Below are 65,355 nucleotides of genomic sequence, written 5' to 3'. Positions count from 1 at the left end.
GCAAATTGAAGGTTTGATGAAAACATTGTGAAGTCATAATGAGGCAATTACAGTAAATGTATGGTAAAACCTTGTGAAAAAACCTAATGCGGTAATCAAGGTAAATGTGTTTCAAGAGAGGAAGGAGGTTTTAGAGGAACTCGTCTATGCATAATCATCATGCATCATACTAAAGTGAGAGTAGGCTTGTGTCTAGAAAGAGTGTCATTGTAAGAACGTAGCTCGCATGTCCTCCTAGAAAGTTGAGAGTTTATGAACGTCTAGAGAGAGTGTTTTAGTATGGAACATAGCTCACATGAACTCCTATACTACAGAACTCAGGAAGAATGGTGTGGTATGTAGCGTAGCCCACATGCCCTTCCAGAATAAGCCATGAGTTCAATGACCGGTACCACATACATATGGAGTAAAGGATAAAGTGAATTTCATAAGAGTTCATTGTATATTCCGTATGTCGTGTAACTCTATGTAATCTTGTATGATTGTGTAATGTTGTGTGTTGTAAATTGTGTTACCCTTTGTTGTTATTATACCTTATAACTTGTAGAATGTATCCCACCCCTCTGTTTCAATGTTTCCTATGGTTTGAATCTATGTGTAGGATATTCTCATATTGAGATGAGGAATAGTTACGTTGTTGTAAGGATATTGAGAATGGTGTAGAAGATCAATCTATTAGTTTCCTTTATGTTTATGTATGTTGAACTATTAAGTTAACTAGTATGTGTTGGTTTGTAATAAGGCTTTGATATTATGACATTAAGGTCGGGATTCATATTTTTTTCAAAATTATTATGTTTGATTTAATGGTTGAATAAATACTCATATATGAGAAACATTTTGTTATTTTGTGTCAATGTGATACCCTATTTGTTATATGAAATAAATATTTCACAAATTATATTTTATATGTTATAACAATAAAATAAATAAAAGAATTTGGGTTTTAGGGTGTCAGAAATGAGATCAGCCCTTTAATAATCTAATGAATTCAGTTTTCAAAATAAAAGCATAAGAACTCAACAGGTATCCACTATTTCTTTGAAGAATATGATGGGGTCTCGTTAAGTTCATGATTTTAACATTTTCCTTACAAAATCTACGGCAATTACACCATAATTTTCTCTCCCGTCTTCCTTCTTGATATTGCTCTCATAATCATCATTCACAATATGATTTTCTTCTCTGACACTTACACCATTTCCCATGTGTTCAACTCATCTAAAAATATCACATGTGTCATCATTCTATCATCAAAATCATATTTCATGTTATGCAAACATAACTAATATAATCAAAACTCATAGCACATACAATAAATTTATGTAATACATGTTAATAGGAACATTTCCAAAAAAAATATTTCTCTTGTTAGAGGTGTTCTTACAGTGTTAAGACATCGTACAAGCACGATAATCATATAATCTACCGAGCCATATTTTAATAGAAGATTATTCTTTGAAGAAAATATTTTGATGGACTAAAAGCAAAATTTGAGATATTTAGGAGAATCACAAACATATTTAACTCTTACAAATATATTGATAGATTTTAGTAATTAAAAAATGTACTTCATTATCGGCTGTAAAATTATCAATTTTTATGGGTAAATGTTTATAATGATTTTTTTACTAATAATATTTTAGTACTCTACAAACTCAAAAAAGAATTTGTTGTGAAAACGATGTCGGAATTATAAAGTATAATTGGTTTCTTGATCGGTAAGAAACCCACAAGGATAGAAAAGAAGAAAACAATAAGAACACAATAAAATTGGTTATAAACTACTATTCTTTACTTTCTCTTTGAAATAAGATTACAAGTGTTACAGAATAGCAAATAACCTCTCTCGTCCTAATTAGGATTTGCGTTATACAATGATGAGAGACTAGTATCCTATTTATAAGAAAACTAACATACTAAACTAATGGACTTTTACACACAAACCCATTACACAAACTAACTTAGAGAACAAACTAATTTAAATAATTGGGCATAACAAACAGGCCCAATTCGACATGCTAACAATCCTAGCATACTTCAACTGCAACATGTGAAGAGACTTCGACGATATGCTAAGGTCCTATCAAATTGTCGAACCAAGAGGCTACCATTCGACCATACTAGAGTTAAATCCAATATCTCACAAATCTCCACCTTGGAAAAACTCTATAACATCAAGGGAACAAACTAGATTTCTTTTTTCTATGTTTGTTAACGCATCGTCCGTGACTTCGGCTCCCTTCAACGCTTCCAAACAACCATGCTGAACTAGTAGGGCTTTCATCTTCAAGCGCCACATAACGAAATCGTTCACCCTGGTAAACTTTTCAATCTCATACTTTGTTGATGACATCTTCTCTGTGCTCACCGCACCAATTTATTGTGAAAATGATGCCGGAATTACAAAATATAATTGGTTTCTTGATCGGTAAGAAATCCACAAGGGTGGAAAAGAAGAAAACACTAAGAACACAATGAAATTATTTATAAACAACTATTCTTTACTTCCTATTTGAAACAAGATTACAAGTATTATAGAATAGCAAATAACATCTCTCACCCTAATTAGGATTTGTGTTGTGCAATGATGAGAGACTAGTATGCTATTTATAAGAAAACTAATATACTAAACTAATGGACTTTTACATACAAGCCAATTACACAAGCTAACTTAGAGAACATGCTAACTTAAACAATTGAGCATAACAAACAAGCCCAATTCGATATGCTAACAATCATAGCATACTTCGACTACAACATGTGAACAGACTTTGGCGACATGCTAATGTCTTATCAAATTGTCGAACCGATAAGCTACCATTCGACCATACTAGAGTGAGATCAAATATTTCACATAATTTAATATAAATAAAAGGCTTAAATAGTCTTTCGGACCTGTAAGTTAGCAGCTTTTTTTATTTTGGTCCCTGTATCTTTTTTTTTTACCTGAGTTCCTATATCTCAGTTTTGTGTTGGTTTTAGTCCCTAAAGATAAAATTCACAAAAAACATGCGGATTTTGACTTTAGGGCTAAAAGCAACACAAAAATTGAGATATAACAACTCAAACAAAAAAAATATTTATAGATGCCAAAATCAAAAACTCACTAACTTACAGGGATCAACGGACTATTTTAGCTTAAATAAAAAATATATGGCATGTGAAATTAATTAAAAAATAATTTCAATAAAATAAAATACATGACATGTAAAACTAATTAAAAAATAATTTCAATATCATTACCACACCTACCATGAGAAACTATAAGTTTTGTGACAAACTATGAAACTACAAATGAGTATTGTACTTCAAAGAAAATCAATGATGATTTTTTTTAATCACTAAAATATATTTAACAAAAGAAAATAGTTCAAAGAGAAGGCAAAGGGAGACAAAATTAAAACTCTCTAAAAGAACTTATCGAGAAGGAAAAATAAAAAAAAAAAGAGAAACAAATACACATGAGAGATAATCTATCAAAGAAACTAGTAAGACTGACGGTTGAAGGCACCCCCCTTGAAACCTTTGCTCGCCTCAGGCGGTTTCTTCTTGTTCTTCCTTTTTTTAGACCACCAATTGAATCGGCTGATTTCTATTTTCATCCAAATCAACCATCTCATCTTTCTTAGCCATATTACTCCAAGATTCACTCAGAAAATTCATAGCTTGTTGGGCCTCTGTAGAAACAAATCCTAAAACTTGAATGTCATGAATAACAAAGGCAATAAAATTTAACAAGTTATAGTCTGCCACCACAATAGAGTCACCTTCCAAAATAAGTGAATCTGCAATTACTTCCTCTTGATGATCCTCTTGGAAGAAAGTGTCAACTGAATCTGAATCTCCCTCATTATTCTTATCAATTTTACCTTGATCAGTGACTTCTATATCAGCTAAACCACACAAATTTTCATTACCTTGGACACTCAAGTCTCCTTGATGCAACACATCAATACTCACAACATCATCATCAAAAGTGATTTTCAAACAATCAACAAATCCTAAAAGAGGATTATTATCAAAACATATTTTAGTAGCATTTGCACATTCAACTAATTCCTTTCCTAAATCCTCTTTTTAAACACGCATAGACTTATTCCCCATGCATTTATGCTTCTCATTAGTTACATGTTTCTCTTGATCCATTTTAACAAGTTTAAAAGACGAAAAACCATGACCAATGTTTTGACATTGCAAACAAAAAAGTGAAAAAAAATCATATTCAACGTTAACAAGAAAAGCATAATCTTCTCTTTCGACCCACAGTTAAGGTGTGATTTTAGCAGATAAAACAATATCAACAAAAACTCTTGCAAAATGTCCAAAAGATCTCTCTAGTGGGCACTTACTTTTCGCAGCATCCAAATTGCAAAGATAATATTAGGACTCCAATATTCCCGAGGCAATTCAAGAAAACGAACCCAACATTGAAATGTTGCTTGTTTGTGGTTATTAGGATTAAAGTCAGGAGTCCAATTGAATAGTTTGAAAAAATCTGTCTTTAGGCTCCAAGAAAACAACACACGAATACGCTGGACATCCTCAGCAAAAGAAAAAACAAATTCATAAAAACTTCTTCCTAAAGAAACAATTTCTCATTTACTTAACGACTTCAAAAAAAAACGTTTAGTTTACCACACAAGTCTTGAAGTTTTAGGGGAGGAACTCCTTTAGACATAATCAATCTTCCATAAAGATGATTTTTAAATGATTCAAGACTAACCTTGTACTTTTCATCAATATGTACCACATTTCTTAAATTGAAATTTCTAAGCAAAGTGACACACAAAGGCGACCCAGCAACTTCGTTCACATTTAGAAAAGAATAAAAAATAACTTTGTTCCTCCATGACAACTCTAATCCAACTCCCAGGTATAAACAGAAGCAGACGACCCACATAACTCCAAATTGAATTTCAGAAATAGCAACAATACCGGAAAACTAAAGAAAATATGTGAAACTCAAAGAGAAACACCGGTGGTTGAAAGCACAGTCGGAACAGAAGGTTGTCGTCGGTCAAACCATTTAAGTGTTATTGTGAACACGAGACGTAGCTGAACCGGCCGGCACCGATCAAACCCTTTTTGGGTTACTGTTCATCATGCTTTGTTCGTGGAACTAGTTTGAATTCTCCCCAAACTAGTTTATACCCAAAATGCCAATTCAAAGAAAAAAACAAATTACAAAGTATCATCTCAAGTTGTTATTGCGCAAGCATAGCATTTGTTACAGTGCAAATTATTTCAACATTGAATTAGAAATATAATGAATATTTATTACAGTGCAGATTATTTCAACATTGAATTAGAAATATCATCATGTGTCCAGACAAAGTGAAAGATCTAGTCAACAAAACTATATATAACTCCATAAAATGTAGCATGTTTTAACCAACCCCTTAATGTCTACACTTTCTGCTTATAATATACATGTAACATGTAGCATATCAAACAAGAGAGAACCAGAAACAAAAAATCTCAATGAAATATTTTTATCACAATTCCTATAAGTAATTTACAACACAACCAAACACAGGACATTCATACTGCCTTCACAAAGTGCTTCATCTTAGTGCAGCCCCCATTGCTCCTAGTGCAGCTTCCCTCTTCATCTCAGCAGTCTTACCACCACCACGGAAGTGCATATATACTTGCTGTATGCAACCAAAGCAAAAAGTGAGCAAGTTGCAGGTGCTTTGCTTGTGTGCATTCTAAGCGAAAGATGCATCTGTCTAAAGAAAAAAAGCTTAAATATATAAGTGTAGTCAAACCTGGATAACCCAGATGCTGATCAATGTTTCAAGACAGAAGAATCCAAATCCAATGAAGTAGAAAATCTACAAGAAAATGGACAAAAACAAAACCAATTATCAGTTGTTTCGAAGCAGAAAGTGGAAAGTCGACAAAAATAAAACCAATTTTCAGTAGTTTAGAAGCAGAAAGTTTTTCACTGTTTGGATTCTGCAGTATTTGCTTTAGAACTGTAATGTGGCTTGTGTGAAAAATGTTAAACCGGCTTAGCATGTGTAAAATCGTGTAAACAAATTGGAAATGTTACGACATATAACAATGAAACACACGCAGGAATCATGAATACTTCAAGACAAGCATACTTACCCCAACCAAAGTATAGTCACCAACTACATCTATGGCTGACAGAATGCCTCTGCATCAATAAGAAGATGTCACTAAGCATAAGGCCAAAATAATGAGGATAATACAAGCTATATACATATGAAATTAGTAATAAGCAACAAACTCATGTTAAATGAGGCGTGTGTGTGTGGATAGGAAGTCAACATACGTCAAGGATTTTCCTTTGAAAACTATAGGAGGAGCAACTGCAGCTAAGATACAGAATCCAATGTGAAGCTGTAATCAGAAAAAGAAATGAGGCTAATTAAATTTTGTCCAAATACAAATTAAAGCTGATATGCATAAAGCAAAATAGTCAATACCAGGTAAAACATGAAAAACCATCCAAACTTAATAGCACTGTCAGTCCTGCAAAAGTAACAAAGCAAAGGATCCCCGATCAAGAGAGTAATCAAATCAGAAAGATGAATATGTCAATGGCTGGATGCACAATCTTGCTACGTCGGGGGGATCATGGCCAGGGAGGGGAACACCCAAGGGGGTGACCTGCTAGGCCATAATATCCATATTAACTTGTTCTCATGAATGCTACCATAAGTACTGTTTATCAGTTGGGGCATTTCATATAGGTCATTAGATAGTTGATACTACTTAATGCAATATTTTCAGGAATAACCATAATAAATTGATACAGAAAATTACTAGAGCACATTGCTTTTTCCTAATGAAATATTTTTAGGAATAACCTTAAATTGATTTGAGAGAAACCAAAAAAATTAAATAGAAGACTGAAGATTATAGAAAACAATTAATTTATATTTTTCAAAGTAATGATAACAAAAGCCTTTCTTTCCATTAAGTGAAGTAGACTATCATAAACTATCTAAATAAGTTATAACTGTTTAAATCTAAATCTTTCTTAACAGTGTTGGCCCAAATGCCCAATAATCATCTAAATCCCAACAACCGGGCCACTGCTCAGCTTTCTCAATGCTAACAATTCTCCATGCCACTCCCTTTCTACCCTCAATATTTAATGCTAAACATCTTTCCTTCCCAAACTCTCTATGTAACTAGGTCTTCTAATCTAACTAACTATTGAAACTGTACTGTAACTAACAATAGATATAAGGGAATATCTAACAGTGAACAACATCATCTTTGCAGAATGAGATGACAGAATAATGCAACGGTTTGATTAAAAAAAAAACTCTCCCCTTTTGTAAAGATAAAAGTTTTAATGCATCAGTTCATTTAAATAACTAATTTAAAACTTCTAAGGTTACTCTTAGAATTACTATGGGCGTCACGTCACCAAACCTGACAATTTTGGCCATACACAAAATGAAGCTATATAAAAGAAATGCTTGAAATTTTAAAATTTATTGACAAAAATCGAACAATCAAATGCACATAAGTATTGGAAATAATCACCTAAATGCACGATATAATGGTCGATACCACAGGGCATATGCTCCAGGAACTCCTGCTATGAAGTAGATAATAGCAAGAAACCATATTTTTACACCTAAAACAAACAAAAGCGAGTTACACGTGCATGGGATTTTTTGAATCAGGTTTGTATTTCGAGCCATTCAATACCCATAATGATTTTTCTCCATATATAAACTGACCTTCTCCCTTAATCCAAGCTGCAGTGACAGATACAACATTCCATGTAAGGCACAACACTAACCCTGCATCATATAATCTATCATCAACCATCATTGATAATGGACTGTATCACATTACATATTGTTTTTAGTATAACAACAGATTGAGCTGTGGAATATTTGTTAATAGATTCATTTTATATTATAACCATAATCAAATTGAAAAAGCATTTTCACCAAACTAAAAAGAACTAAATAGAGAATGTATTCATCATACCACTGATATACTCAAGAAAACAGGTTTAAGTCATTTATATATTAATTATAGGGCATTCATTATTATATTAGGGGTGTAGAAAACAAAAAAGAAAAGACTGCTTTCAATACTTATCGGGCAGTGCTGCACGATGCAACCTCTTGTTTACTCTTTCAAAGTCTCAGAATTTGGGTTAGGCTGCCTAAGCTTTATAAACACTACACATGTCATATCTCTAAGCAATGTGGGACTAAATCCACCACTTCACACCAATACAGTGAAGGTGCTGGAGGTTGCAATGAAGACAACCCAAATGCTGCAATTAGACAACTAGGGGCGGACGGACCGTGATGAAGGTATTTCCAACACAGTACTACCTTTGCTCTACCAATAACCTTCCCCACAAGAAGAAAACAGGATCAGATAACTTACCTAACAACGAAAAAAATGCAACATACTGCAATGTTCGAAGGTGAATTGGAATTTCATTTGCGATATCATGATGAATAATTGGGAAAAATGGTGGCCAGTTCTTCTCCTCAATAACAATTCCAGCTGCAAAACAAAGTGATTACACACCAAGGATAAAAGTAGAACTTCAGATATCGATTGTCAGGTAAAAGCACCAGTCCAATCTTTTCTAGGAGATAAGTTCACAAATCAAGTGTGTAAAATAAGTCGACGCATATCTAGAGAATCCTCAATAGTAGTTCTATTCTGGCATTCAATTGAATGCCGACACAAACAAAAAAACAACTAAAGAAACAATTAAACGTAATCCCAAATACCGGAAACGTAAACTACCTCGTGCAATGGCTTCTTCTTTGCGTCTGACTTCCTGCATTTTGACAAATCAAAAGAAATGAAATGTAGGTAAATTTCATGGCATGTATAGTTAATAAGAAACTAGCAGTCAAGGCTTCATATATTCTGAGTAAACAGAAAAATAAATTTCAACATATATATTCTAAACATCAAATAGAAGACACCAAGATCTATAGAGGGAAAAACATGTTTAAGAAGATGCATTATTCCAGAGATCAACTTACCTTATCTTCTAATGGACATTTCAAATGTCATCATAATACTGTCCAAACTTTAAAAAATAATATAATACTAATCATAAATATTAGAGTTTGGCCTAACTCATCCTTATAACACCGGCTTGTAAGGTGAGGGTTGTCACTCTATATATACTATTTCAAGACTCTATCTTCAACCATGGGACTTGGGATCTTTCCAATAATAAAGATTCAAGCATTACAATTTTGAATTTTTTTTAAAATAGTAATAATTTAGTTTATATTAATCAACTGGTTTGTTAATTAAGTAAAATATGTATAGTTGTTTATCAATATCCATTAAACACTGGTCTAGCTAATTGTTTCTACACAGGAAAAATAATAATTTCGGGAACATATAATTTAGACCTCAACAATAGGAATTAGATTCCACTGTAAATACTAGTTTTCCCAAGATAAAAATTTCATAAGTAAGGCTCTGAAAAAATTATATCAAGGGCAAGAAAAGGAATACCAACGTTCAACATAAAACAATATTGTACATGTATAGAGGTCATTAGATCCCATTGTATACCTGTTCCCGTTTTCTCAATTCAGCTTCCTTCGCTTGGAGATCCCTTTCCTTCTTTTTCCCATCCTAATGTTTAAACACAACATTAGAAAACAATCAATTCTCAAAAAACAACATGCAACAAAGGCAGAAATATGTTTATAAAAAGAATCGGTATTTCAACAAAAAAAATCTTTTATTACACATACCGTTGATGTATCAAGAGGTATATCAACAGTCGGTCCAAAGCCATAGTTATAATCAGCACGATCAGGATTTAGAGGTGCAGGTCTTGAATTTGTGGCAGAGGCAGCACTTCTAGGATTCTGAAAATTTTAAAACATTTACATAACCTATGAGCAAGAAATTGTGAATGATTCATAGAGGTTTTACTAATAAAGTGAACAACATTTAAAAACAACAGCAACCAAAACATTTTCATACAAAAGTGATGTCGAATATATGAGCCAAGACACCATAATACGGTATCATGAATGTTTATTGAAAGAAATTGAAATCCAAGCACTTCTTAACAATTTAAAACTCTTCATTGAAGTATGACAGAAGCCTTTAACATGGATTAAACGTTGGTCAGGGACCAAAACGTTATAGGTCAAACATTTTGACTCATACTTTGCAAACAAAGGCATCACAATAGCAGAAGCACCGATACTTTAGACTGAAGGCAAGGTCTTAAAAAACTGTCCGTCACCGCGAAAACGGCCACAATAAAACGTTGTACCTACAGTTATTTACAGTTTTTCAAATAAAGAATAAATCATCATCAATTCATGGCACGGTGACAGCAATCAGTGTCACACCAGTTGTACCAATCGAAATCGCGAAAGTCTTATGCGACACCAATGAGACCACGATCAACCGTTATTTAAAACCTTGAGTGAAGGTATGTCAGCGGTGTCATTATATGTGTGACTATTTCATCTTGTTATATGACAATTCATAATTGATGTATGAATTGAAAAGCACAAGAGTGAAAATCAGTACAAAGTGAAGGATCGTAGCTACACAGTTTCTTACAATTCAGTTGAAACCATCTTTTATGCACAAAAAAAAAGTAAAATCAAACAGAAAAACTGCAACCAGTTCAAACATAGTAAGTATGACGAATCGAGTGAAACAGAGAATGAAGTAGAATAATTTGAATTCCGAAATTGCGAAGATCTGTGAACAAGATCGAATTGAGAAAAGGGGTACTTACAGAAAAGGGGTTGACTTGTTCTTCGTCGAAGGGGTTAGGGTCGTAACGACCTGCCATGAGAAGATGAGAGGAGAATGGAAGCGGTGATGAGAAGTGTAGAAAGGAGATTGGGATGAATGAGGAAGTTGAGATGAGGTTGAAATATTTGAATCTTCTTATGCAAGGGAAGAGAATGTCTAGAAAACAACAAAAGAATATAATAAAATGGGAGCAGTTTTAGGTGTATTTGGAATTTAGACTTAATGACAGAAGAAGGGTCTTTTCTTTTAGTCAGCTTAATACGCCCTGAAATGTAGAGGAAGAATAGACTTATCGAAGGAGTATTCATACTTCGATATAGAGTCATAAATTGGGTCCGATTAAATTTTCTCTGATTCATGGTCTAAAAACAATGACTTATTTAAACATATTATATATATATATATATATATATATATATATATATATATATATATATATATATATATATATAATCAAAATGTTTTTATTATACATGTTTAATTCTTTTCATCTCGAATCGTTTAGGTTCATATTGATCTTATAACTTTAAAAACATCCATTTTGATTTTTCAATTGTTCAAACAACCTTATGTTTTCTTCGCTGTCAAAGTTATAAATCAAAGTCAACTTAAAAGATCATTTGTCATTGATGTGGAATGAGGAAGGTGGATTCATATATTACTTAATTACTTGTTGGTGTGGGCTAAAATTCAACTTTTTTTTTTTAAATTTAGATCATTCTTAGAATTAAGAACAGGGAGAAATGAGTGACGTACGAAACATGAAGCGAGGGACAAGCGAAGCGAAGAAGAATAGTGTGATAACTTTGATCATTTTCTAAAACAAAATGAGGAAAACTATAGGAAAATATGTCACTTCCTTTTTATTGATCATGAACATGTATTATATACAAGAATTACAACTGTATAATAGGAAACTAATTATGCCTAATCAATGTAAATATCCTTTGACTTAATGTATAATATTTGTTCCAAATATAAACATGTGTGTTGTCATGTTCTGTCACACCCCCACAGTTGAAGCGAGAGGTTGGCGTACACTTAAACTGTCTCGGAAATCTTGAAAGAGTACTAGAGAAAGACCATTGGTGAATATATTCGCAATTTGATAACGCGATGGAACATGCAAGACGAGTATCTGTCTGCGAGCTACTTTTTTACGTACAAAGTGAATGTCCATATCGATATGTTTTGTACGTTGATGTTGAACAGGATTACCGAAAAGATATATGGCACTAACGTTATCACAGTATACCATAATAGCTTTGTGTATCGGACAATGTAGTTCGATGAGTGGGTTACGTAACCAGAATGACTCAGATTCGACATTGGCAACTCCACGATACTCAGCTTCAGCACTGGATCGGGATAATGTGGGTTGACGTTTAGACGACCATGATAGTAAGTTGTCTCCAAGAAAAACACAATAGCCTGAAGTAGAGCGTCTAGTGTCGGGACATCCTACCCAGTCAGCATATGTGTAAGAAATCAATGATGTAGTGGATGATGGATAGAGATGTAAATCATAGTGATTAGTTTCTTGAATGTAACATAAAATGCGTCGAAGAGAATGCATGTGATCGTTCATGGGGTCATGCATAAAAAGGCATATTTGTTATACCGCATATGTGATGTCAGGTCTCATGAAAGTGAGGTATTGGAGAGCACCAGCAAGGCTATGGTATAATGATGGGTCTTCATAGGGAGTGTTAGTCTTAGTGTTAAGCTTTTGTTTAGTGTCAATCAGAGTGGGACATGATTTGCATGATGACATGCCTGCTCGCTGAAGAATTTCATCTGCATACTTTTTCTGAGATAAAGAACAAATCACCATCATGTCAAGTAACTGCAATACCCAAAAAATAATATAGTGGTCCCAAGTTTTTCATAGCAAATTCAGAGTTGATTTGTGATATTATAGACTTGCGAAGATCATCAGAAGAAGCAGTGAGAATGATGTCATCCACATAAAGAAGAAGATAGACCATGTGAGTATCTTTCCGATAGATGAAAAGAGAGTTGTCTAACTTGCTTTGAGAGAATCCGATAGAATATACATAATCTGCAAATCGTTTGTACCAAGCTCTTGGAGCTTGCTTGAGCCCATACAAAGATTTTCGCAGACGACAAACATGATGAGGATGATTTGGATCTTTAAATCCCAAAGCTTGATTCATATACATTGTTTCTTTGAGTTCACCATGTAGAAAAGCATTCTTGACGTCTAACTGATGAATTTGCCATGCTTTAGATAAGGAAAGACTGAGTATTGTTCGGATGGTGGCTGGTTTAACAACTGGACTAAAAGTCTCTCCACAATCTATGCCAACCTGTTGATTTGCACCGTTACCTACAAGTCAGGTTTTATGCCTCTCAAAAGAACCATCATAATTTTCTTTATGCCTAAAAATCCACATAGAACGAATAACATTTGCATCAGGTGGACGGGGCACTAAATCCCACGTCTTATTTTGAATAAGAGCATTGTATTCATCATCCATAGCCATTTTCCAATTTAGGTCTTTTAGTGCTAACACTGGGTTACGAGGGAGAGGAGATTTTGTAAATTCGGTGTGAAGATTGATGTATTTTTGGTTTGGCTTAAAAATTCCATGTTGGCTCCTCGTAACTGGTTTGTTGTCAGAACTAAGGGTAGGTTGGTAAATGGGAGGAAGTGGGATGTTTGGCGGAGTAGATGTGGAAGGCCAAGTCTGGGCCGGTTGAGAGGTAGTCTGGTCCGGTTCTGATTGATCATGGGCTTGAGATTGTTGATGAGTGATGTGGGCCGGTGTTATTGGATGTGGGTCAGGTTGAGTGATGAGGTGGTTTATGATGTAAGGTGATAATTCATTATCAAGAAATTGATAATTTTTTGGATTAGGAGTGTGCAATTTGGAGAAGGGAAATTCCAATTCATCAAATATGACATGGCGATAACGAATGATTTTATTTTGTGATAAATCATAACATTTGTATCCGCGATGATTGGAAGGATATCCTAAAAAAAGTGCATGGTGTGGATTGAGACTGGAGTTTATTTATAGTAGTGGATGGAAATAGAGGGTAACATAAACAACTGAATACACGTAGATGAGAGTAGGATGGGTGCTTTTGAAAAAGAATTTTGAGAGGTGATTGATAATTTAACTTTTTATTTACTAAAATGTTCAACAAATAAGTTGCCATTTGTAAGGCATGGTGCCAAAAACTTGGAGGTAAAGAAGCATGAATTAGTAAAGTCTGAATTATATTATTAATAGAACAGATTTTTCGTTCAGCTTTTCCATTTTGAGATGAAGTATGAGGGCATGAAAAACGAAATGAAATTCCATTTGCTTCACAAAGTTTTTGAAATCTACTATTGACATATTCTCTACCATTATCGCACTGAATATTTTTAACTTCCAATTGAAATTGAGTTTTAATGTATGCTCTTAATTTTTCAAAGGTTGGAAAAACTTGAGATTTTTGCGAAATTGGAAAAGTCCACAAAAAATTCGAATAGTCATCCAAGAAAAGCACATAATTTTATGACCAACAGTACTCAATACAGGAGATATCCATACATCACTATGTAATATGTCAAATGACATGAAAGTAGAATTATGTGAATCAATAAATGGCATTTTAACAAGTTTACCAAGAGGACAAAAAGGACAAAAAGTTGAAGCGAACTGGGAATTAGGAGTACAATCAATCATTTTATTTTTCCTAAGAGAATCTAAAATAGATGCTCTTGGATGACCCAAACGGTTGTGCCAGACAGAGGTAGATAAAGTTGCAAACTCATAAGGGAAAGTGTGTTTATTTTTTGTTTTGTTGATGATGGGGTATAGCTGGCCTTGACTCTCACATCTCATTAGAACCATCCCCGTCTGAAAGTCCTTCACAGAAAAATGAAACAGATCAAATTCAACAGAAACATGGTTATCGGTAATGAATTTACGAACAAAGATAAAATTTTTAATCAATTTTGGTGCATGGAAGACATTTGATAAAGTTAATTGAGGGTGCTTTGAGGGTAAGTTAGCATTTCCAAAACCATGAATAGGAACTGAATGACCATTTCCTACGATAATACTATTATTTTTGCTCAAATTAAAATAGGATGAGAGATTACCTTGTGTGAATGTCATATGAGATGTTTCTCCAATGTCCATGTACCAAGATGGGTCAGACTGAGCAAGATGGGGAGTGTGAAAAACAACTTCAATATCTGTTGGGATCGCCCCAATTGAAGCAAAGGCAGCAGGTTATGGCCTATTTCCAAGGATTTCTGCTTGCTGAGTTTTTGGGCCAACATTGGGCCTAGACCAATAAGAAGGATACGGAGATGGAGGAAGATCCCAAGGTGCATATTGTTGTTGCCACTGCTGCCAAGGATACATAGATGGAGGTCATTACTGCCACCCCAAGTTGGGGCCACCGCGTCCACCACCATTATTGAATTGTGTACCTCCGTGGTTGTTACGTCCTCATCTTCCAGGGCTTCGGCCTTTACCTCGGTTGTTGTTTCTTCCTCTGTTGTTGCTGCTACCGCGACTTCCATTGTGTGCAGTTAAATTTCGAGCGGGAATCGCGTCGGGAGAGGTTAAGGAGTTGTTTGATGTTGGGGTTTTCACGAGTAGGGCCATCGGAGATGGGATGGCGCTAGATTCTCTTTAAGTACATTGGGCCATCGTTGATTCTTCTAATTCCAATCGCGATTTCTCCATTTCAAAGGTTGGTAATGGACAGTGTTATTGAATGTATGTGACAAATCCTGCATATGAATCTTTCAGTCCATAAATCATCTTCAACACAAGACGAGTGTTGTTTACGGGAGAATCAACATTTGCAAGTTGATCTGCGGGGAGTTTAAGGCGATTACAATAGGCTTTTGTCGAAGGGAAATCTTCTAGGTACGTGTTGGTGAATTGATGTTTGAGGCGGACTGATCTCGAATGCTTGTTATCTTAAAACATAGCAGCAATTCGTTTCCAACAGATTTCGGTGGTGTCGTTAAGCACCAGGATTAAGCTAAGAATATCCTGGGTAATTGTGGCATACATCCACTGTAAAACAACAGCATCGAGACGGTTCCAGAGGTTTGGATCATTGGTCTTTGTTTGTGCGACTTTTTGTTGGGTTGCCGCATCAGTGGGAGGGATAACATGATCAAGGACGTTGTGGACACACACTTGAACCTAAAACAGGGCAAACCAAGAGAGATAAAGACTAGAATTGTTATCTAACGTGATTAGAATAATGGTTTTCACGTTTGTAATTGCAAAGGCAGAGTGAAATTTAGGTTGAAGTGTTGGTGTTTCCGTGTCGGTGGTCTTGTTTGAAGAGGTTTCAGTGGTTGAAGTCATGGTGGAAGATAAAAGAATTGTTTGGAGCGGAAGAGAAAAGAATAAGGATTAAAACCTAGCTGATACCATATAGGAAAATATTTCATTGCCTTATTATTGATCATGAACATGTATTATATACAAGAATTACAATTGTATAATAGGAAACTAATTATGTCTAATCAATATAAACATTCTTTGACTTTATGTATAATATTTGTATCAAATATATACATGTGTGCTGTCATGTTCTGTCAAAAACAAGTATTCTTAAATGAATCTAAACGAGGAACAAAATGAGATAAATATTCTAGCAAGTCTCATTTTTTTCATCCCTTTCTTAGTTAGGGCTTGTTAGGTTCTCATGTTCTGTTCGTGTAAGATTCCTTCACATGTTCTCTCTAAAGTTTTGAATCTTAATGTGGGGTTTTATGGTTTTTTATGAGTTTTAGTCTTTTCTTAAAGTGTTAGAGATTTAGGGATTTCTTCTCATGTTCTTCCAATATGTTTGAGTATTAAGTTAAGCCATTTTGTTTTTAGGTTAAAAAATGAATGAATTTATTCATGTATTTATTCATCCTTGAGGTTCGTTTGTATACAATTATGAAGGAGTTATTTCAGAGCAGAGATTTGATCTTCATAAGTGGATTTATTTTGAGGTCATAGGGATAGTTAAACAAGCAATCACAACTTTTGTAGTCTAGTCAGGTAGAAACCTTAAGATCATGAAAAATTATGGGCCAGCCAGATCGCCCTCAGTCGACCACCACGATGGGACCATAATTCCTACAGAATCTTCTCATTACACGAGAATTATCTTCCTGGTTATCACAAAGAATCTTAAATATAGCTTTGACATACTAATTATGTCGACTAAGATGGTTTGACTGACCTATCAGATGATTTAAGTTTTAGTGTGTTTTAATGCCCACGCAATATGGTTTGGAAGAGTCTCAAGAATAAAACCACAAAATTAAGATCACACTCTCTTCGAAATATGTCCAAAATGTCAAAGGGGTTTACACAAATCAACACTTCGACAAGGACCGAGTTCGTCACATTCACCATATGTTATGGACTTATTCTTAAGTGCAAAGATTAGGTGATATGAAGATGTCACAACAATATTATAGGAGTCGACCAAAGACTCTCGACAAAGGAAGTTAAGAAGATCAAGAGAAGTTATCAGCGTGATGGGTGGTTTGCAGCAGTTTTAACATTGAAGACGCGTGTAAGCAAGTTAGAGCATTGAAGCCCACATAATATGATAGATGTAAAATCCTATGGAGATATCTGTTGTCGATGGTTACTATTGTATTTTTATATATAGTTGATCTCATTGTTAGGATCAAGGTCGCAAATTTCATATATTCTCTATAGAACAAAAGCATCCAAGTCACATAGAGAAATAGTTTGTGAGATAATGTATGATTCTTTGTCCTCTCTTTAACTTATTCAAGTATTTTTATTTAAAACATATTACTTTAATGACATTTATCACGCTTTTTATTTATTATCTTCACCCAAATCTTATTTATATTGGATTTTATGTCCAGTTTGTCATTATTCAAACATTTAAAGATTCAATTACACAGACTTTTTGTTGCACATGTCTGTATAAATTGTACTTGATATTTTTTCGAGTTTAATATCTTAAGTGAACCAAACTCAATGATTGTTTACTAAAAATAACAGTAAACAAATTGGTACCGACTGATGTTGATTTGTGCAGCAAAAAGTGTGTGTGGTTGAATCAGACATTTAAGGATTCAATCACACATACTTTTTTCTCTCTTTTATCTATAAAAAAAAATATTTTTTTCTCAAAAAAACTCTCAAGAATCAACAATGGCTTCATGTTCCATTATTAAGCGTGCACCACAAGCCTCGTCAGCTGCTAAACTCCAAGGTCCTATTTTCATAGATGGTCACACCTATATCCTAAAGCCTCCCATGAAAGAGGAAAAGACTTTCATCTGGCTTTCTCATGTATTGATCCCTTACTCCAAGGTCATATTCTCAGGGATGGTAGCACCTAATTTTGTGCAACCTGTATGAATCCATTAAAGCATGAGTAGTATCTGCAAGGGAGGAAAGGATTAATACATGAGAAAGACATAAGGTAGTCTTTTCCTTTTGCATGGGAGGCTCTAGGACGTAGGTGCGACCATCCATGGGAATTGGACCTTGGAGTTTAGCAGCTGACTGAACTTGTGGTGCACGCTTAGTAATGGAACAAGAAGCCATTGTTGATTCTTGAGAGTTTTTTTGAGAGAAAAATGAGATTTTTTGAGAAAAAAGAGAGTAAAAAGTGTGTGTGATTGAATCTTCAAATGTTTGATTCAATCACACACACATTTTAACTATTCAATCACACATGCATTTTTTTGCAAAAATCAACATCAGTCAGTGTCAATTTGTTTACTGTTCTTTTTAGTAAACAATCATGATTTTGATTCACTTAAGAGATTAAACTCGAAAAATTCTTGAGGATAATTTGTGAAAAGAGAAATTGACGACATTTGGATGGAATTTTTCAAACCCTCCGTCTTGTCGACCAAACTCTATTTTTCCTGATCAGGTATTAGTATGGCTGCTTATAAGCTAAACTTGGTAGCCAGGCAGTTTGGCTTCATCCAATTCTTTGCCAAAATCCCTTATTGCAAAAGAGGAGTATGTATTTGTTGCTACTAATGAGACATATGAAGAATGACTCCAAAAGTGTGTAAACTTTTTCAATAAAAAGTCTCTACACGTCAATCTTTTCGAATTCTCCCTTTCTTTCCACTATACAAAATAATTTGAAGACTGGTGGTTCGCTTACTATTGAAGCATGACAGATCCTTTAGTTATGTTCAACACCTATTAGATGCTTTTTTGTTTATGCAGAATCAGACGAAGAAAATAAAAGGTACGCACATCAAGAAAATTCAAGCATTCAAATGTTATTTTGAAACTGTATATAATCCTTGTGATATTCGTTGAACCATTTATGATGCAGATGTTACTTTAAAATATAAAGTTACAGAAAAACTTCCAAAGTTGAAAATCCATCCCTATATAGAAAATAGGTATAACTTTCTTTTAAAATTTTATTTTTCTAAACTTCCCTCATTGCGAACCTGTGAATTTGGATTGGCTTTTCGACTACCAATTTCAAACTGGCTCCCATGTGGGTCTTTATTAGCTTTAAATAATGAACTAAAAAACCCTCGACATAGAGCAGTGTCGACTAAGTATCACATGGATAACTATAAAGGACATTTCCATGTCGATGTCGAGCATGTTCAAGTCTTGGAACACATTAATCCAAAAAGTGTATAGCTATTTCATCCATCCTCATTAATCCAAAATAATTGAAGAAACAAAAAGTGACAACTAACAATGAAGACCAAGCGAGGGAAACAACACATGTAAGTTTCTATACCTTTGTTCTCTTAAGAGTATAGACCTTTTTGCAAAACTTATGCCTCTTTACTTTTATCTTCCAGGGTCAAAAGAGAGAAAGTACTTCCTCCACAATCGTATCGGCCAAGAAGAAGCCAAAAAGAACAAAGAAACTGAAGCCTCCAACAATGAAGAAACACATGTTTAAATTACCTCCTTAGTTTCTTTCATTTCTTTGCATGTATCCTTCATCGTACTGACAATTTTCGAATATCTCAGGAAGGAAGCAAAAATAAGGCACCCAATAGTAGGAGTGATGAAATATTGGTTTCGACTCAACCTATCCCTCCCAAATATAAAACCAACATGGATATTATAAGGAAAGAAGAAAATAAGGGTAAAGTTATTATTGAAACTTCTGAACCTCACCACGTTGCAAAGAGAAAGAAAGCAAAGAAAATACTCCTGAGGGCAACTCCCAAAAATTCATAAAAGAAAATATTGTTAACATTGATGATGAAGGGCATGGAGAAGAGGAATGCCCCAGCTAACCACAAAGAAAAAACAACAAACAAAACCACCTCCGCCTAGCAAAAGCCTAGAGAGGTCTTACTCAAGTCCCGGTCTCCAGTTCATTGACGTATTCTTTTAGATTTACTTTCATCTCTCCTTCAATCTCCACCTTTACCTTCTATATTTTTATTTGACTTCCCTTCACAAGAACAACCCCTAAACATTGAGTTTCCAACAACACAACCTCATCCTACTAATTCTCCTTCAATAAATGTTGCTTCTAGTATCCATTGGTCGGCACATATACAAATCTTTCCATAAGTTCAACCAATATTGACAATCTAGTCGGAAGGATACTTGTTGATAAGCCATAGAAAAGTAGCCTAGGGAAATGTTACAGAGCTATCAGACAAAACAACTCTAGACTAATAACAAGGACCATCGATTGATAGGTCAGGGCACCAAAACGTTGACTCTGGGGATGCTAACCTTGATCACCAATCGACTGGTCGAGAAAAGAGCACACTAAAACCAGGGACTCCGGATCATGTTGGCCAGTCATAAGGGAATCAAGATGATAGCCCAATACAAGCAGAATCAAATGTTGGTCAAGATCAATAAACTTAAGGTCCTAGCCAGTCTCAGCATGATGTAGTTAAGGAGAAGACAACTCACATTTCTCCTGCTCCAACGCCTTTACCCACAACCAGTGAAAGTCTAAGTTTGGTTTTTCCTTCAACACCTTCGACACCAATCGCAATCAATGAGGCCTAGAGGATGTATGTAGGAGAGCCATATATAAGCCTTCAAGATGCTCATAAATAGTAGATGGACTCCAACTACTCCTAGCGCCAAACCCTCTAGTGATGTTTTTTGTTGAGCTATTCGAACAACTGAAAACCAAGATTGTCAACATGGATCGATTTCAGGCCATAGAAGACAATCCTGGCGCCCTCTATGAAATAAAGGGATTGCTGGAACAACTAAATAAACCATAGGCTCCAAACTCTATTTCTAGATTTATTAGAGAGAGAGAGAGAGAGAGAGAGAGAGAGAGAGAGAGAGAGAGAGAGAGAGAGAGTTTTGCGAGTAATTTTGAAATAAAATTTCAAAACAATGTAAAACTTGAAATGTAATTTGGTATTATATGTTTCTGAATTTTTTTTTGTATACTAGAAACGAAAATACTATTTGTACCAAAAAAAGAATCAAAACTACTACTATAACTTCCAAATATTCCTAATTTGACAAGTTTGTAATCAAATGTCTCGTCGGGCTGCCTCAAATTTCCAACATAATGCCTCAACATATTTATACTCTCCACATCATTAGTAGGCTCTATCACATTTTCATTCTCGTCTAAATCTCTTATAATTGTCATTTCAAAAAAAGAAAAGGATGAAGAAGAAAAAAGGAGAAATGAAATATCTGCACTTGGGATGATGAGAGAAGGATGATGGAGTTGAATTTGATAGAACCTAAGAAGAAATTTGCAATGAGGTAATATAGAAAGCATGGAGATAACGTAGAGAAGAAACTGAACATAATCCCTCATTATAAAGACAAATACCTAGGTCACGTAGGTAATCATTTCCCTAATATAGGTACGCGCAAACGATTAGGGACTAAAGTCATCTACAAATCAATTTTGACGTGTGTAGTAAGATTAAAGGCTCGCGAGATCTATAACGTTCCAAGACAATCTCATCATGACAGAGTATTTAATGTTGCATGGCTTTTCCAAGCAATGCTTAAGGAACTCGTTCAAACAACGCTTGAGGGACTCACCACAAGAGACACTTGAAGAACTCACACTTATAGTCTCCAAATAGAATGGCGTGCATCTAATTTAATCATTTCACCCTTCCTAGGTCTCATGCTTAAGGGACCGTGTACTATGATAATTTATTTGACTCATGTAAGGAACAACCCATGATCTAAACATCGCAAATGAATTGTGAAAATGCCAGGTTGGAGCATTCCTGGTTCGCCCGACCCGAATTTATGTCCACTACTCATCCATCTAAACAATACGTAACATATGAGGTGTCTTGGAAGGGGTCAATTATAGTCATACATGTGAAGAATGAAACGTTCATTCATTCAAGGAGGAAGAACCATTCCTACCTCTGCTCCAACATATTTGTTGAAAAGTTAAGAAAAGATTGTATCTCTACGATTACTTGACCTAAAAAGTTATCTATAAATATCTCAACCTTTAGAGTTAGAAAAATTTCCACTAATTTCATATATTCAATCTAAACAAAACCTCTTACACTCGCGATTGTGAGAGAATCATTCTCATTATATTTCACAATTACAATATCCTAACATATTTTTGTAAAGCAAGATGCTAAAAAAAACATAAAATGCTAACATATTATAGATTGTTTGTCCAATGCACTTCTTTCGTAGATTATTATTTTTAAGTAAAAATAATTCTTTTATAAAGAAGTGTAAGATTATGAGATACTAAAATAAGTTTAAGCTGATCCCACAAAATATACACTGGTGATATTAATTCTTGATATATGCAATCATATCAAACCATTTTATACATAATTACTTACAAATTTTACATACAACATACAAATTAAAAAAATTACAAAAATACATATGTTTATAGTTACTAACAAATGTAAAAATAGTCTTTAAATAAGTCAGAAAAACAAATATCAAAATATTGAATTAACAGAAAATGTTTATCTCTGTGTTGATGGAAGATGAAGGATAGTTGGTTAAAATCTCCACATCAATGGAATGGTTTGCTAACTAAAATTAACAGACGGCCACACAAACGTGCCTTTTACGTTCATTCGCGACATTCTAGATGTTTTCAATCATGTCCAATTTTTTCCCATAACAAATAAACTTTTATTTTGCTAAAGAAAATTCTATTCAACGGTATAGAAAGAGATTGGTTGAGCCAAAGTCAATGCTTGGAGTTCTATTTTGAATTGGAGCTAGTAATCTTTCATTAATACGTCGTGATGAAACTTCTTGGCCATACTTCAACTCAAACATTCTTTTTGATATACTACCTCCGTTTTCTTATTTTCTTACAAGTTTTCATATGTATTACAAAAAATAATAATTATTATATAATAAAAAAAATAAAAGATTTTCAAAAAATTTCATTTATTAATAATAGAAAAATAAATACAAATAAGATAAATTTATATAATTAAAAAATAAAAAATAAAAAATAATTTATTAATATTATAAAACGTGGTGTAATTTTTTCCCCAAAATAATTTATAGTAAAAAATGGAATGAGCATATTCATTATTAAAATCACTCTCTTAACTTAGTTTCATGTATTGATTTTGATTTAGTTTATTTCTCTTTTTATTTTGATATTTTTTGTTAATATTATTATCTTTCTTAATAAAAAAGTAAAACTCGTATCTTTATTGCAAGTGCTCAATCCATTTAGTATCACATTGTAATATATGGTGTTGAGATAACTTCACATTTGTCTATTTATTCTGGATCATCAAATACATTCAGATGTTTTCTGAAAGCATCCTTATTAGAGTAGGGTTGTTTAGGGTTGTTTATGTTTCAGATAGAAATCGAATTGAATCGACCTAAATTATAATAAAAAGTTATTCAAATTGAACTCAACAATTTCAATTTATTCATAACTGAATCGAATCATAATTACTAGTTTGATATACCATTTTGAAATTGCAAACTATATCGATCTATTAAAAGTTTTTTTAACCGAAACATTTATTAAAGATAGAACCGTTAAACTATTTATAAATTAAAAAAAATTAAAATATATTTTTAGTATTTTTTATTTTTAGTTTCAGTTTGGTATGATTTGGTTTGCTTCGGTTTCAGTTTCAGTTCGGTTTTAAAACTGTTTGTACAATATCCTTTGGTTCACTAACTAAATATAACAGTTTAATTATTTTAATTTCAGTTTAGTTCGAATCGGCGGTTCAGTTCAGTTCGATTCGGCGGTTTAGTACACCCTTCATTGCCTATTAAAAGACAACAATGCCCTTACAAAATCTCTTCACTAAATTTTCAAATTTAGAGGACCCACGTGCAATTTTGAAAAGTCAGGGACAATACTAAAAATTTGAATTACACTATCAGAAATTTTAAAAACAATACGTTTTATACGTTTTATATTGTGAATGTCAAAATTTCTGGGATTTTATATCTAAAATTTTAAAATTTTCGGTATTAATTTTAACATTTATATCAGAAATTTCAAATTTTCCGATACAAAACTCTATTAAAATTCTCAGAAATTTTATAATTTTCGGTAGTTATAAAAAATTTGTTTTGTACCACAAATTCTGGAATTTTCGATAGGAATAAAAACTTTATTTTTTATCAGAAATTTTATAATTTTCGGAGTTATATAAATTTGTTTTTTATAGAAAATTCTGAAATTTTTGGTAGTTGTTTATTTTTTTTTAATTTTTTCTTTTTTTCAATGAAGTATATAGACAGAGACCACACTATTGTAGACAATGCTATTTGGGTCACGCGCACCTTGTAACACTCGATTAGTAAATTTTCGGTATCAACTAGTAAATTTCAAAATTTCAAAATTAATTGGAATATTCTGGAAATTTTGAAATTTCCGATATATCAAAAATTCAAAATAAACTACCAAAATTTTTGTTCGTACCGAAAATCTCGTTTTTGCCTACAGTGAATTTTATACAGAAATTTCATTCAATTTTCGATCTATGACAGTTTTGACAATTTAAAAATATGGGTGCTAGATTTAATTGGGGGTGTGGCAAGTTAAAAGCTCCAATCCGTCCTATCCAAATGGCCCCCTAAGATACAATTCGGGTTGGCTGGATTTTCGGGTTAACCGGATTGAGGTTAATGGTTTAACATGGATTTGGACGGTCGATCTCGAATGGGTGGTCTGAGCCCATCGAAATTCAAATCCGACCGGTCCAGTTAGTAGTAATGCGCTCGGCCACCGGTTTGGGGAAGGTGCTTCTAAGAAGAAGGCATTTGTAGTGATTGGTATAAACACAACTTTCAGTAGCAGGAAGCGGTGTGATACGGTTAAAGAAACTTGGATGCCGCAAGGTAAAATTATCTAAGCTAAATTTTTTTGTGTGAAGTTAGTTTTTCTTGAATTTTGTATCCCTATTTTTTTGGTATCTTGAGTTTAATTATGATGGATTAATTTATGAAAAGTAATGTTTTGTTCCCTCCGTTTGATATAGGCGAACAATTTCTTCAATTAGAACGAGAAAAAGGAATCTCATCAGATTTATGATTGGCACATGTAATATACTCTATATGATTTTGGTTGTGTAAGTATTTGAACTGATCAAAATAAAATGACATAGTTATTCTTTTCTTGGATGAATCTTTAACTTTTGGCATCTTATGAATCTCCTGTATTTTTTCAAGGCATGAGTATGCTCATTTCACATGTTGAAGAAAGTTGGCAAATAATTGAGTTTTATAGCAATAATATTAGAGTAATGTGCCTATATTGGAGTACAATATTTGGAGAGCTTGTTGGAAGTGCATACTACTATGTGGCTCCAGAGGTACAGGTAAAGTATTTGGAGAGCTTGTTGGAAGTGCATACTACTATGTGGCTCTAGTTGGCAAATGTGCAGGTAAAGTATATAGAGAGCTTGTTGAAAGTGCATACTACTATGTGGCTCCAGAGGTGTTAAAAAGAAATTATGGAAAGGAGATTGATGCACTGGTAAACTACAATATTATAATTATGTTTCAGTTTACACAAATAGGTCAAGTGTTCTTATTGATAAGTACTGAAGCATCGGATACTCATCCGTACCGGGTACTTGTACCGTACTCGTGGTATTTCATTTTATTTCATGATTTGGTTTTGAATGAAATTTTTAATTTTCTCAAATATCAATATATTATGTGTTTTAATATTTTTGTTATTGTATCTTAATATTACTTTTTATTTTTTCAAATTTTTATAGTGAAGTTTTGTTATGAATTTATAAATTTAGTTCTTTATTTATACATTTAAAAAAAAAATATTATTTTTTATTAACGTACCTTGATTTTTTTTAGATGCCGTATCCCGTATCGGCACATGCACCCGCACCGGCCGTACCCGTAGTATCCCGTATCGGCACATGCACCCGCACTGGCCGTACCCGTAGCTATGCATCATAGTTGATAAGTTATTATTGTTTCTGTTTACATAAACTTTGCAGTATTTAGGGAAGGTTGTAATCAATGAATTATGGAGCTCACAATTTATGTTGTATGTTGGCTGTGCTGATAGATTTATGATTGGTTGTGTAAAATTGGTTTGAGCAAATATTTATATGCTAAAAATCTATTATCATTATTTGATTATTAATGTTATTGATTTATTATTATTATTATTATTATTATTATTATTATTATTATTATTAATTACTAATTATTATTATTGTTATTGCTGATTTTATTATTGATTATTATTTACTTTTATTGTTTTGTTATTGTTATTGTTATTATATATTTATTTTTTGTTATTATTATTGATTATTGATAATAATTATTAATATTATTATCATTTATTTTACTATTTATCATTATTATTATTATAATTATTGTTATTTATTACGATTATTGTTATTATTATTTATTGAGTTAACTCTTTATTTTAATTTTGTTCAAGAAAAACTTAATATAAACTTCAGAAATTTCTTAAGCGCATAAAGTTTTGTAGACCGATCTCAGATAGAGTGATTACTACATGAATCGTCTTATGATTTTATAGTGTTAAATTCTTTTAGTTTAATTTGTGTCGTTTAAATCATCGGTTTTTCAGAGATGCGAGGTAATTTCGGAGTTAAAAATTCAATTTAACTTTAGAAATTACCTAAACGCATAGAGTTTTGTTGAACGACCTCATATATGGTGATTTCTACATGAATCGTCTTATGATTGCTTAACATAGTGCTAAGTTATGTAGTTCAAATTTTTGATTTTATTTATAGTTCATTGGCTTTCTCCGCGATCTTCTTACAACGAGACCTTTTATTTACAATTGTTTATTGAGCTTGTCTTTTTAATTATTGTATTGTATCCCATTTGACAAGTTAAGGATACAACATTCGATCCAACATCGAGTCTTTTTCCCAAATCAAATCCAAATTGAATGCAACATCGAGCATCTCCCCCGTCACATCTAAACTCTTTTTATAATAAATTTGAAACACTTGATCCAACGTCGAATCGTTGATTGAAATCTTTTATCGTGATAAAATTGAAAGATAAAGGATCAAGAGATGTACATCTCTTTAGACCCTTTTATGATCAAGCGTTCGGAGCACACCGAATTCAAAACGATTATTAGTCTTTCAAATAAAAAACACTTTAACCAAACTTGGAATAAGAGGACAATGGGACCACATCCATGCATACCCCGAATAAACGTGCGCTTGGTGCACAACTCAGCTCAAATGTTTACTCACCTTCTGCAAATATCAAAACTTCTTGATAAAAGCAAATCAACCAATCAAACTTATTTTTCGTCCTTGTGCGATCCTGAAAATAATTTTAGAAAAGAGTATGTTACATCAATTTCTACACAAAACAAACAAAGACCTCAGCCTCCAAGAGCGACCAGCAAGTAAATGTTTAATCGCTCAAATGTGATTTAAACATCACTCTTTAAAAGCAATCAACCATGTAGTTCTTTCTAAGTAGAACTACATAGTCTTGAGTTCTCCATAGCACCTGGAGATAAGTAGGAGTAGGATTGAGAAATCTTGTCAGACACATTAATATTTAAAAACACCCGTTTGATAAAAATATTCTTCTTTTCTATTTTCTCACTCAATAATAGAAGATTGCAAACAATATCGCACTAGCACTCTAACATAAAACTAACTTAATAGGTCCAGTTGAGTACAATGGATGTAAGGGGTGCTAATACCTTCCCCTTACATAACCAACTCTCGAACTCGACTTAGTTGCAACGACCATTTCTTTTGTTTTTATGGGTTTTATCATTGTTTTCCCTTTCCCTATTTACGAATAAATGAAGTTCGATGGCGATTCTATTTTGTTTATATTTCGAGCGTTCCTTGTGCTCAGGTATTTTTTGTGTCGCGACAATGAAGTTTATACAAAATAAGTTTATACACATCATTAATTATTCTAGATGTTTATACAGTTCATAATGGAAACTAATAATTATATGTTCCAAGCAAAATAGTGTAAGTATGATATGTTCGTTACATTATGATCTTGATTCAATGATGCAAGACGTTTTAAGTGCGTAAGTGGTATTATTTGTAATACTCAAGTTTTACTTTTAGTTTTATATCATTTTAATTCATGTTTGATTTTTATCTATGTGTAAAGCTATGGAGGGATGCAATTTAGTGTCTCGTAAAGTAAGTGGTAAAAATGAAAGATTATATTTTCCAAAAATAAGTATTATTTGTGCATTTTGACATTTTTTTATTTTTGCTAATGTATTACTTGTGCTCTGTGTGTATTAATAACTATATGAAAATTATTTGTAGATACAGAAACAACCCAACAAATATTGGTATGGATAATATGTTATGAACTATGTGTTAGATATTGTCACCAGAGACATTAGTAATTCATGGGTTAATATTTTAACGTTATCCATATGCATGTACTTTATTTATGATTGTTAAGTTAATGTTCTTGTTCTAAAGCTAGTAAAAGATTTATGTTGAGATTGAATATTTAGGGTGTGTTTGATTTAGTTTTTAAAAACAGTTTTTTTGTTTTCAAAATTTATAAAATTAAAAATTTGTTTGATTACAATGTTCTAGAAAACTGTTTTTAAAAACTCTTTCATTTTTATTGTTTTTAAAAGTGAAAAACAAAAACAGGTTTAACATGTTTTTCATTTTTAATTTTGGATTTCTGAATTTCTGTTTTCATTTGAGTTATCATTTTTTATTTTCTCATTTTTAAAACTGTTTTTAAAAATAATTTATCAAATAAATATTTCTATTTTCTCATTTTTAAAACAGTTTTGAAAAGCCATGTTACCAAATAAATTTTTTAATAGTTCTCTTCTTAAAAATACTTTTCTAAAATAATTTTATAAAACATATTTTAAAAAGTGAAAAGCAAAACTGATTCAAACGGGCCCTTAATATTAATGTTTTTGGATTATCCTAATTTATTTATTTTTTAAAAACTTATAGGTGATTTAACGATCCAACACCATTCACACAAGAAGATATATATGACATACGATCACGTTGGACCGGTTGCTTCCTATCTTTTCATGAGTTTCATTAATACTAGTTTTTCTTGACAGTTGTAAACGTCGTGTATAGTCTTTCTATTACACATGTATTTAGTTTTATCATTATGGTTCTATTTTCAAATATGTATATAGGTTCTCTTGATGTGCCATTTTGTATGTGTACATTTGGTTTTGTAAACAATATAATTTGATATTTTGTATGTCTTTGATTTTTTTCTGTTTAAAGTAAAATATTTTGATTCTGTGACAAAATCTCTATATAGTTTATGTCTTAAAAACTAAATGTCAAATTAAAATTTTAAAACAAATTATAATTGAAAAAAAATATGTTTTACCTTTCGGTTGTTATTTCCAACCGAGATAAATATTTACTTTTTCCTTTGGAAAATAATAAAATCCGAGAGGTATGTTGCGTGCGTTTTTTACTTTTAAAAATACAAAAATGTTGTTGTTGGGGGATGAAACCAATGATCAATACAATTTTCCCCTCGATGAAATTACAACCGGAGGAAAAAATAGCAAGTTTTCATGACGCCCTTCGTTACCTCACATGTCAAACTGAGGTAAAATCCTTTTTCCAACTAGGGTAAAAAGGGTTTTTTTCTCGCAGTAGTGAAAATGACATCTCTCATTTTATAGACCGATTTTGTAGAAATGAATTATGAAAATATATTTTATACCTCATACAAGCTTAATGGAGACTGAACTGTTAAGAAAGGTTAGTCACATTGAGTTTGTGAGTTACATTTTACTTCTCCTTAAACATGAAAAATCTAAGTATGAAAGAGGTTTAGTGAGCACATATGCTCACTTATCTATACCTGGAATATGGATAACAAAGAAATGCCTAACAATGATATTTTCTATGACAAAGAATAAACTAATCTCTATATGATCAGTCATGTCAAGCAAGATAGGGTCGTGAGCCAAGAGAACACACGATTGATTGTCACAAAATATTTAAGGTGTTTGCACTTGAACACTTATTTTTGGAGAAGATTTGAATCCATATAAGCTCATTTGTAACACATGTCATACTTCTATATCATACATAAATATTGTATCTTGCTACAATAAGTTATTTTCTAGAACCCCATGAGGAATTTTTTACTTAACTAATCCACTTTTAAAAAAAATCATAAAATAACTCAATTTTCAAATTAATTCCCAAACTACCTCACTTTGAAGAGGTGACGCCAAATGAATTGGCATCTGCTCTCTAAGTTAAAGAGGTGGCGCCAATTGGATTGACTTATGCACATGGTGTTGTCAATCCAATTGACGTATGTGTGTTAGGTTTTAAAGGAGGCACCAATTGGTCTGACATCTACGTGTGTTGTGTAATTTTTTTTGTAAATAATGTACGTTTTAGATAAAAGTCAAAATCGGGTCAATTGTTATTAATATTAATATGTGTTTACATACGAATACCATAAAGACTAATGTCGTTGACCGAAATGACCTAACCGACCTCCGGTACCACATCCCCTAGCTACCCGAACGCATGACCCTAACCCACGTTGATGATTCACCTCATGTGTTTGAGGATTTTAGGACCCAAGAACATCACCACCACCTGCAATGAAGCGCTAGCGCCATAGCTGAGTTCATGAACCATGCCAAAGTAGTTGGCCTATGTTTAAGTTATTGGAGGGCGACCAAGACGATTGAAGGGAGACATTGGTGTGAATGATGCGTCGAGGAAAGGTTGAAATGATTGTTGTGGTGTTTGGTAGCCATATGGTTGTTACATCATCCATTGTGTATGCTTCACTTGTCTGGTCAAGATCCATTTAAGGCCCACTTGTTCATGGTCTATTATGGAGGTTTCTTTGGTCTATTTAGCATTCATTTCATGGCCTTACATGTTCATCTTTTGCTTGCCTATGTTCATTGGTCCAAGCCCATTTTCATGGCATCACAACTTCCACTTGATTCAATTCATCCCTAGCATTGCATCTGATCATATCCTTTTATCATATCCTCATGCTTAGTCCATGCCTAACCTATTTCATCTGGCCAATGCCATTCATTCCATTTGCATTATCATTGTTGTTTGGTCCATGAATCTTTGATTATGACCTAGTTCATTGTATATCTTGGGCCTTGATAGAGTTTTTGTTTCATGCTTGGCATTATTCATCCAAGTTATGGTCATGTTCATTGATCCATGATTAGGTATTCATCAAGTTCATCACTTAGTCTATTCCATGTCATTTTCATTGGTGTTTGGTCCATGAATCTTTGGATAGATCCTAATCATTATCCATTTTGGTCCTTAGGTCTTGATTCATTCAAAATTCGTGTCCATTGATTCATGTTATCATGTTCATTCATTTCAATATCTTTCATATCCATACAATTCATTTCAAACAATCAATGCATTCAAATATCAAATATTATTTCATACAATCACATTCAAAGTCCATACATGTACGAAGACTACAAAATTGACCATTTAAATAACAGTTGACTTTTGGTCAACAATTGACTTTTTGCGCAACAACCACAACATTTAAAAATAACATTTCTAATTGATTACAACAATAAAACTAATATCATTTGGTCCAAATATCACTTCCCTAGCATCCTTATCATTTTTTACTCGCACCCATCTACGTAAGACATCGAGTCTCTCAATACTTCTATTTTTTTGCCTTTAGGTATGTTTCCATCTAACCAACGAACCAACTCGCTCTGTAGTTGCTTGAAACAACAGATATTCCAGAAGAGCATCTCCATCGGAGGTTTGTCTCTCAAATACATCATTTTTCTATAGCGGCGACGAAAACGAACCATGTTTGCAATATAATGAAAAGAGATGTGAAAAAATGAATCACGCAACACCTTTATTTATACAAAAAAAATTATGCAATACACAGAGACGCCAAACCAATTGGCGCCTCCTCTCCTTTTTTACACATGGCCGCCAATTGGATTGGCAACACCATGTGCATAAGTCAATCCAATTGGCGACACCTCTTTAACTTAGAGAGCATGCGCCAATTCATCTGGCGCCACCTCTTCAAAGTGCGGTAGTTTGAAAATTAATTTGAAAAGTGAATTATTTTAGGATTTTTTTTGAAAAAGTGGGTTAGTTGAGTAAAACTTTTCCCCATGAAACCAATTTAGGACCAAAATAAATAACATATTTTAATGTTATCTTCTATCATCAGGATCATCTATCCAATCAGAATCACAGAAAGCTTTCAAAGGGATGAGTGTATAATAGGGTCAGACAAAAAATTAGTCCATGACCAATTGTTCCTTTGAGATATTTGAGGATCTTTTTATTTACTTTAAACCAATATGCTTTAATATAACAAGACATGCATCGGCCCGCTTTATTAACTACATAGGAGATCTTTTATATGGTTAATATGACATATTGCGGGACTTCAACTATTCACTTGTTTATGAAGGGAACATGAAATTGGTTAGAACCTAACTTGTCGAGTCAGCAAGGGAACTGCATATGAGTGGAGATAGGATAACATTCTCGAAAGTCTATTCTTTTGAGCAAGTCCCTGATATACTTGGAATAAGTGGGAAGAAGATTATCATTAGACTACTTATGAACTTCTATTCCTACAAAGTAGTTTAAGTCAATGGAATGCTTGAGAGAAAAGTAATGTTGAATTTAATGATTAGTTGCTCAATAAGGGATGCAGAGCTTCTTGTGATAATGATATCATCCGTATAAACAATTAGATATACTACTTGGATATTTTGAAACGAAGTGGATAGTGAATGGTCACACTGCTAATCTTAAATCCAAAATGAATGAGAGCATACTGAAGTGTCTCAAACCACTGTCTAGCGATCTGTTTAAGGTTATAAAGAGCTTTGTTGAACTTGAACACTATGGTCGAGTCACCAACCACAAAGACTTAGGGTTTTTCCATGTAGACCTCCATATCAAATGTACCATTTAAGGATGCATGGTTGAAAACGAATTTTTGGATAATCCTTATGGTTACATTACATGTTTAAGATCATGAGAACAAGTTATCTTAAAGTCAAATCCTTACATTTGATGAAAGTCTTTTGCCACTAGTCTGCCTTTGAATCTTTTAACTATGCGATATGGGTTTTCTTTCACCTTGAAAAACCCATTTACAACCAATAAATTTCTTGTCTGTGGGAGATTAGCAATTGTCCAGGTATTGTCATGTTCTTGGGTATCAAATTAGTTTTGTATAAATGCCTTCCAATGAAAGTATGAGAAAGCTTATTTTTATAGTTTTTCGTTCAACAAAGTGGGTCGTTAAGATATCACAGAGATCATTCCACAAATTTATCCTCCCATTTGGAAAGGCGTTGAACCACATCATCGCGATTTTGATCAGAGTTAGTGCGAAGTGCTTGCAGTTCACAATCCCTTAGGTGTGGTAGTAATCCACTTTGGTTATGTACCTTTTGTAGTAATCGACACCAACAAAGAATACTAGTGATATGTACCTTTTGTAGAGGAACATTGGTTATTCCGTAGAAATTAGCATAAATTAAAAGTAAATTATTACATACGATATCATTCTTTGGTTAAAAATTAGAAATAAAAGCTAAGGTTGTGAAGTTATGTCTTACTATAGTGGCAAAATACTTCCGATGCGATAGAATATGACGCGGAACTGCAAGATTAGTATTTCACGCTAAAGTAAGCTAAGGTGGTGAAGTTATGTCTTACTATAGTGGCGAAGTACTTCCGATGCGGTAGAATATATAGTGGCGAAGTACTTCCGATGCGGTAGAATATGACGCGGAACTGCAAGATTAGTATTTCACGCTAAAGTAAGCTAAGGTGGTGAAGTTATGTCTTACTATAGTGGCCAAGTACTTCCGATGCGATAGAATATGACCCGATGCGATAGAATATGATGCAGAATTAGGCTAAAGTAAATGAGAGAAATGAGAAGTGACGTGAATGGGAAAAAAATTGAATGACTGAAATGACATGTTTTATCCTTATATACTAAAAACAGTTTCAAACCACTTGCATAAAAACAGTTTCAAACCACTTGGATGTCGTGGTGCGTGTGGTAATCATACCGATAATGCATTGTAGGACAAAATTGTCTAGTTATTAGAATGAAGGATTACCTTTTATGTGGACCTCGCAATCAACCCGTAACAGAAAAGAAGATACAAAATCATAAATTAAAATTTGTCTATAATCTTCAAGTAGCAAAGTAGCAATTGGTAATCATGATTGAAGTTTCAAGGAATTGATGGGTTTGATCTTGATTTAGAGAATATTTAAGGGATTCAAAGCAGTGAAGGATAAAAGATATTTAAGTATTTGCGCTTATGATTGTGATTTTGAGAAATCTGTTATTTTTAGCTTTCTGAGCTTTTGGGTAAATTTTTTGGATTTCCATTGATGAATATGAAGATGTATGTTATAAATCCCTGGGCTATATAATGAATGTGTAACAAACCCTGTACATAGAAATAACCCTGTTAACATTTTATAATAATATATAAATGACAAAATAAAGACTGAATTGTTAGGGGACACAATTTTGCATAGTCTTCACTCTGAAAATATTTACTTTAAAAAACCAACAAATTGCCATTTAAACAACATTACAAAAAATCGATAATTAAGTGCTTTTAGGAAAATATCATTAGGTCAAACCAAGACAACAACTAAAATCAATAACCACTATACCTTATCCCATTCAGAGCCACCAACTCCATTACATAAAACCTCATCCATATCAACAATAATATCCTATTGTAAGTAATATTATACTTTTAAATTTATTCATTATTCAATGAACCTTAAAAACATATTTGTCGCATTTTGGAGGATTGTGAATTATAGAATAGGAAAAAAGAGTGCCAAGAAAGAAAGAAAAAATGGGGCTTGACAACAAAAAGAATATAAACAGAAAAGTGTTATTTTTCAAAAATGAATTGAATTAAGAACTCACAGAGCTACAAAATACGCAACTATGGCTATAAAAAAGATAACATCTGTGAAAGAAACTTTAACATATCGGAGCAACCGAGTTAGCATGTCTTTGGATTCACGCTGGTCATGCTCCATGTTGAGGTATGGCGCGAACGCAATCTACAGCAGAAACAAACATGGCCTTAGTGACTGCCGCGCCTTCTTATGCGTCTCTTGAATGGATCATCCCAAGTTTTGTCCTTTGCAGTAGCTTCATTCCAACGTTCTTTGAAGACTTCAAGTTCCCATGTTGACTGTCTTCGTATCTACTCGATTCATGTCAGCAAATAAACAGTGTCATTTTCATGTTACAGAACACTTCTCAACAAAATAATCGATTTCCAAAGTAGTTCAAAACACTCACCTCGGTTCGAACATCAACAGTCGCTCCACCTTGTTTCTGTCATTAACCAAATTAAGAAAAAAAAATGAGTTTTAGAACACTGATAGTTAATGAAATAGGTTTATAGCTTCAGTACTAGTACTATCTAAATGTCTTAACTAAATTTTTTACCTTAGTTGTCTTTTTAAGACTCGAAACCTGCGAAAAATGAGGAAAATTATTGTCACAAGAAGCAAATGATCCACAACATACTAGTACAAATGATAGAAAATATGAACGGAATATTTGGAGAGGAGGAAAATACCTTGGTTGCACCATGACCACTTCCACCAAGAGTTTGTATCCCCTTATGAACAACAAATTGACTATCAACAACTCCCACTTTTTTAGTTCGATCACCCTGAAAACGTAATCGATCTCATTAAAGATGCATCTCATACGAAAAAGAGACTTTAACGCACAGATGTCTCGTTAAAAATGTTGAAAAGAATATTCAATAACTATCTCTTGTGAAAGGCGGTAGTAATTCTCACCTGTGCACAATATCCTAGTTTCATATCCATTCCCCATCCATGGACAAGGTCGTTCTGGAGAAAACAGAAACAATACTAACATTAACCGTTTAAGAAAAACAAATATCGAATGCCAACTGCCAAGAACGTGAAAATAGTATCACCTGTATGAGATGCCATGTACAATACCATGCAGATCGAGAGAAAACCGGAGCCATACCTTCCACAAACCTACACGAGTTGTATTCAGGTGTCTATCATTCACAACAATATTATACTATATGCAGGTCAAACACATAAAACTTCAAAAACTACACAGCTCGACCGGGCTCAAAGAATGGAAGAGTTACCCGGTGCATGGTGGCCCTTCACTTGCATCTGAACACTTTGTGCTTCCCCGGCGTTCATAGACTCTTCTGCACCAATGAAAAAAATCATTGTAAGCACGACAAGCAATGATGAATAAACTGCATATGATATGAATAGTCTCTGACGATAAATCATCACCTGTGAAATTTCTTGTTTCTAGCTCTAATTGTGATTCTATGATGTATCTCTGTTGAATTAGGGTCAAGAGCTGGTTGTGATATCTCCAAACCTTCTTCCTTCACAATTTTAACGTATCTGCAAAAGCACGACGTTATACTCATCCTTTCCTTATTTTTCGAGAATAAAAGCCTTCCAAAAGGCTCCGAATTAGCCTTACAAACAGAACAAGATTAACATTTTCATCATATATCATGTCAGAAGATCCAAAGCCAATTTTCACACCATCACACCAGAGGCAGAATACACCAAATAGTATTAAAAAAAAAACAGAAGAGAAACAAAAGCATCATTCGTACCTTGACGGAGAAAAATTCTCCACGCCTAAATCCTCATCCCAGAGAAAGATATAATCATAAATAGAAACGATATCCGGATGAAGAAATCTTTTAGCAAACCACCTGACAGTGAACCCAAAAATACACATCTAAGCTTAGAAAAAAAACCATCAAACACACAGATACGCGTGTCTGAATACACATACATTTAGATAGAAATAAAACTAGACAACCTAGGCTTTTGCGGTCCAATTCATCTTCTATAACATCATCTCGTTACCTAATACTTACCACTTTGTCTGATTCTCAGCAACGATGTGTATAGCCTTGTCACTCCAGTCAAGACTCCACCATCCATTCACGTTCCCGTCATAATGGAATAAAATAATTGTAAAATTTTCTGGAAGAAACTGAAATAAATGAAATTAGATAAAGAATGTAGCCGATACATGTAACTTTGATAGCCTAAGTAGTCGACAAAAAGTACCTTTTGCACCATAGCATCGACATTATGCTTTTGTGTAATACCAACTGGAATTGCCAGCAAGTTACGATTAGAATAATCCCTAGACTGCAATTTCATATTTATCACCAAACAATAATTAGACTTTTGTTAGCTCGGTGCAGCTTCTTTAGAACTTAAGTATAGAAGAACAATGCAAAATTTCTGACCTTCGACCTCGAATTACTTCTCGACCACAATGGCCTTAACTCCAAATCTGAACTATCTTGTATTATACCTCGCGGCAAGCTTTTCAATTTCTCGGAAGTTGCAGGATATTCCTGCTGCGACACCAATGGTACCACTGTTTTTCCCCATAAACTCCATTGCTTGTCAATCTGATAGTGGCCGATGATGAACAAAGAAGAAAAACCAATCAAATAAGTACAGTCTAATATAATCCTTAATAAGATTCTAAATCGACGAGTATCGAATTGAAGAATACCTCTTCTTCATGATACTGATACTTTGTAGTTCTATATACAATGAACAACATAACTGTACACACAACTGCCATGAAAGGCAACTGTTTCATCTTGAAACTTGATTTACCCTGCGCCAATAAAACCGATGTTAAAAACCAAAGTTGTGCATTGAATCTTCGGAACTAAAGACACCTAGCTATCCACAAATTCACCTAAAAAACACCAAGGTCATAATCAGACTAGAAGTAAAGAGGACAGACAGACAGACCCCATCAGGCAAGCTACTCCTTTTTCTCATCAGCCATCTCCACGATTTCGCCGACGTCATGAAAACTCTTTTATTCGGTACTCACCAAAATCTGAATCAAAAGCAACACAAAACATGTTTCATAAGCAAGTCTAGAATCAAAAGCTCCAAATTCAAGCTTCAAGCTAGAATCAAAAACTCTAGAGGCAAAATAAATTCTAGACGAGAACGAACAATCAAACATGTCAAAATCAATTTCACTCCACTATAATCGACTTCAGCTCCTCGAAAACTAGAACCAAAGTAAGGAAGAGTTATTCATATGAACATGCACATGAATCAATAGAAAAGAAACATGAATTTCACACCCTAGATAGCTGAATCATCAACACATAAAATAAAATATACCAATAAACAAACAACACAGAAACAAAGCAAAGAAAGTAAAACAATTGCTTAAAACATAAGCACCTAGGAACACGGAAACAGAACTACAAACATTAGATTTTTTTCCTCTCAACAACAAGGTTCACGTGAATATTTCAAAACAAAAAAAAAAAACACAAACACACGTTTCCTCACAGCTGTACAAAACACTAACCTAAAACCTTAAACTGAAATCAAAAGTCACTCTTTCCTATGATAAAAAAAAAGTAAAGAAACAACAACTCTTCACTGACCGTTTTAATCAGATCTAAAACCCTTCCGTAACGCTCTTTCCTATCATTTAAGATGAGTACAGTTTCATTTTCATTTTCACTCCAAAAACAGCTATAGAAAATTTCCTAAAAAACATAATCATTAACACCTATTCATTCACCTAAAACTCTACTAAGAATCAAAGATTTTCCTTTTCCATTAATTCCATACCCTAAGATCTTCCCTTGTTTTTGCAGACCCAAAAAAAGAGTTAAAAAACCAATGCAAAGGAGCTCAATGAAAGACGATGAATAAAACAACAACAATAAACACAAGAGTAATTAAAGAGTTATCAACAATCACAAATTTCAAAAACAGAGAAAAAGCATATTAAAAAACAAAAACATGTGTAAAGAACACGAACCTTAAAGTTTGTATTGAATGCATGCGTGTCGAAGTATGATGAATGCAAGTGCAGTGTGTTTGTTCACACTCGTGTCAAAAACAAAAACGCAAAATCTTGTGAATGATTTGTGATGTGTTTAATCGATCGAATCGAACTTGTTGTGCGTCCACTTTGAGGTTTTCAATATTTATTGATTTATGAACGATCAAACATTTGATGCCGTGGAAATAGAATCCGTAAATATCCTTCTTAGAGAATTTTCGCCGAGAATCTCGTTTTTTTTTCCTATCCTAGAATTAAAACTAGAACATGCTTTTTTTTTTCTTACATTATTTATTTTTATGTCGTTTAGTTCTTTTTACTTTTTTGTGAAGAAAAATAATAATGGACTAACTATGAATTTTATATTCTATAAAGTCTTCTGTTAAATGGTGTGATACAGAATTTATGTTTTTTTTTTTAAATAATCTAATAACTGAGATGTTAATCCCGTCTTATATATGATTGCATAACTCTTGGTTGGTAAGGATAATTTTAATTTAAGTTTTATATAATTTTAATTTAGGAAAAAATACAGATAAGTAAAATGCCAATAAATTTACATTAATAACTTAAAATTATAAATTGCATCACAATTCAAACAATTATATAAATTTAAAGTATTTAAATAATGTCTTCCAATCTTCAATATTGATGACATAACTTTGTTCAAAGAAAATACTTTAACAAATATATATATATATATATATATATATATATATATATATATATATATATATATATATATATAAGTGAGAATCTATTTATTCTAAGAATAAGATTTTTTAATTTACTCCAAATTATAGTTTTTGAATTCGTGGTGAGAAAAATTATAAAGTCTAAATAAAAATTTAAAGATCGTAAATTCACATTCTATATAATATAAAAATAATCATCAATTAAAATAAAAGAGACTCGTCATTTTGTCAACAAAAATATACTATAAAATAAAAGAGATGAAACATAACTTTACAATAGTGTGTTAAATAAAATCACGGGGTAAATGTCCTTTCGAGACTTCTTTGTGGTGAATGTTCGAATAATATCAATGCACTTTTATAGCACATCATGCACTAATTAATAATATTATTTAAATATTACAATTTAAATACAATTAAATACTAATAAATACAATTGTTTAAACACATACTATTACTAGAATGCATACTAGTTAATAGTTATAGTTAAATATGATTTCCTACCCCTAAAAAACGTTTCGGTCATGCTTTAAAAAATATGATTTTCTGCAAATAAATACTATTAAATTTACTAGAATGCATACTAATTAAATATTATATGACAATGAAAAGTCAAACGTTTCGGTGATGATTTCCTAATTAAATATTATACTAATTAAATTTACTTGAATTGTTTTCCTGTCATGCAAATTGATTGTTCAAAAAATTCACCAAGGCATGTAAAATATATTAAATTGTTGCAGGAAAATTCAATTTAATATTTGAAGTGTCATATTGGAAAATTCACCATCCACGGATTCCACGGACATGTAAAAATTAAATTGGTTTCTTATATATATATATATATATATATATATATATATATTGTCATACCCCAAAATTTGCCCATTAATCTTGCCAAACCTTCTCGAGGCACCCCAACTTACTTTGCAAGGCCCTGACATTAAAGGAATAAAAGCCCATCTCACAACAGGCCCAATCCAAGAAAAGGCCCAAACCAGCTTGCTCGCTAGGCGAGCAATTCCTTCGCCTAGCGAACCCCTCATTATGACACTCGCCCCAGCGAAGTGCCAGATCCAGAAAAAGCCCAAACTAGCTGGCTCGCTAGGCGAGCAATTCCTTCGCCTAGCGAAGCTTGCGAATATCAGAATTTATGGGCTTCATTCTGAGCCCATTAGGTCATAACAAGAACATTATAAATAGCCAAGCTTCAGTCACGAAAAAGGGGAAGAAAAACGGAGACAGGAGAACGGAAACGGAGAAAGGAGAGCCCTAGCAAGCAAACCCTGATACTCACTGGAGGCAAACCCTGAAAGAACTCGGCGGCACCAAGGTCTATCTCTGCCCAATTCAATCCGATTTGCCGATTCGAAGTCACAACTCAGTTGCTAACAGGTTTACATTGCTATTATTGTCTTATGTTCTTAATTTGCATATGACTTTATGATTAGATTTATGAAATATCTTAAGTTTGGCATGTGAACTTTAGTATGTACCTGCATACCTTAAATGATTAACCATATAATTGCAGTAATGAAATCCATAAGGCATAAAATTGGTTGGGATTGTACTGATATCAAATTCAAAACCAGCAGCCGCTCGCTAGCACATCGCTAAGCGAGTCGGTAGCGAGTACTCGCTAGGCCTTCGCTAGGCGAAGCAGGGGCGAACGAGACAGTGGCTGTTTCATTTCCTTGCTGTTCTATCTTATGTTTGTCTAATCATGATTTATTATAATTCTGCATCATTTGGCCTGAGTTTCATGACTGTTGTGTTTATTTTATGGTGCAACTTTCAATTATCCTTTATCTCGATGCTCTAATCCGTGTGTTGAATTGTGTAAAGGCTTACATATTCTCGAAGAAACGGCCGGCTAGGTATTCCACATTATGTGTGGGATACCCTTAGGGAGATTCATCCTGAATTACTCAATTGATTTTAATGTATTAATTTTATGGCGAAGATCCACCCTAATGGCTTAATCGATCTTAATGTATTAATTTTAATGCGGACTTAATTACCTACTTGATTACGGTTGGTTACCTAATTAATTGTAAAACTTGGTCCTTAAATAAGTAATCTCAGACCTCTCTTTGTTACCCCACGATTACGGTATTATGGTCATGTCCCGCGAATGTGGGAATACACTTAGCAAAGACCCTTCGGTTAAATCATCATAGTCCCTCGAATGTTGCCTTTGTCCCTCGATGACCCTTCGGTGTAGCCTACGGTTAAATGATGATCGTCCCTTCGAATGCTAAGGTATCCTCACAACTGTTGCCTTCAATGACCAATAGATGACCCTACGATGACCCCCTTACATCCCAAAGGATAAAACTACTAACTTCTCAATAGTAAGGACAGTTTTACCCTCATAAGGATAGGAAATGCCCGTAAAGACCTCGGATAGGTATAACCCTTAATTGCTCATTCATAACCTAAAATACTTTTCACACCTCACACATTTCAAAACATCCTTTTTAGAAAATCACCACTTGGCATACATCCGTACTAGGATCATTGCCGAGTTATATTTTTCTAAACGACTTTCAAAACTAAACGAGATAACCACTTTGTATACATTCATACAAGAATCATTACAAAGTTAAATTCTCCTTTTCAAAACATTTCCTACACATTTCTCAAACACTCTTTCAAACTAGAAAAAACATAAATGATTGAGCAATTAAGAGCCCATGGATAACCATGGATACAAAGGGTGCTAACACCTTCCCTTTGTATAATGTACCTCCCGAACCTAAGAATCTAAATTAAGGTCTTTCCTGTTCTTTTCCACCTTTCCTTACGGGATAAGAGAAAAGTCGGTGGCGACTCTTGCTAACCGCGACATTGCAATTAAAAAACACATTAAAGTCAGTTCACCGTATGACATATATATATATATATATATATATATATATATATATATATATATATATATATATATATATATATATATATATATATATATATATATATATATATATATATATATATATATATATATATATATATATATAATGTCATATAGAAAATGTTTTTGTCAGAATTTAAAAATAAAAAAAGATTAAAATTATTTTAGATTTAGAAGTAGTGTTTGTTTAAAAACCGAATAAAACCGAATAAAACCGAATAAAACCGAACCGAAGTAATCCGTATAAATTGGATCGGATCGGATTGGATTTTTTTTATTGTCATCCAATAACCGAACCAAACCATATGCTCTTTGTATCTTTGGATCGGATGATTTTTTGTCTCAAAACCGATCCAACCCAAACCGCGAACACCCCTACCTCTTACTATTCTAGTATTATGTTTGGGCTTAAGGAATGATACCTCTAATTTAATTATTAGGCTCAATAAGACATAGTATTATAATATCTCTATTTAGTTCGAATAAATTAAACCAACACAATATACACACCAAGTTAATTAATATAATCAATTATTATACTGCCTAACAACCAATTAATTAATTAACACTCTAAATAAATAAAATAAAATATAATAATATAAGAAATAAATACTAAAAATTGGGTTCTTACAACTCTCCCCCACTTAAAGGATTTTCGGCCTCGAAAATTACCTCAAATGAACAACTCCGGATACGATTCCTTTCTTCTTATCCGTAGTCTCTTGAATCAACTTGGGTCCAACCACAACACTCTCTCCCGATTCGTACCAACACAAAGGAGTTCTACACCTTCTACCATAAAGAGCCTCAAAAGGTGTCATTCCAATACTCGAATGGAAACTGTTGTTATACGTAAACTCGATCAAAGGCAAGAAACTATCCCAACTTCCTCCTTGTTCCAAAACACAAGACCTCAAAAGATCTTCAAGTGACTGAATAGTCCTCTCCGTTTGACCATCAGTTTGCGGATGATATGCCGAACTCAAACGCAACTTCGAACCCAAAGCACTTTGCAAACCTTCCCAAAATCTCGAAGTGAACCTCGAATCTCTATCCGAAACAATGCTCGACGGAATACCATGCAAACACACAATCCTCTCGATGTACAACTTAGCAAGCCTCTCCATCGAATAATCCATCCTCATCGGAATAAAATGAGCACATTTCATTAATCTGTCCACAACGACCCAAATCGCCTCACAATTACTCGATGTTCTCGGCAAACCCGAAACAAAATCCATAGAGATATCATCCCACTTCCACTCGGGAATAGATAACGGTTGCATCAAACCAGACGGCTTTTGATGTTCAATCTTTGACTTTTGACAAGTCAAACATGAATACACAAATTCCGCTACATCCTTCTTCATACCTTGCCACCAGAACATCTTCCTCAAGTCTTGATACATTTTAGTAGCATCAGGATGAATACTCAGGCCACTTCTATGCCCTTCCTCAAGAATCCTCTTTCTCAAATCCGCAACATCCGGAACACAAACTCGATCACGACACCTCATGATACCATTCTCATCAATCCGAAAGTCACCACCTTTGCCTTGATTAATCAATGTCATAACATCGACTAATTTCAAATCTGACTTCTGACCTTCTCTAATCTCGTCAAGAATGCCACGCGTAAGCTTCAACATACCAAGCTTAACACACGAAGACGTCGCTTCACAAACCAAACTCAAATCTCTAAATTGCTCCAACAATTCAAACTCTCGAATCATCAACATAGACATGTGCAATGATTTCCTACTCAATGCATCGGCTACAACATTCGCCTTTCCAGGATGGTAATTCAAACCAAAATCATAATCTTTCAAGAATTCCAACCATCTCCTTTGCCTCATATTCAATTCTTTCTGATCGAACAAGTACTTCAAACTCTTGTGATCACTAAACACATCAAATCTTGATCCAAACAAATAATGTCTCCAAAGCTTCAACACAAACACAACGGCGGCCAACTCTAAATCATGCGTCGGATAATTCCTCTCATGAACTTTAAGTTGCCTTGAAGGATAAGCTACCACTTGCCTTTTTTGCATCAAAACACCTCCCAAACCCAACAAAGAAGCATCACAATACACAACGAAAGGTTCTAACGGATCCGGTAAAATCAAAATAGGAGCCATAGTCAATCTTCTCTTAAGCTCTTGAAAATTCGCTTCACACTGCGAAGTCCAAATGAAAGCTTGACCTTTCCTAGTCAACTACGTCAATGGTAACGACAACTTAGAAAATCCTTCAATGAACTTCCTATAATAACCAGCCAAACCAAGGAAACTTCTAATCTCAGCAACAGACTTAGGAGCTTCCCATTGAGATACAACTTCAATCTTCGTAGGATCCACAGAAATACCACCACTCGAAATCACATGCCCAAGAAAACTTACTTCACTCAACAAAAACTCACATTTAGAGAGTTTAGCAAACAACTTTTTCTCTTTCAACACCGATAACACAACCTTCAAATGCTCGATATGATCCTCTTCACTCTTAGAATAAATCAATATATCATCGATGAACACAACAACAAACTTATCCAGATATTCATGAAAAATTATATTCATGTACTCCATAAATACACCAGGTGCATTAATCACACCAAAAGGCATCACGGAGTACTCGTAGTGACCATACCTTGTCCGAAAATCAGTCTTTTGAATATCCTCAGCCTTTACATGAATCTGATGATACCCAGACCTCAAATCAATCTTGCTAAACACACAAGCTCCAACCAGCTGATCCATCAGATCGTCAATCCTCGGAAGTGGATACTTGTTCTTAATCGTCACTTTGTTCAGTTGTCTATAATCAACACATAATCTCATAGAACCTTCTTTCTTCTTGACCAACAGAACAAGTGCACCCCACGGCGACACACTAGGATGAATAAACCTCTTCTCAAGCAAGTCTTCAAGTTGACTCTTCAACTCTTTCAACTCAGAAGCAGACATTCTATAGGGAGCCATCGATACAGGACTAGTTCCAGGAACTAAATCAATCGAAAACTCAACCTCACGTTCCGGCGGTAAATCACTTATATCTTCAGGAAATACCTCCACAAACTCACAAACTATTGGCAATTCTTCAATCGTCCTCTTCTCACGAATATCTAAAGTTGCCAACAACATAAACAACTCGGCACCACCTTGCACTGATTCATCAACTTGCTTAGCAGACACAAACCAATCTTCCTTAGCACCAACCTCAGGAAAAATAATCGTCTTCTCAAAATAGTTGATATACACCCAATTAAATTATAACCAATTCATACCCCAAATCACATCAAGTTGCTCTAAAGGAAGACAAACTAAATCAATTCCAAAATCCCTACCAAAGATACTCAACGGACAATTCAGACAAACAATATCGATCGTGTCAGATACACAAATCAAATACAACAGGATGGAAAACATCAACGACTATTGACCAACTGTTCGACCATGCTCTGATACCACTAATGTAACACCCCTTTTTATACTCCAAAATACTTAACATATAATCAGAGTGAATAAGCACGCATATAAACAAAAGGGCGTCACATCGAAGTTTCCAAAAACTAAAAGCTTTCAAAAATCAAACATCATTCATCATCAATATACAATACACCTGGTCTTTTAAAATAACACATTTCAATTATCATGAGTATTCAAGAATATGCATTCGCAGCGGAAAATAATGAATACTCATGTATTTCATAAAATGATTCATGTCCCATACCATGATCATCTCTCAATAACTCAAGATAAAATAAACCATATCCTGACTATTTGGCACTATGGCCTCTCAAACAGCATTTGCAATTAAACATGTTCACAAGTAATAACATAATACATATCCAAATGAGATATGAGTTCAATACTACTAATCTACCCCGTGTTACATGACCAGAGCATTGACTCACTACCTAGTCTCTAAAGCGAAACACGGAAACTCTCCGGCTAAATCTCGAGTAAGCTACCTTCCACTTACTTCAGCAACACTACTCTTGAGTATCTGCACGATGCCCATGTAAAAGCAACATTCAAACAGAAGGGTGAGAATTCGAATAATTATGAAGAAGTATAATAAAGCACAATGATTAAATCAACAATTAAAGGATTCATCACACCTTGTATAACCATGTAAATAATACTAACCAACATTTATTTCACATGTTTCAAATATCCATTAAAACTCAAGGAGTATAATATTAAAATCCATTACTATATTCCCAAATATACACATAACTACAATTATCACATAATCACATATTTTGCCAAGTTATGTATCCAAACATCACCAAATTCAATTACCATATCTCATACACACATAACAATCACATCAATGCATATATTCAATTATCACATAACTCTAATGTGACTCAATGCAAGACATGTGACCCTATGCATGTGGTACCGCAATGTGAACCCAACGTTTCACCGCTTTCCGATTCAATATCTAGAATCCAAGCCACGCTTCTGATCCGGACAAGATCAAAGTCACTACGTCTATTTCCAATTAAGGATCAACGTCTGCTACGCCTATTTCCATTTAAGGATCAACGTCTGCTATGCCTATTTCCATTTAAGGATCAACGTCTATTACCATGTGAACCCACAGTTTCACCGCTTCCACCATAAAGCCGACTATGCCATGAATGAATGTACAAATACCAATAATATATGCAATTAAGATCATCTCTACCATCTTAACATTCCACATATAACCATAATTCAACTCTATGAATTATCCACCAATGGTACGTATACACATTCATAACAATATACCATTCACAAATATAGGCTATTTATCAAATACGCACACTTAGATTTTATTTCAAAATGGTTACAACTTTTAAAAGTTCTCAATTTTTCCTTTTTCAACAGTGGTAACCGGTTAGCGCTTTTGGAGTAACCTGTTAACACGAAACATAATTCAATTTCTGGGCAGATTTTTAGTAAGTAACCGGTTAATGCATTTTGGGTAACCCGTTAACACGAAAACAAAATTCAATTCCTGGGCAGATTTTCAGCAAGTAACCCGTTAACGCATTTTGGGTAACCCGTTAACACGAAAACATAATTTTTCTTAACGTTACCATTGTTGTAATGAACTTTAATAAACTAAGTGGATTCTCAATCTATCCCTCAATTTCACCCATATATCCATTCCAAAACAAAATTAATCATCACAAATCAAAGATTACTCATCAAAACCTAACAATTCCAAAACCATAAAAATTAGGGATTTCAACTTAAACATATTTCTACCCATTGACCCAATTATATTAACCCATAATAATAAGGATTCTCCCCCTTACCTCTTCAATTTTCTGGAAACCCTAGCTCCTCCCTTGTTCTTCTCCTCTTCTCCTCACTTTTTTCCTCTTTCTTTCTCTGTTGCCTTGAATGACCAAGTGAGTGCTACTTCTCACTCTCCTCACCTCTTACTATTCTAGTATTATGTTTGGACTTAAGGAATGATACCTCTAATTTAATTATTAGGCCCAATAAGACATAGTATTATAATATCTCTATTTAGTTCAAATAAATTAAACCAACACAATATACACACCAAGTTAATTAATATAATCAATTATTATACTACCTTACAACCAATTAATTAATTAACACTCTAAATAAATAAAATAAAATATAATAATGTAAGAAATAAATACTAAAAATTGGGTTGTTACAGTTAACGTCTTCGTGCACGATTTTGATCATAACATTCAACTCGTAAATCATTTTAGGATGAGGTTTGAAGCATTGGGTAGCTGAAACAGGGTTATAACTTTGTTTCATGGGTAAAATAATTTTGGTGATAATTTCATGGACGTTTTTGGGCTTGGAGAAGATGAAAATTATGCTGGAAATTTCAGAAAACAACAACTTTTTGGTAATGCCTTCGTGCACGGTTTTGATAATAAATTTCAACTCGTAAATTATTTTGGGACGAGGTTAGAAGCGTTGGGCAGATAAAATAGAGAGTTGTAACTTTGTTTCAGGTATAAAATATTTTTAATGAATTTATCAGAGGTTGATAGTAGGTGAGAAAGAAGTGTATGATGTGACGAATATGGACGAGGTCCGTATTGACAAATTATTTGATGGGTTATAAATGATTGGGATGATGTGTTTGATTATATTGGTGGTAGTCTAGAAGGGTGAATTACGTTACGCATGGTTGCAATTGTATGATCAATTGTGGATCACTAAATATTATTATAATTATTGTGTTAATTGCATTATTATCATGCCGTGCATCTATTATTGATATGTTGAAGGAGATAAGTCATATGTACGAAGGGGGACGAAAGACTTATTCGGAACTCAGAAGAGGGAGTTCGAGATTTCGAAGGGGGAATCGGGTTCATAAGAAGAACCAAAGATTGAATTGGTGCCACGTGCATATGAGTTATTGTCGTGAGTCACATATCATGTATGAATTATATGCGTGAAATATGACTATGTGTGATGATGGTGTTATTGTATGTGATGTTGATGATAATTTGGGCATGAGAATATGATATGTTGTTATGTATGATTATGTAGATGTTGTACTCTGTTTTATATTTTATGTTGTTATTATTGAAATGAATTTTCACCCCTTCTGTTTGAATGTTGCCTTTACATGGGCATCGTGCAGATACTCAAGAGTATATACATTATTGTGAGTGGAAGTTAGCTCATTGAGCTATTTATTTTAGTTTATTCGTGTTAGCTTTGATAATGGTCTGATATGTAACACCGAGGAGTGAATTATTTATTTTGTGTTAAAATTTCATAAGAGACAATGCATGCTCTCGTATTTGTTTTAGGTTTTGGTGTGATAGCACTTGGAAAAGACTCGTGAGTCGGTGCTTTTAATTTTGTTATGAAAACTATTATGAGATTCGAAACTGATATGTTTTTTTATTATGATTCCGCTGCAAACATATTCAGATGAGTTGGATGTAGTGTAAACATCCTAAGTACAAATGTGTGCAGTAAAATGTTTTGTTTTAACTTGTGTTACGAAGCAGACGATGATTGTTGTGAGTCACACCCTAAGTGACTGTATTTCATTAATTAAATTCTGAAAAAATTACGCACGTGTTTTTATGGTGTACATAGTGGTATCAGAGTAGGCCTGTCCGATCGGCCATGTTGTTTAATTATGTTTGTTCCCTAGTATGCGACATGTGTTTAAAAACATTGTTGATGCTTATTTTGTTTTCTATTTGCAGGTTGGGAATGAAACAAATGGGGGAGAAACGTATGCTTCTCTTGGATGTTCCAACTGTAGAGAGCTTGTATATCATGTTGTTGCATGCAAGAGTACAGTGTTTGCTAGTTCAATTATTTTTAGAATATTGTGTTTTTCCTGAACCCGAAGAGAGGTTGGATTCGAGGATGGTGTCGGTTAGCAAAATAGTGTGATCCTTGGGGGAACACGGCCAGGTGTTCTCATTGTTCGATTCCTTGTGATGGGGGAAGGTGATGCTTTGGCTAGAGATGAGCCAGTGGTGTGTTGAATATCCTGACGTGTTTCTTAAGGACGTGTATGGTTTATCTTCGTTGGAACAAGTTGATGTTATTCTTGAAATGAATTGGTTGGAGTTAAACCAAGTGTTTACATATTGTTTTGATAAGTTGTTGCAGTTTCTTGAATCCAAAGAGGATGTGGATTAGAGATTTATGTTTGCTGGTACAGTTGGGATGTCTTTGAGTGAGAACGATCAGGTATTATTGAGATTTACTTCTCGGATAGTGAGGAGAAATGTGAGCGCTGGTGATATGCAAGTGGTGTGTGATTCCTGATGTTTTCCTGAAGATATATGTGACTTGCCTCTAGAGCATGAATATGAGTTAGATGGAGGTGAAGAGTTTATGTTTGTATCTGCTAAGCAAGTGAGAGAGACCATGAAGGATGAGGCGCAAGTGTTTGTGATGTTAGCTTCATTGGAAGCTAAAGGCAATGAAGTAGTTTGTGATCTTCCTGCAGTGTATGAATTTCTTAGAGTGTTTCTTGAAGACATCAGTGATTTACCACCAGAGCGTGAGATTAATTTTACTATTGACTTGGTACCCGATACTAGTCCCATTTCTATGGCTCTGTACGAAATGTTTTCTTCTAAGTTGAGCGAGCTGAAGAAACAGATGGAAGAGTTACTTGAGAATAGATTTGTTTGACCAAGTGTTTCTTCTTGGAGTGTGCCAATATCGTTAGTAAAGAAGAAGGATGGTGACATGAGTTTGTGTGTTGACTATCAACAGCTAAACAAGGTGACAATTAAGAATAATATCCTCTTTCGATAATTGATGATTTGATGGATCAATTATTCGGTGCCCGTGTTTTCAGTAAAACTGATTTGCGGTCAGGTTACCATCAGATTCTAGTGAAACCATAAGATATTTTGAAGACTGTGTTCAAAACGAGATATGGTCACTACGACTATTATGTGATGTCATTTGGTGTGACAAATGCGCCAGGTGTGTTTATGGAGTGTATGAATAAGACTTTTCATCAGTATTTGGATAAGTTCGTGGTGGTATTCATTGACAACATTCTAATTTATTCAAAGATTGATGAAGAGCATATTGAACATATGAGAATTGTGATGGAGTAGTTGAGAGGAAAGAAATTATAGGCTAATTTATCTAAGTATGGATTTTGGTTAAGAGAAGTGAGTTTTCTTGGCTACGTAATTTTTAGTGGTGGTATTGTGGTTGATCCTTCGAAGGTTGATGATGTGTTGCATTGGGAGACTCTAAAGTCTGTTACGAAGATTAGAAGTTTCCTTGGGTTAACTGGTTATTATCGCGGATTCATAGAAGGTTTTTCGAAGTTGGCAGTTCCTTTGACTTAGTTAACTCGAAAGGGTCAAGCATATGTATGGGATATTGCTTGTGAAGAGAGTTTTGTAGACCTCAAGAAAAAGTTGACGATTTCTCCAGTTTTGATTCTTTCTAGTACAACCAAACCTTTTGTTGTGTATTTTTGATGCTTCCAAGATGGGTCAAGATGGTGTGTTGATGCAGAATGGAAAAGTTGTGGCTTATGCATCAAGATAAATTAGAGTTCATTAGAAGATTTATCCTACGCGTGACTTAGAGTTGGTCGTCATTATCTTCGCACTTAAAATTTAGAGACATTATCTGTTTGGCTCTAGATTTGAAATGTTCAGTGATCATAAGAGCTTGAAGTACCTATTCAATCAGAATGAGTTAAATGTAAGGAAAATTAGGTGGCTTAAATTGTTAAAGGATTGTGATTTTGGTTTGAATTACCATCTTGGTAAAGCCAATATAGTGGCGGATGCACTAAGTCGGAAGACGTTACATATGTCAACATTAATGGCTAGAGAGTTAGATCTAATAGAAGAATTTAGAGATTTTAGCTTGGTTTATGAAGTCACGTTGTGGATTGATAAGCTAGGTATGTTAAAGCTTACCAATGGTGTTTTGGAAGGGCTTAGAGAAAGTCAGAGGACTGATTTGGAATTGGTAGATCATTTGGCTTTAATCAATCAAGGTTGAGGTGGTGATTTCAAGATTGATGATAATGGTGTTATAAAATTCCATGAGAAAATATGTGTTCCTGATGTGCCTGAACTTAAGAAGAGTATTCTGGAAGAAGGACACCGAAGTGATATGAGTATTCATCCGGGTGCTACAGATATGTATCAGGATTTGAGAAAGATGTTTTAGTGGCGTGGGATGAAGAAAGAGATTACAAAGTTTATGTATGCGTGTTTGATTCGCCAGAAGTCAAAGATTGAGTATCAAAAGTCGTTGGGCTTGATACAACTATTGTCTATTCCTTAGTGGAAATAGGATAACATTTCGATGGACTTTTTGTTTGGATTGCTGAAGACTGTGAAGAATTATGATACTATCTAGGTAATTATGGATAGGTTGATGAAGTCTGCTCATTTTATTATGATGAGACTGGATTATCCATTGGAGAGGTTGACGAAGCTGTATATCGAGAGGATTGTCAGTTTACACGGTATTCTATCCAGTATTGTATCTAATAGAGATTTGAGGTTTATGTCGAGGTTCTAGGAGATTTTGCACATGGCTTTGGGTACGAAGTTGCATTTGAGTTCTACTTATCATCCACATATAAATGGTCAGACTGAGAAGACTATTTAGTCGTTAGAGGACTTGTTAATGGCTTGTGTACTTGAACAAGAAGGTGATTGGGATAGCTTTTTACCGTTGATTGAGTTTACATGCAACAACAATTTCCATTCGAGTATTGGAAAGGTATTGTTTGAGACATTGTATGGTAGAAGGTATATGACGCTTTTGTGTTGGTATGAGTCTGGAGAAGGTGATGTGATTGGACTTGAGATTGTCCAACAGACCATATAGAAGATCAAAGTGATTCAAGAGATGGTGATAGTTTCTCAGAGTCACCAAAAGAGTTATCATAATAGATGAAGGAAATCACTCGAGTTCCAAGAGGGAGATCATGTGTGTTTTGAGGGTTACTCCAGTAACTATTGTTGGTCGATATTTGAAGTCTCGAAAGCTCACTCCGTGTTTCACCGGTTCTTACCAGATTTTTTAAAGCATAGGAGAAATGGCCTATCAGATTACTTTGCCACCGTCGCTTGCTAATCTTCATGATGCGTTTCATGCATCTCATTTAAGGAGGTGCATTTGGGATCTGTCTCATGTGATCCAAGTGGATGATGTGTAGATGAGAGATAACCTGACTGTTGAGGCATCACCCATGCAAATAGAAGATCGATAAGTGAAGCAATTTCATGGTAAAGAGATTACCTTGGTGAAGGTAGCTTGGGGAGGACCAGCTGGTGGAAACATAACTTGGGAGCTTGAGAGGCAGATGAGAGATTCGTATCTGAGTCTGTTCACTTGAGGTGATTTTCGAGGGTGAAAATTCTTTAAGTGGAGGAGAGTTGTAACACCCTATTTTTCTAGAAATTATTTATATTAATTAATTATAATTTTATGTGTGTATTTAATTATTATTTATATGATAATTGAGATGTGTTAGACTAACAAGGGTGTGTGACCATTGGGTTGAAAGTGTGGAGAGTGATTAAAGGTTAGTAGATTTATTTATAATTATTTAATTGATTAAAATAATATTTTAGTATTATTATTTAAATGAAATAATGTGTTTGGGATGAAAAATGCGAATTGTGGAAAATTAAAATAAATAATGTAAGTTAGTAATAAGTTGGACCTTAGTGAAATATTAGAAATATAGAAATTAGGTTTTCAATTTAGGAGGAGAGAAGTGAAGGAAAAAGTTTACAGTAGGTGAAACTTTTTGAATTTAAGAAAAAGAGGCAAGAGAAGAGAAAAACAAGGAAAACCTCATGAGAGCTCTAGGAAAGAGAATAACCAAAAACTTGAATTTTTCTGGAATTACAAGGTAAGGGTGGAAATTTAGTTCAATAATAGGGATATGAATTGAAGGGTAGAGGAAAGTTTAATTTTCTTTGGATTGATGATGAATGTTGATATTTGTTGAATGAAATTTATGTTTTAAAGTGTCCATGTATGTCCACCATTGATGATGTTTGAAGGTTTTATGGATTGATATAGTATATAGATTCATGATTATATGAATATTACTAATGATTGATATATGTATGTTTATGACTGAATTTAAAACCATAAAATATTATTGGTGATGATTTCATGGATGTTTATGGGGTTGGAGAAGATAAAAATCGTGCTAGAAATTTCAGAAAAATAACAACTTTTTTTAACGCCTTCGTACACGGTTTTGATCGTAACTTTTAATTCGTAAATAATTATGGGATGAGATTTGAAGTGTTGGGTAGCTGAAATAGAGAGATCTAACTTTGTTCCAGAGGTTAAATATTACTGGTGATAATTTCATGGATGTTTATGGGGTTGGAGAAGATGAAAATCATGCTGGAAATTTCAGGAAAATAATAACTTTTTGTTAACGCCTTTATGCACAATTTTAATCATAACTTTCAACTCGTAAATCATTTTGGGACGAGGTTTAAAGCGTTGGGTAGATGAAACAGAGGGCCATAACTTTATTTCAGGGGTAAAATATTTTTGGTGATGATCTCATTGACGTTTTTAGGGTTGGAGAAGATTAAAATCGTGGTGGAAATTTCATAAAAACATCAACTTTTTGGTAATGCATTCATGCACACTTTTAATAACAACTTTCAACTCCTAAATCATTTTGGGATGAGATTAGAAGCGTTGGGTAGCTGAAACATAGGCTGTAACTTTGTTTCATGGATAAAATATTTTTAATGATTTTATCATAGGTTGGTAGTAGGTGGAAAAGAAGTTAATGATGTGACTAATATGGACGGGGTCCGTATTAAAAAATTATATGATGTGTTGTGAATGATTGGGATGACGTGTTTGATTATATTGGTGGTAGTCCTGAAGGGTGGATTATATTACACATGGTTAAAATTGTGTGATCGATTGTGGATCACTAAATATTATTATAATTATTATGTTAATTGCATTATTACCATGCCATACATCCATTGTTGATATGTTGACGGAGATAAGTCATAGGTCCGAAGGGGGGCGAAAAACTTATCGGGAAGTCAGAAGGGGTAGTTAGGGATTCTAAAGGGGGAATCTAACCAAATGTTAAATTGGTACCACATGCATATGGATTATTATTGTGAGTTGCATAACATGAATGAATTATATGTGTGAAATATGACTATGTGTGATGATGGTGTTGTTATATATGATGATGATAATAATTTGGGCGTGAGAATATGATATGTTATGATTGTGTAGATGTTGTACTCTATTTTACATTCTATGTTGTTATTATTGAAATAAATTCCCACCCTTCTGTTTGAATGTTGCCTTCACTTGGGCATCATGCAGATACTCAAGAGTAGAGACGCTGTTGTGAGTGAAAGTTCGCTCCTGGAGCTATTTATTTTAGTTTACTCGCGTTGGCTTTTGTTATGCTCTGATATGTAATAGTGGGGAGCAAAATATTTATTTTATGTTGAAATTTCATAAGAGACAATGCATGTTATTGTATTTGTTTTATGTTTTTGTGTGATAGCACTTGGAGAAGACTTATGAGTTGGTGCTTTTAATTTTGTTATGAAAACTATTATGAGATTCTAAATTGGTATGTTTTTTTATTATGATTCCGCTGCAAAGATATTTAGATGAATTGGTATGTCGTGTAAACATTATAAGTGCAAATGCATGTAGTAAAATGTATTGTTGTAACCCATGTTATGAAGCAAACTATGATTGTTGTGAGTGACATCCTAAGTGATTGTGTTCCGTTAATTAAATTATTTGATAATTACACATGGACTTTTAGTGTGTTACAAAGTGTGTTTGTGATACCAAACGACATTAACATTAACTTCAAAATAAAATCAAATTTACAGCTCTCCTTTTTTTCTATCAAACCCGTTGCTTGAGATCGTCCACGACCATCATCGTCAACCATACTAAGCACATTTACCACAGAATACCATATCCAAATGAAGCAATGTAGTATGATGTGAACCCCATCTAGTATCCCCGGGTCTAGTGAGACTAGATGATTGGTGCAATCCCTTTCCTCTAGATATCTCACCACTATCAAGTTTATTTAAAATATCTTGGTGTTGTGCCTCTGTCAAAGCATCCTTCCTCTTACAAGATGAACTTGTTATGGTCACAATCAAGGATATGTACTCAAAGAAATCATGAATAGATGAGTAACTACTAGCAAAAGACACAACAACTAATTACAAATGGTGATCATAACAATGGACATGGAAAGCATACGGGTTTTCATCTAGAATCTTTCTTTGCAAACCATTAAATTTACCTCTCATATTTGAAGCTCCATCATATCCTTGAAATAGATAACGTGTACTTATCAAGAATAGCATAAAAAACATCCTTTAATGACTCATATGTCGTATCTTTGACATAATGTAGAGCAATAAATCATTCCACAACATTCCCTTTATAGTTCATAAACCTAAAACAAATTCAACAAGTTTACTTGGTGGCATAGAGAATAATAGGTAATGAAAATTGGAAATTGGAAAATACAACTACTAACCTCAACATCACCGTCATTTTCTCTTTGACGAATATATCACGTGACTCATCAATAAGCACGAAGAACTTTCTATCACCAAGCTCTTCTATAATCACCTTGGTAACTTTATGTGCACAATAGTTGCAAGCTCCTTTTGAATGTCACCGGAAGTCATTGTGCAATTTTTACAAAATCCTTTTTAATCTCAATAGAAATAGAAGCAAAAGTAATCAAAAAGTTTGTGTTGATACCTAAATTAGCAAAAAAATCAACGCATAAATTCCATATTCTAAATATATGCGTGAGAATGAGATTGGTAAAGTTAGAGGGGCTAATGCTCTCCAGTCATATATTCCGGATATCACTTGGAATCAATCTATAGTTGAAGCAAGCTTTGACAACTAATAAACAATTTGTTTCAATCCAGAGCTTTTTCAACCACAAGACTTGTCAATGTCAAGCGTTCTCAGAATAATAAGGGACTCAATTTTAACCATTACAAAATAAGCTCAAATAAAAAATTGTTAGAAGATCAAAATTTTACACATGATTTTATCATTTTTCTTTTTTATATGAATATTTATGCATATTTTAAGTGTTTTGAATTTGAATTTATTTTTGTATTTGTCAAAAAGTAAAAGTGTGCATGATATCCCTATAAGGATATGGGATACTCAGAGTCCTTAATATGTTTACAACAATTTGTGGTGGTGTTACACTTGGACTTTTCAGCTAGTAGAAAGTCAATAAATAATGTCAATGAGAAGACATTTAGTGTGAGAAAGCATCAATGAAATGTCTTAAAGAACATTAATGATAAAACATCGACAAACAGATGATAAGGGATCGATCGAGCCATCACACAGGGATATATGGTTTGGAGGGCTCTCAGGGATAAATCCCTAAGGTCAGGATCATTGGGAAACATGTCTAGAATCTCGAGAAGGGTGATCGACATAAGCCTTTATTTCTTCAAGAAGATCAGACGACTAAACCACGTAAGAGAAATGACTTACTAAATTTACAACTCTTGAGTCTTTGATAGGCAGCGTCGACAACATGTTAGAGCAGTTACCATCAAAGGTTCATGAAGAAATGGGAAGCAGTTATAACTCAAACGTGGGTTATGAACAGAGAGTGTCATGGATGACATGTAAACACACTAGTGGGAACTTGAAGATTGAACATGGAGTAAATGCAGTAATCCCTTAGTGGTCATAACCGTCATTGACGGTTACTTTGTAAATAGAATAAATATCATACTCATACATGGGATCAAGGGTCGCAAAATTTCATACATACTCTCCATTACCACTAGAGTACCCGATTCAAAGAGCGAAACAGTCGAGTGGCAAACATGTATGTGTTTGTGTCCAGTCTTTTTCATTAGTCTTTTGTTTCTTTAAACGGAACATGTACTTGTTAACAAATCTGATAACAGTACTTTTATTAGAAAGAATCCTGCTATATAAATAGCTTACAAAAGAAACTGAATACTTCCTAAGTGGTGGCTAGAAAGTAGGGCCACTAAGCAATACTAACTCCCTACAATTTAGGCATAATTAAAGGTAACAAACTACAAGCACAATTCTCTCACAGTGCAGACTAAGTCAAATAACAAATAATATTAATAATAACCTAACAATTAATAATAACTAACAATTCTCCCCCTAAACTAGACTGTCTAGTTTATCTCTGAGATGTCACATACACCAAGCTTCTTCCTCAACTCTTGAAAGACTTTAAGCTTAAGTAGCTTAGTAAAGATATCAGCTATCTGTTGTTTGGTGCCGCAATACTTCAATTGAACCTTTCCTTCATTTACTAAATCACGGAGGAAGTGAAAGCGCACATCAATGTGTTTGCTCTTGCCATGCATAACCGGGTTCTTTGAAAGTTTGATGGTAGAACTGTTGTCACAAAAAATCACCGGACTTTTGCTTCCATTGTACTCTAACTTGGACAAAACCCTCTTCATCCAAATCAGTTGGCAGGCACAGGCTGACGCAGCTACAAATTCCGCTTCTGTGGTGCTGAGTGTGACTATAGGTTGCTTCCTTGATGACCATGCTACAGATGCATTGCTAAGTATGAAGGCATAGCCGGAGGTACTTTTCCTATCATCGATACATCCGACATAGTCGCTGTCTGTGTATCCCACAAGCTCCTGATTTCCTGATTTTTGATAGAAAATCCCAAAACACACAGTTCCGTTCAGATACCTAAGTATTCTCTTTGCTGTCAAAAGGTGCATCTTAGTTGGTTTTTCCATATATCTACTTACTACACTAACTGCATACATCAGATCCGGTCTGGTAGTTGTCAAATATAACAAGCTACCAACAAGTTGTTTGAACATGGAGCTGTTTACTGTCACACCTGTATCATCTTTATCAATTTTAACTCCAGGAACAGTAGGATTTAGGGCCAAGTTGCTTTCCTCCATCCTAAACTTCTTCAAGACCTCCTCGGCATATCTCTTTTGAGAGATGAAGATTCCACTGTCGAGCTGCATAACCTCTAAGCCAAGGAAGTAGTGCATTCTTCCCAAATCAGACATTTCAAATTCCTCCATCATTGATTGTTTGAATTCTTTCAACATGGCTTCATCGTTTCCAGCATAAATCAAATCATCAACATATAGGCTAACTATCAAATGCTTCCCTTGTTGATTGATCTTGGTGAACAAGGTTTGTTCGCTTGCTTCTTTATCGAAACCCATATTTCTGAAGTGTGCTTCAATCCTGCTAAACCAAGCTCTCGGTGCTTGTTTAAGGCCGTATAAAGCTTTCTGTAGCTTGTATACCTTAGTCTTCTCATGCTGAACTTCATAGCCTTTTGGCTGATCAACGTACACCTCCTCTGTAAGTTCACCTTGTAAGAATGCAGACTTCACGTCCAGCTGATACACAACCCAACTTCTTTGCGCAGCAAGAGCCAAGATCATACGTACGGTGTCTAGCCTTGCCACCGGCGCGTATACTTCTTGATAATCAATTCCATGTTGTTGCGCATATCCCTTCGCTACTAAGCGAGCCTTATACTTGTCAATCTCACCATGTTGATTCAATTTTGTTTTATACACCCATTTGACCCCTATGCTTACCGCTCCCTTTGGTAATTCAACTAGAGTCCAGGTTCTATTCTTTTCGATGGACTGAATTTCAGCATCCATGGCTTTCTTCCAATTGTTATTTAGCACAGCTTCGTCAAAGGATTGGGGGTCAAAACTTGCTGCAACGTCAGAGTTTGCGACAACAGAGTTCACCACATAATCATCCATCCACCTTGGAGTTCTTCTAATACGCTGGCCTTCTACTGCCGAACTTTCAGTTGTAGCTACTGCATTTTCATCCTCAGTAGCAATCTCAATTCCAGCTGCATTCTCAACCTCCTCATTCTCATCTGCTGAGTGACCTATATCTCCACTGTACTCAATAGTTTCTTCATGCTTTGACTGATCTTGTGGTGTCACTGTATCACTCTCTTGGTCAGCAATAGTAATATCCATATCTCCCCATTCAAGCTGATCATTGCGAAACTCTGAGTGACTTGTGTTCCAATCCCATTTCTTATTTTCTTCGAACACGACATCCCTACTAACAATGATATTTCCTTTAATGGGATTGTATAACCTATATCCCTTCGACTCGGCACTTACCCCAAATAAAACACACTTAGTGCTCTTGTCATCAAGCTTGATTCTTCGAGCATCTGGAATATGGACATGAGCAATGCAGCCAAAAACTCTAAAGTGCTCGACTGTGGGCTTCACTCCGGACCAAGCCTCTTCGGGAGTCATTTCTTTTACAGCAGAGGTGGGGCTCCTGTTAAGCACATGGAACGCCCAACTAACCGCTTCAGGCCAAAAAACCTTAGGCACTTCCTTCTCGACAAGCAAACTTCTGGCCATGTTCATGACAGTTCGGTTTTTCCTTTCGGCAACTCCGTTTTGCTGTGGCGTGTAGGTTGTGGTGAGCTGTCGTTTTATCCCTTCTTTTCTACAATAATCAGTAAACTCGTGTGAGGTAAACTCACCTCCATGATCAGTTCTCAAGCATTTTATAAATAAACCGGACTCCCTTTCTACCCGACTTTTAAATTGCTTGAAAGTAGAAAATGCATCACTCTTGTAGGCAATAAAATACACCCAAGCTTTCCTACTGAAATCGTCAATAAAACAGATGAGGTACCTCTTTTGACCATGTGACATTGGCGAGATGGATCCACATATGTCGGCATGTATAAGCTCCAATCGGGCTTCAGCTCTCCATGTGGCTTTTCTTGGCATGATCTCCCTGTGTTGTTTTCCTTTCAAACACCCAATGCATACAACATTCGTTTTTCTAGAAGCAATGATTTCTCCAAGATTTGGCAAGCCTTTAACCATGTTCTTGCTCGCCAAAGTTTGGAGTCCAGTATAGCTAAGGTGGCCATACCTGCAGTGCCATAGATGAGCAATTTCTTGGATGTCAGTTTGGAAACAACATTCACTTGACTTATTGGCAACCGAGGAGGTCTTCGAGAGCAATATGAACATTCTGTTGAGTGTCATTCTGCTTTCAAGGATAAGGCCCTTCGATGGGTGATAGATTTTGCACTCATTGTTCTTGATTAGAAAAGCCAAACCTTTCTCCTGCAGTTGTCCAATACTTAGTAAATTGTTCTTCAATTCTGGAATATAGAACACTTCTTGAACAACATGACGGACACCGGCAAGATTTAACCTAACACTTCCTTTGCCCACAACCTTCATCTTCATATGATTCCCTAGACTGACTTCTCTTTTGAACCCTTCTTCCATGGTACAAAAAAGAGAGAGATCTTTGCTCATGTGGTTGCTGCACCCACTGTCTAAGAACCATACAGTATGTCCCTTTTCCTCTGATGCTTCAATATAAGCCATAAGAAGCATCTCTTCATCCTTGCTCATCTCGGCATAGTTAACCGTCTTCTCAAGATTAGGACATTCTTATTGAAAATGCCCTAATTGGTGGCATTTGTAACATTCAACTGTTGCTTTGTTGTAGCTCTGCCGGCCTCGTCCACGACCTCTTCCTCCTCTGAAGGTGTGTCTCCCTCGACCTCGACCACCGGTGTCACCATAAGAACCATAAGAAACCGCCAGCGCTTGTTCTTCATCTGGTTCCCTCCTAAACTTCTGTTCATGGACCAAGAGGGAACTTTGCAAGGCATCAACTGTGAGTGTATCAACATCGTTAGCTTCCTCAATGGAACACACAATGTAATTCCATTTCTCTGTCAGTGTTCGCAGAATTTTCTCTACGATTTTGACATCTGTCATGTCTTCATCGCAATTTCGCATGTCATTGGCTATGGTCATCACCCTGCCGAAGTAGTCATTAACTGACTCCCCCTGTTTCATAGCCAACACTTCGAATTCTCGTCGGAGTCGATTGAGCTGAGCACGCCGGACCCGATCGTTCCCTTGGTACTTCATCTTCATGGAGTCCCACAACTGCTTAGAGGTGTCCTTCTTGGTGATGGTTCGAAGAATTGATTTGTCCAAGGATTGGAACAAATAATTCTTCGCCTTCAAATCCTTAAGCTTCAAATCATCCAGGGTCTTCTTCTGCGCATCTGTCTGCACTTCTCCTTCTCTAGGCAGCGTGTAACCGTTCTCCACCACAGACCAATATTCTCTGGATCTCAAGAGATTTTCCATGACCATTTTCCAATGATCGTAATCTCCATCGAATTTGGGAATGGAGGGTGCAGAAAATCCAACTTCGGATCCCATATCCCAGACACTCTTTTGTTGCACTCTTGTGAGTTCTTTTCTCTCGCTCTGATACCAGATGTTAACAAATCTGATAACAGTACTTTTATTAGAAAGAATCCTCCTATATAAATAGCTTACAAAAGAAACTGAATACTTCCTAAGTGGTGGCTAGAAAGTAGGGCCACTAAGCAATACTAACTCCCTACAATTTAGGCATAATTAAAGGTAACAAACTGCAAGCACGATTCTCTCACAATCAGTGCAGACTAAGTCAAATAACAAATAATATTAATAATAACCTAACAATTAATAATAACTAACAGTACTTTTACTTTTGTTTTGTTTAATGTCATTTATTGCATTTTACCTTATCATTTATCACAACCTGACTTCATTTAAAGTCTTTTTTTATGTTGTTATCGTTCATGCAACGACTGCATTCAATTCACACGCACGTGTGTTTACACAAATCATTTGCACAAATTGCTTTGGAGATTTTTTGAGTTAATCTCACCGACTTTTAAACTTGTGATTGTTTACCAAAAACACCGGTAAACAAATTGGCACACTCGGCGGGACCCTTTTATGCGAGTATTTTTGCAGAAACGAGGCGTCTTACGTAATTTTCTTTGTAGTGTCTTCCATTTATGTGGTTTTTGGTATTGTATGCACTTGAGAAATGGTGATTGTAATGAAGAAGGCGTGGTCCATGTTAGCTTTATCGGGTCTCGCGGTGGGCACAACTGTACCGGTCAAAAAGTACAGGTTGTTGAAATAAGATTAATAACGATTAATCAAAAAATACATGCTCAAGAAATTATAATATATAATTTAGGCGCGGATATCAAGCATGTATAAAATTTTGATAAATGGATTATAGAATACCTTGATTCATTGAGAAAATTCTCTTAGGCGGTAATCCTAAAACCCAGAAGTTGATGGCTTTTGCGATTCTTCCTCAACCAGTACTTCTTATGCCTCGAATTCTTTTTAGATGGGGAAAAAATATAATTTGCTTGTGTACGGTATATTTGGGACCATAGCCTATATATAGTGTGATGGTCAATTAGGATTCCCATTATTCCCAAATGGATCATCCTGACATCCACTCATATTTGAGACCATGCACAATTATTTAATTAATTAAATAATTTCTAAATGAAATCTAATCAGTCTTTTAACTTTATTTGATCACTTAATTATTTAATACACTTAATTGATAAAATAGCTAATATATATATATATATATATATATATATATGTATATATATATATGTATATATATATGTATATATATATATATATATATATATATATATATATATATATATATATATATATATATATATATATATATATATATATATATATATATATATATATATATATATGCTCATATAATAATCATTGGGATATTAAAATAATATATATAAAAATATTCTAACAATCTCCCACTTGGGCAATATATTTTAATAATTATATCACAGTTCTCTAGGCGCGCATCTGAATGCTATTTATTCTTAGATTTCAACTTTACAGTTTGGTCCACCTCATACATCAATAATGGGACCATCACGACTGTCGTCACTAACGTATAACGTGACAGAATTCCGACGGACACCACATCAACGTACTTGATAATATAGATTGATATGGATGAGTGACATGGAAATTTCATGCAACGTGATCTCTAAATCATGCATATTTCCAAATTTTCCTACTGGAGTCTTTAGTAAGATCAAACTGAAGTTCCTTAGGTGCAATTTAAAATTACAATATTTGCACATAACAAAAAACTTGATATTGTTCTAACAATAGTACCTCATAAGTTTTTATTTCTGTAGAAAATTAAACTAACATAAAGTTTGTACCAAAACAAAACCAAAACATAGAACATAAAAAAATGAGGAAAAAACTTCCGCTAATCAAAGGTAATCTCAAAACCAATACCCATGTGACCAACACCCCATGAAAAGCCTTAGGTGTCAAACCTTTGGTTAGTGGGTCAACTAGCATTAAGTTTGTCCCTATATGTTCTATCCAAATTTGCCTCTCATGAACTTTTTCTTTCACAACAAGATACTTGATATCAATAAATTTGTATTTTGTAGAACTCATATTGTTGTTGGAGTATATCACAACTGCACTATTGTCACAATAAACTTTCAAGGGACTTTCAATGCTCCTAATAATATGTAGGCTTGTGACAAAGTTTTACAACTAGATTACATGATTTGATGCCTCAAAGAAAGCCACAAACTCTGCTAACATGGTGGAGGGAACCACTAAAGTCTATTTGGAAGACTTCCAGGATACGGCTCCTCCAGCCAAGAGAAAGATGTGGAACGTCTGCTATCTAGGCATCCTACAAAATCTAAGTCAGAATACAGAATGATCTCCAAGTTATCTGACTTCCGATAAGTGAGCACGAAGTATTTTGTTCTCTTCAGGTAGCATATTACACGCTTTACTGCTATCCAGTGATGCATACCAGGGTTGCTTAGATATCTGCCAAGAACTCCTACAATGAATGCTAAGTCAGGACAAGTGCAAACTTGAGCATATATAAGACTTCCCACAGCTGAAGCATATGGAACCTTATGCATCTCTTCCTTTTCAATATTCGTAGTGGGGCACTGTTTGAGACAAAACTTGTCTCCTTTAGCAACAGGTGTGTCTCTTGGTTTACTATCTTTCATGAAGAATCTATCCAGAATTGTATCTATATAGCTCCTTTGTGACAATCCTAAAATACCCTGAGAACGGTCTCTAAGTATTTGAATTCCTAAGACAAAAGAGGCGTCCCCAAGATCTTTCATCTCAAAT

At 34.3% G+C, this 65,355-nt stretch overlaps 3 protein-coding genes across 14 annotated transcripts; 1 reads left to right on the top strand and 2 right to left on the bottom strand.

Moving 5' to 3' along the window:
• Positions 1–5,242: 5,242 nt before the first annotated feature.
• On the bottom strand, positions 5,243–11,044 carry LOC127082654 (secretory carrier-associated membrane protein). The gene is made up of 12 exons (NM_001426657.1): positions 10,760–11,044; positions 9,750–9,866; positions 9,565–9,627; positions 8,773–8,806; positions 8,401–8,523; positions 7,734–7,796; positions 7,534–7,627; positions 6,462–6,507; positions 6,308–6,375; positions 6,121–6,169; positions 5,775–5,840; positions 5,243–5,657 (listed from the first exon to the last, which is right to left on the bottom strand). The coding sequence occupies exons 1-12, from the start codon at positions 10,814–10,816 to the stop codon at positions 5,568–5,570; spliced, it is 870 nt and encodes a 289-aa protein (NP_001413586.1). The 5' UTR covers positions 10,817–11,044; the 3' UTR covers positions 5,243–5,567.
• Positions 11,045–24,766: 13,722 nt separating this feature from the next.
• On the top strand, positions 24,767–26,279 carry LOC127115907 (cyclase-associated protein 1-like). 6 transcript variants are annotated; one of them, XR_007800921.1, is made up of 5 exons: positions 24,767–25,085; positions 25,226–25,315; positions 25,416–25,564; positions 25,631–25,722; positions 26,064–26,279. XR_007800921.1 is itself a non-coding variant. In XM_051047324.1 (4 exons), exons 1-4 carry the CDS (start codon positions 25,076–25,078, stop codon positions 26,166–26,168), a joined length of 363 nt encoding a protein of 120 aa, XP_050903281.1. In that variant the 5' UTR covers positions 24,767–25,075; the 3' UTR covers positions 26,169–26,279. The 6 variants fall into 6 exon arrangements, 2 of the variants coding, with proteins under 2 accessions (XP_050903281.1, XP_050903280.1); XR_007800922.1 differs by lacking the exon at positions 26,064–26,279 and having other exon boundaries at positions 25,416–25,558; positions 25,684–25,899; XR_007800920.1 differs by lacking the exon at positions 26,064–26,279 and having other exon boundaries at positions 25,631–25,899.
• Positions 26,280–35,134: 8,855 nt separating this feature from the next.
• LOC127082613 (uncharacterized) lies at positions 35,135–39,448 on the bottom strand. Of its 7 annotated transcripts, none has more exons than XM_051022878.1 (15): positions 39,120–39,448; positions 38,022–38,168; positions 37,830–37,937; positions 37,555–37,722; positions 37,370–37,453; positions 37,174–37,292; positions 36,904–37,005; positions 36,566–36,682; positions 36,409–36,474; positions 36,223–36,289; positions 36,080–36,133; positions 35,851–35,946; positions 35,718–35,744; positions 35,568–35,603; positions 35,135–35,469 (listed from the first exon to the last, which is right to left on the bottom strand). In XM_051022878.1, exons 3-15 carry the CDS (start codon positions 37,917–37,919, stop codon positions 35,347–35,349), a joined length of 1,149 nt encoding a protein of 382 aa, XP_050878835.1. In that variant the 5' UTR covers positions 37,920–37,937; positions 38,022–38,168; positions 39,120–39,448; the 3' UTR covers positions 35,135–35,346. The 7 variants fall into 7 exon arrangements, with proteins under 7 accessions (XP_050878835.1, XP_050878798.1, XP_050878802.1 ...); XM_051022841.1 differs by having other exon boundaries at positions 38,078–38,168; XM_051022845.1 differs by lacking the exon at positions 39,120–39,448 and adding an exon at positions 38,927–39,082 and having other exon boundaries at positions 38,078–38,168.
• Between the last annotated feature and the right edge of the window lie 25,907 nt (positions 39,449–65,355).

The sequence above is a fragment of the Lathyrus oleraceus genome, chromosome 1 (assembly GCF_024323335.1).
Source record: "Lathyrus oleraceus cultivar Zhongwan6 chromosome 1, CAAS_Psat_ZW6_1.0, whole genome shotgun sequence".
NCBI classification, from domain to species: domain Eukaryota; kingdom Viridiplantae; phylum Streptophyta; class Magnoliopsida; order Fabales; family Fabaceae; genus Lathyrus; species Lathyrus oleraceus.
The sequence above is the reverse complement of the archived record's forward strand: the minus strand, read 5'-3'. Positions and strand labels throughout refer to the sequence as shown.

Bases quoted from the DNA above. Each gene is read 5' to 3' on its own strand.
- LOC127082654 (NM_001426657.1), bottom strand. From the start codon at position 10,816: ATGGCAGGTCGTTACGACCCTAACCCCTTCGACGAAGAACAAGTCAAC. The intron at 8,807-9,564 runs GTATACAATGGG...GTCAAAATGCAG, and splicing joins AATTGAGAAAACGGGAACAG to GAAGTCAGACGCAAAGAAGA. The intron at 6,376-6,461 runs GTATTGACTATT...TTCTGATTACAG, and splicing joins GGTTTTTCATGTTTTACCTG to CTTCACATTGGATTCTGTAT.
- LOC127115907 (XM_051047323.1), top strand. The intron at 25,506-25,564 runs GTACAATATTTG...CCAGAGGTACAG, and splicing joins AGTAATGTGCCTATATTGGA to GTAAAGTATTTGGAGAGCTT.
- LOC127082613 (XM_051022841.1), bottom strand. From the start codon at position 38,137: ATGACGTCGGCGAAATCGTGGAGATGGCTGATGAGAAAAAGGAGTAGC. The intron at 37,454-37,554 runs GTCAGAAATTTT...ATGAAATTGCAG, and splicing joins GAAGTAATTCGAGGTCGAAG to TCTAGGGATTATTCTAATCG. The intron at 36,683-36,903 runs GTACGAATGATG...GTGCTTTTGCAG, and splicing joins GAGAATTTTTCTCCGTCAAG to ATACGTTAAAATTGTGAAGG.